The sequence below is a fragment of the Equus caballus genome, unplaced genomic scaffold, assembly GCF_041296265.1.
Source record: "Equus caballus isolate H_3958 breed thoroughbred unplaced genomic scaffold, TB-T2T haplotype2-0000440, whole genome shotgun sequence".
Taxonomy (NCBI): domain Eukaryota; kingdom Metazoa; phylum Chordata; class Mammalia; order Perissodactyla; family Equidae; genus Equus; species Equus caballus.
The window spans coordinates 1,715,634-1,787,722 of record NW_027222395.1 but is presented as its reverse complement, the minus strand read 5'-3'; the positions used below and the strand labels follow the sequence as shown (position 1 = coordinate 1,787,722).

Below are 72,089 nucleotides of genomic sequence, written 5' to 3'. Positions count from 1 at the left end.
AGTGACAGAAAAGTGACTTAACCCACACAAAGAAACATCAATAAGACTATAAGTAGATTTTTCAACAGAAACCTTGAGATCAGGAATAATTGATATAATATAATCAAAGCTGAAAATATGACTGAAAGTATGTCATACCCAGATAAACTGTCTGAACAAACATTTTTCCAAAGATATACAGAGGGGCGACAGACACATGAAAAGATGTTCAACATCACTAATTATTAGGGATATGCAAATCAAAACCTCAATAAGATATCACTTCACACCCACTAGAATGGCTATAATTAACAAGATAAGAAATAAAAAGTGTTGGAGAGGATGTGGAGAAAAGGGAACTCTCATATACTGCTGGTGAGAATGCAAACTGGTGCAACCACTATGGAAAACAGTATGGAGATTTCTCAAAAAATTAAAAATAGTACTAGCATATGACCCAACTATTCCACTTCTGAGCACTTATCCAAAGACACGAAAACATGAATGTTAAAAGTTATACACACCCCTGTGTTCATTCCAGGATTATTAAAAATAGCCAAGACTCAGAAATAACCTAAGTACCTACCAATGGATGAATGGATAAAGAATGTCTGGTATATTTACACAATGGACTACTATCAATAAAAAAGATAAAGTCTTGCCATTTGTGACAACATGGATGAGGCTTGAGGTCCATGGATGGATGCTCCAGGGGTTTGGGATGTGTGCACGGGTCAGGACTGTGTTGATGGTGTGTGTGGACCTGTGGGCCAAGGTGCTTATCAGTGGCAGAAGACCTGTGTTTTGCAAACAGCCACATAGCAGATTGGCCCTGCCTTCCAAAGCCTGAAATAACTGAGTGCTCCTGTGCCTGGGGCCAGCCCCATGCAGCTGCAACCCTGAGAGAGCTGACAACAGCCTTGCGGGCAAGAGGCCTACAGGAATTGTAAGCCACTGAGCCTAGCAAACAGTCATACTGGGGGCCTACAACCTTAACAGAAAAACTGCAACAGAAATGTGATATTTGTCCTTGCAGCCAACTGTACTGGGGCTCCCCAAAATCCATAAAGTAACTGAAGGATCCATAGCAGCCACACGCAGCGGAGAATTACAAAAAAGCTATCCAGGGGGGCCACCTAGATTCCCTGGGCACCTTCAGCAAAAACAATGCTGCCACAACACAAGGACACAAGTAGCCCACAGAGGGGTTACTCCTGGAACATTTGGAACTGGTGACAAGAAGGAAGCACACTGCTGACCCTCAAAAGGCGTCTGTTACATAAGGCCACTTCTCCAAGACCAGGAGACATAGCTGACCTATATAATACATAGGTATAAACACTGAGAAAGAGGCAAAATGAGGAGGCAAGGGAATCCGTTCCAAGTACGGGAACAGAACAAAACCTAAGAAAAAGAACTAAATGAAATAGAAATTTAAAAATCTCCTTGAAAAAGAGTTAACAAAAAGTCATAAGGATGCTTACTGATCTTGGGAGAAGAATGGATGAATACTGTGAGAACATGAGCAAAGAATTGGAAAATATATTAAAAAAACAGAAATGAAGAATACAATACTAGACATGAAAATTCACTAGATGGATTCAACAGCAAAGTAGATGATACAGAAGAACAGATCAGCGAACTGGAAGAAAGACTAGAGGAAATCACTCAAGCTGAACACATAAAAGAAAAAAGAATGAACGAGAATGAGGACAATGTAAGGCAACTCTAGGGAAACATCAAGCAGACAGATATCTGTATTGTAGGTGTCCCAGAAGGAAAAGAGAGAGACAAAGGGACAGAGAATCTATTTGAAGAAATAATAGCTGAAAACTTTCCTAACCTAAGGAAGGAAAAAGACATCCATGTACAGAAAGCACAGAGAACACCAAACAAGCTAAGCCCAAAAAGGCCCACATCAAGATACATTAACGTCCAAAATTAAAGATAAACAGAGAATCCTAAAACCACAAGAGAAAGGCAGCAAGTGACATCCAAAGGAAATCCCATAAGGCAATCATCTGACTTCTCAGCCAAAACCCAACAGGCTAGAAGAGAGTAGCATGACTTATTTAAAGAGATGAAAGGAAAAAACCTACAGCCAGGAATATTCTACTTAGCAAGGTTATCATTCAGAATGGAAGGAGAAATAAAGAATATCCCAGACAAGCAAAAATTAAAGGAGATCATCACCAAGAAACAAGTTTTACAGGAAATGCTGAAGGGACTTATTTAAGTGGGAAAGAGAAGACCACAAATGGGAATAAGAAAATTATCAAGAAAAAGGCAATAAAATCACTAGTAAAGGCAACAATACAGTAAAGGTAGCAGATCAACGACCCATGAAGAGAATATGAAACAAAAAACAAAAGTACTAAAATTATCTATTTCAATGATAAGAGAATAAAGGATACTCACACACAAACAAAGAGGTTAGGTATGATATCGAAAACATAAAATATGTGAGGAGTGGAGGAAAAGAGTAGAGCTTTTAGAAATAAGTCAAACAAAAGAGACCACAACTCAATATAGATTGATACAGATGTAGATTATTATATATGAACTTCATGATAATCACAAACCAGAAACCTATAATAAATACACAAATAATAAAGAGAAGGGAATCCAAAAATAATACTAAGGAAAGCCATCAAACCACAAGGGAAGAGAGCAAGAGAAGAAGAAAGGAATAGAGAAGAATTACTGAAAGGCTCAGAAAAAAGGTGAGAAAATGGCAATAAGTACATAGTTATCAATAGCTACAATGGCAATGGACTAAATCCTCCAATCAAGAGGCACAGGGTGGCCGATTGCATAAAACATCAAGATGCATCCATAAGCTTCATGCAAGAGACACACTTCAGACCTAAAGACACTCACAAATTGAAAGTGAAAGGATGGAAAAAGATAAGCATGCAAATGGCTGCGAAAAGAAAGCTGGGGGAGCAATACTTAGACAAAATAGACTTTAAAATAGAAGCTTTCATGAGAGACAAAGAAGGGCACTACATCATGATAAAAGGAACAATCCAACAAAAGGACATAACACTTGCAAATATCTATGCACCCAACATAGGAGCACCTAAATATATAAAGCAATTATTAACAGAAATAAAGGAGAAATAGACAGTAACACAATAATAGTAGAGCACTTTAACACTCCATGTAAATCAATGGATAGATCATCCAAACAGAAGATCAACAAGAAACCTTTGGCCTTAAACGACACATTCAGCCAGATGGACTTAGCAGAGACTTACAGAACATTCCATCCAAAAACCTCAGAATACACATTCTTTTCAAAAGTACATGGAACATTATCCGGGATTGACCACACATTAGGCCACAAAACAAGCATCAATACATTTAAGAAGATTAAAATAATGCCAAACATCTTTCATGACTGCAAAGGTATGAAACTAGAAATCTACTGCATGAAGAAAATCAGAAAAGCCACAAGTATGCGAACATTAAACAAAATGCTGCTGAACAACGATTGGGTCAATGAAGACTTTAAAGTAGAAATAAAAAAATACCTGGAGACAAATCAAAATAAAAATATGATATGCTAAAATCTATGGGATACAGCAAAAGTGGTTCTAAGAGGGAATTTTACAGCAATTCAGGCTCACCTCAACAAAAAAGAAAAATCCCAGGGGTTGGCCTGGTGGCGCAGTGGTTAAGTTCGCACGTTCCGCTTCTCGGCAGCCTGGGGTTTGCCGGTTCGGATCCCGGGTACGGACATGGCACTGCTTGGCACGCCATGCTGTGGTAGGCATCCCACGTATAAAGTAGATGAAGATGGTCACGATGTTAGCTCAGGGCCAGGCTTCTTCAGCAAAAAAGAGGAGGACTGGCAGTAGTTAGCTCAGGGCTAATCTTCCTCAAAACAAAATAAGAAAAAAAAAAAAAGAAAAATCCCAAACAAACAATCTACCAGTGCACCTAAAGGAACTGGAAAAAGGAGGTAAACAAAGCCCAAGATCAGTAGAATGATGGAAATAATAAAAATCACAGCAGAAATAAATGAAATAGAGACTAAAAAACAATAGAAAAAATCAATGAAACCAAGAGCTTGTTCTTTAAAAAGATTAATGGAACCGACAAACCTTTAATTAGATTCATCAGGGAAAAAAGAAAGAAGGCTCAAATAAATAAAATCAGAAGTTAAAGAGCAGAAATTACAACCAACACATCAGAAATACAAAAGATTATGGGAATACTATGAAAAGCTACGCACAAAAAATGTGGATGATCTAGAAGAAATGGATAAATACCTACACTCATACTACCTTTCAAAACTGAATCAAGAAGAAATAAAGAATTCGAGTAGACCAATCACCAGTAAGGAGATCGAAACAGGCATCAAAAACCTCCCCAAAAATAAAAGTCCAGGACCAGATGGCTTCCCTGGTAAATTCTAGCAAATATTCAAAGAAGAATTAATACCTATCCTTCTCAAGCTGTTCCAAAAAATCGAAGAGGAGGGAAAGCTTCCTAACTCACTCCATGAAGCCAACATTACCCTGATACCAAAACCAGATAAGGACAACACACACACACAAAATTACAGGGCAACATCACTGATGAACATTGATGCAAAAATCCTCAACAAAATACTAGCAAATTGAATACCACAATACATTTAAAAGGTCATCACCCTGATCAAGTGGGATTTATTCCAGGCATACAGGGATGGTTTGGTCTTTGCAAATCAATCAACATGATACACCACATTAACAAAATGAAGAATAAAAATCGCATGATCACCTCAATAGATGCAGAGAAAACAATTGACATGATACAGCATCCATTTATGATAAAAATTCTGAATAAAATGGGTATAGAAGGAAAATACTTCAACATAATGAAGGCCATAAATGACAAACCCACAGCTAATATCATTCTCAGTGGAGAAAAAGTGAAAACTATCCCTCTAAGTACAGGAACCAGACAAGGATGCCCACTTTCACCACTCTTAATTAACATAGTTTAGGAAGTCTTAGCCAGAGACACCAGGCAAGAAAAAGAAATAAAAGCGATCCAGATTGGAAAAGAAGAAGAGAAACTGTCAGTATTTGCAGATGACACTATTTTATATACATGAAAAACCCTAAATCCACTTAAAAACTTTTAGACGTAATAAATGAATACAAATTGCAGGATACAAAATCAACATACAAAATCTGTTGCGTTCCTATGCACTAACGACGAAGTAGTAAAAAGAGAAATTAAGAATACAATCCCATTTACAATTGCAACAAAACTAGTAAAATATCTAGGAATCAGCTTAACCAAGGAGATGAAATATCTGTAGTGTGAAAACTATAAAACATTGTTGAAAGGAATTGAAGAAGACACAAAGTAATGGAAAGATATTTCATGCTCTTGGATTGGAAGAATTAACATAGTTAAAATGTCCTACTTCCTAAAGCAATCTATAGATTCAATGCAATCCCTATGAAAGTTCCAACAACATTTTCCACAGAAATAGAAGAAAGAATCCTAAAATTTATATGGAACAACAAAAGATCTGGAATAGCCAAAGAAATCCCAAGGGAAAAGTTTACTTTCCTTATCACAAAGTAAACTTTATAGAATATAGGTAAACACTTTATTAATTATTATTATGCTTCCTTTTTATCTCTTCTTCCTTACCAGCCGGGAAGCATTTCAAACAAATTCCATTTCACCATGGCGACTGAGTTTCTCCTCAAAGGCTTTGGCAACGGGCGGAAGCTAGGCTCTTGCGCTCCATGTTAATTCTACTGATGTTCTTGATCACCTTTTTAGGAAATCTCATCATCACGTACACCACACTCAATAAGAACCTTCACACTCCCATGTACTTTTTCCCTCAGAATCTGTCTATCTTAGATGTGCTGCCTTTCAGTCACTATCCCCACTGCCTGTGTCACCTCTCACACTAGCAACAGGACCATTTCCGTGGCTGTATGTGAAACTTAGGTGTTCTTGTATTCTTGGTCATTTATTTTGCCTACGTGGATGTGATGTTCCTCACCATCATAGCCTGTGACCTCTATGTGGCCATCTGCTAGTCCCTCTGCGACCCAGTTATCATGAACTACCATTTCTGTGTCCAGATGATCCTGGCCTCCACACTCAGTGGTCTTGTCTATGCAGATGTGCACAATGGCAACACATTCCAGCTGCCCTTCAGTCAGTCCAGCATGGTCCATCAGTTCTTGTGTGATGTCTTCTCTATGCAGAGCCTCTCCTGCTCTCACACCTCTAGCAACACGTTTTTCATGCTTGTCTGTGCCATGTTGGTTTGTGTTGGCTGCTTTATCGTCATTGTCATTTCAAATATTCACACACTTTCTACTGTACCCAGGTTTCCAGCCAGAGAGCAGGGAAAGGACTTTTCTCCCCACATCCCTCACATACTCATGGTATCTGTCTTCCTTCGTTCCATATTCTGTGTGTATTCAAGGCCTTTAGTAACCTCTGAAATGACTCAGGATGATCCTTTCTATATTTTATATCATAGCTCCTCCACTCTTGAATCCTATCATCTACAGTCTTAGAAACAAATAGAAAAGGAAGCTGAAAGAAAAGTAGCATTAAGAAAATTTTATTCAGGAAAATTTTAAACATACACTTCAGTGTTATCTCAATTTCACTGAATAAATTCCAAACTTCTACAAATACACTTCATGTCTGAGTTTTACATATGAGACTTCCTACTCCAGGATCTCTCTAGTGAGACATGAATAATCAATGTTGTAAAAGAATTATTTTGTGTTTTACATTACCTTTCCTATTTATCCTTTGCAAAATGTGCATAGAAGGTATTTTAGCAATTGCATATTTGAATGAATGTATATGATTCAAGATATTTGCTGAGAATCATTTTACTTTAAATATGTTTATTATTCATCAAACATTTAGCAATGTCAATATCAATAATTCTTCAAAGGAAATAATAAATCAAATATAGAGATAACTTACAAACCATATTCTCTGATCTTATTCAGTGAAACATGAGAAAAACATTTAAATGATAGTGCACCTACTTATATCAATTGACCATTCTCAAATTAAATTCAAATATAATTCAAAAGAGAATACAATTTAAGATACATGTGGAATTGAACTAATACTACAATCCATCTGAACAGTGAAAAAATGTGTATTAAATGAGAACTAAGGAAACAATGGTTGCGGCCAACTTTTTTCATGATAGAAAAATTTCCAGCTACTTCTTTGGGCATAGTACTCTGAAATTCCTTGGCTGCGTTTGTTTGTCATTTTTGAAAACCCATGAATGACCCATTTTTGGGGGATAAAATGTGTGGCTGGATTACAGGTCAATTTTCTCATTGTTTTCTCTTCAGATGTGTTGCCTCTCATATGTTTTTCTGGGTAAAGGATCATGCCTGCCAATTATGAAAAGATGTAAACTAATTATCTGGCCTAGGTATTATTAACTCATATCAACTCTTAATTTTTTTAATTTTTATTTATCTCTATATGGTAAACATAATTTCATGCTTGTAGCCTAAAATCTGTGTTAACATGTCATCATCTTCAATAGCCATGTTAGTTCTCTCTAAACTCACTGGTTTCCAAACTTTCATATACTTTAGTCTTCTTTATAACACCTTTGACACACGCTCAATATCAAATTACCTGAGAATTTTCATATTACAAGCAAAATGAGAAAAAATGTTCATATGAATTCAAAAGGAATATAACAAATCTCACTACAGTAAACAATTTTATTCTACAACACTTAATAGTTAAAAATGTGGAGAAAAGATAAATGCATTTACTACTTAGGGAAATATAAGAAAAACCTGATTATATGGACTCAATAAATAAATATGTTTTTAAAGTTTGCCAGATAAGAGTACCCTTAATTATGGAAAAAAATGATTAGTTAATGGGGAAATTCAGGGATTTATGAATAGTAAAAAAATAATTTTTCATGGTGGTCATGCTAGTTTACTAATTTTTGGATAAAGTGGATGGAGTCCAGCAGTTAATTCAGTGTTTTAAAACAAAGTCTATTGTTTCCTAATTAGGAAAGAGACTTCAGTTAGGTCTTGTAAATGTTTAGTCCTGGACACATCCAAAGTTCATTGCTCTTTATTTGCTTTGTTGGGTAAAACACGTTATAATGGAATATAGTGGTTAGTTTTAGTGTCTTCTAGGAAAGTGTTACATTGTGTAAATTTTTTCCCTTTGCTACCCTCTTTTGGTATTCCCTTTTCTGGAATTAGTAGGATGACCACCCTCTGGATAGGCAAATAATTAGGCAGGTCCGTGCCACCATCTTGGTTTCAGGTATATTTCTTATGGAATCCCATTCCACTCTATTTAAATAATTCAATCATCTTTTGATATCTGATACATGAAATGACCAAATGAAGGCTGTGATAAAACCTTGTTTATACTACATCTGACAACAGTAAGGAGTAAGACAAAGTACCATAACTAATTCTCACAGAGTACCTCCCATCCAGCCTCTGTTTCCTCAAGCCCACATCATGTAAAACGACTGAACAGCTAGTTTGACCCACTTTGGACAACCAACAGACATACCCTTTAGTTTTTACAAGGAGATCTTTGGTAACAGAAGGTGTCAGCCAGTACATATGTGCCACTTTATTTGGTCAGGAGATAACTTGTAGTAACTCTACTGTCTAGCCACTTTGGAGAGCATTGTTAAAGAATATTTTGAGCTTATACAAAGAAACAAAGACTACTCTGCTTTGTTTTAACTCTCACTGTAAGATAAGTTTAAAATTCAATATTTATATGAATTTCACACCATAGAAATGAATTATTTTCATTAAAATATAGATATTCTTACTTAACACTCAGTGATTAAAATTTGAGAGTTTTACATCATATATAAATGTTTAACTAATTTAACTTAACTCACATGGACAGCTCCAATTAATGAATAGAAACAGAGATTTTTTTTAAAAATTGCCCAAATCCATTATACTGCTATCAAATACGGTGTGTAGGCAAAATATCCCCATGGAACTATGCACATTTTTAGATTTTTAGAAGAAATGATACTAAGGGAACCTTTTCAATTTCTCCCATTATTGAACATGAGAGATATAAATAGATCTATTCTAAAGAAGGAATGATTGAGGTCATCGCTGATTCATCAAGTTCAGGGCAGAAACAACTAATCTGGACTCTTTGGAATACAGAATGTGGTCTCTGAGATGCACATAGATGTCATCAATGAACCCTCTAAATCAGGAAGGTTAATTTTGCTCCTCAGTTTCATAAGTTCCTTAACATAAGAATCATCTACCTACACACACAGGTAAAAATATTTCCATCTGTTCAACCTCTGTGCCCACTCTTGAATTATACTTGGTTCCTATTCACCTGTGTTCTGGAAATCATTACCTGCCTGGAATTACCCTTGGGGTACCTGCTGTAACTGGATGGTAAGGACTGTGTTCCCCGAGGTTTTCTTGGTGATGACATGGGCATGCTTGTAATTTTATAGGGCAGAACATGATTGACATTTTTAACAACATAAGAAGCATACTTTTTTCATCTGAAGATGTTCTCAAAACCTGTATGCATAGAAATTTTGTTTAAGCCGTCTTTCTGAGCTTCATTTGGAGAAACTAGCAAGAGAAACTATTCTTCTCTCCAGGTTAAGAATATGCAATACTCAGGAGTGAGTACTCTGTAGTTTGAATGTCAATGCAATGGTCCAACTTATTTTATTCTGGGAAACAATCAATCATTTTATTAAAGGAATAAGCCAGACCAGTAGATGAATAGTCAATTATTTGAGGTAAAGCACAAGCATAGAGAATTCTTAGTAAATGTTTAAAGTTGTTGCTATAGTTTTTCATGCCACAACAGTAATATCAGGGAGAGTGGTGAACTTGTGTGCAACATATAAAAATAACACAAGTTAATTAATTAATTGTTTATTTATGCTGTATCTTATGATTCAAACTATTTTACTTACCATAAACTTGGTAAAGGAGCAAAATGTGTGAACAGAAGTTCCAGAGGAGACAAAGGGGAATATCAATATTAAGGCAACAAACATAACATAAAAGAGCAGACAGAAAACAGCAGACAGATAGACAAAAAATAGATATACAGATATATAAATAGAGAAATATATATACAGATAATGTTATATATTAACATATCAACAATTGCAGAAAATCAAAATATTTTAATATGGCATAAAATTATAATTGAAATATAATGAACCAATCTCAACTTTCTTGATCATCATCCTTTTCTTTCTTTTTCAATCATTTTAACATTTTTATACTAAAACTGCATTGCATATGTGTGTGCACTCACGTATGTAAGTTTTGTAAGTGTTAAAATATGTGTGCGACTTTTGGAAGCACATTTTGAATTACAGAATGTAATAAAGTTTACTTGTCAAAGGCTTATGAATAACATTAGTTAATATTTAAAATATCACAGAGCTAGTCATTTACGAATAAGTAGAATAGAGGCTTTTAGTGGTCAATAAGGCATGTCCAAATACATGTATTTATTAACTGTTATGCATGTAGAAACATAAGTGCTAAAATTTAAAAAAAGATTAATATAAAATCCAAAATTCAGATAGCTTTTATCAAAGTCTGAAGGTGATAAACACTTACTGGATTCCTGTAATTAAATAAAATATGTTGAATTTTAAAGAAAACATAAAAAAAGAACATAAATTTGGGGAAATCAAGAAGGTTTCACAGCAAAAATTTTATTCCAGCTGGATTTAAAGACCTGATAGATCACAAAGGAAAAGATGATACTACGAGCAAAAGAGGAAAAGTGGCGCTGTCAGGGAAAGACTAAAAATTCAAGCTTATGCTGAGAATGAGGTGTTTACGCAGATGACAGCATAGGGTTTGTTTAGCAGAAGAATGGAAAATGGAGAGAGAAAAATAGATTTCAAATAGGTTGTGCAAAATAAATTGAATTTTGCACTTTAAATGTGAAATGTAACATATAAATCCCTGGGGCTGGCTATTGACAAATACAACCTTGGAGAAAAGATACAGCTTGAGAGATTCTCTAGAAAAGCTGATGAGAAAAGCAGCCTCCAGAGGAAAATTGTGATTAATATGAGAAGATGCTGAAGAGGAAATAAACACTCAGGTCACTCGTGGAATTTAGTTGATAAGAACTGTTTCAGAAGTACAATTGCTATTGCCAAAAATTTGTCATTAGAATATATAGATAAAACCTTTTAAAATTGTCATAGTGAAAAATAAGAAAAAGGAAAAAATAATGAAAGATATCAGTAAGACTAAGACAAACTATTTTACAGATAGAGGAATTTTAAACATCGTACGGGTGAAAATACTATCACTTTATGGAAAACAGTAGAACATTAGAAAAACAATGCAGTGAAATGGAGCAGTGGAGAGATGTCTGAGGATCTGGTAATATTCTGATGAAACAGTGAAAGCAAGCACAAAGTGGAGATGAAAAATGGTCAGTAATTGACAAGGTTGGATCCATAAAAAGTATGAGTGTTGAGGACTTGACTTCCTTAGACTGAGCCAAAACTAGAAACATATATCTTTGAAATTTCAGTTTCCTTACTTTTTTTCTTTTTGCTGAAGTAGATTAGCCCTGAGCTAACATCTGTGCCAAGCTTCCTCTATTTTGTATGTGGGTTGCCACCACAGAATGGCTGACAACTGGTGTAGGTCTATGCCCAGGATCTGAACCCACAATCCTGGGACACCGAATCAGAGTGCCCAAACTTAACCAGTACACCGTGGGCCAGCCCCAAAGTTCCCTTACTTTTTGAGATGGCTTCTTCATTAGTAAATTGTTCCTCTTCGTGGATACATTTAAATATTATAATGGTATCAATATTTCCATATGTAAAATATAAAATGAACTATAGTCTGGATTACTAGCATTGTATATGATGGTACAATAATGGCGACAACTGAGGTAGTCAAGAAAAGGAGGAAGGTAACTTAAAAATGGGATTTATAGAAAAGGTATAAGAAGATAATTTGTTAGGAAGGAGTAGAGGTGAGCAGTAAAAGGGTTATGCTTTGCATGTGAAACTTTCAGATTATTATCTTGTGGGAGATAAATTTCTGTGTAGGATCAGTGTCAAGATTCATAGTAAATGTAGATAGAAAAGTAATCATAGAAGAAATTGAATACAAACAATGGGAAGCACTACTCAGAAGATGAAGATGGGAAACGGTCCCCACTCATTTTATTACAATCATATAGTATTCAACTTTATTAGCTCTAGATTATTCAAGAATGTACAGAAGATATTTATAAAAATTATCGTAGCAAAAATTCAGTGTCTCTGTCCTCATGTGACCACACAGATATCTTCTCCACCAATGCTCACTCCACCTAGAGCAGAGACTCTTGAGCTAGCTGTAGTGAAGGCCCATTTTCATTTTCTCCAAATTTTGCACATTGATTATTTTCAACAATTAAAATAAATAGATGTCTATAAAAATGACATTTTAAAATGACATGCAAAATATAAGCCTACTGACCCCACAGTGAATTCATCACAATGACAAGTGTTATAAAGATATGAGAACTCTTAGTCTCAGATTCTGCACTGATCTTGGGAGGAGTAATGCCACACAGGGCAGGGATCTTGATGAGACACAGTCCACACTTGAAGGGCACTGAGATAAAGCCCTGCTGTGTGTCAACATCCTGAGTGAATGCATTATTCAGCTCCTGATAACGCCTTTCTTTCTGAGACACTATTTCTCTTACAGAGATTGTCTTGCATTAAATAATTCAATTTTTGTTAAAACGTAAACCTCATGGATTGGATATTTTGGAAGAAACAGAGGAAGAGTTCTGCATGTCACAAACAGAGGAATAGGTTGGAGGATCTCATCCTTAGCACCTTGATACTATATCAACTGAAGAGTGGCTGAGAAAAATCAAAAGACCAGGAGTGGACCATTCCCACAAACGAAAACCATCCATAGAAAATAGAGGTAAATGCTTTATTCTAAAAAATTAATTATTTTCACTCTTCCTATTTTTATCCCTCTGCCTCTCCAATCAAGCATTTCCAGAAAATGGTCAATTCCACCATGGTGACTGAGTTTATCCTCACAGGCTTTGCTGATGTCTGGAAGCTGAGGTGACTGCAAGCTGTGGTATTCCTACTGATGTACCTGGCTACTAATTTAGGGAATCTTCTGATTATCACTGTCACCACCATCGACCAGAAACTGCAGACACCTATGTACTTCTTCCTCAGGAATGTATCCATCTTGTACATGTGCTACATTTCTGTTACTGTCCCTAATGCCTGTGCCCAATCTCTCACTGGCAAGAGGACCATTTCTGTGGCTGCGTGTGCAACTCAGACCTTCTTGGTCATTTACTGTGCATATGTGGAGGTGATGTTTCTTACTATAATGGCCCAAGATCGCTATGTGGCAATCTGGCAGCCTCTCCACTACCCAATTATCATGAACCACCAATTCTGTGTCCAAATGACACTGGCTTCTCTACTCAGTGGTCTTGTCTATACAGGCGTGCACACTGGCAACACATTCCAGCTGCCTTTCTGTAAGTCCAATGTGATGCACCAGTTCTTCTGTGACATCCCCTCACTGCTGAGGCTCTCCTGCTCTGACACCTTTAGAAATGAACTCTTAATTTTTGTTTCTTCCATAGGGATATGTGGTACTTGCTTTATCTTCATTGCTATATCATATACATGCATATTTTCTATGGTGCTCAAGTTTCCAACAAGAGAGCAAGGGAAGGCCTTTTCCCCCTGCATCCCTCATATCCTTGTGGTGTCTGTCTTCCTCAGTTGTGGTTTCTATGAGCACCTAAGGCCTTCAGTAAACTCTGAAACAACTCTGGACATGATTTTTTCTGTATTTTATACCATAGTTCCTCCATTCTTGAATCCTATCATCTACAGTCTTAGAAATAAACAGGTAAAGAAATCTGTAAGAAAAGTCATATTAGGAAAGCCTTATTCAGGAAAATAATAAAGGTACATTTCAAGATAATCTAAATTTCACTGAATAAATGGTAAACATATGAAATACACTTAAAGTCTAAGTTTCAAATATTAGACTGACAACTCCACTGTCATCCTATCAAGACCTAAGTAATCAATGCTGTAAAATATTTTGTTTTACATTACCCTTTCAATTTACCGCTCATACGATATGCATTGAAGAAATTTTAGCAGTAGCATATTTAACAAGTGGATATTATTCAAAGTATTTGTTGAAAATAATTTTACATTATACATGCTTATGATTCATCAACTATTTAGCAATATAAATATCAAAAATGCCTCAAATGAACCATAAAAATATAATACGTGAATACCATGTTGGCCACACTGCCTGACCTTATTCAGCGAAATGTGACATAAATATTCAAGTGATATGGTCCCCACTTAATTTAATTTTTTGAAAATAAACATAAATAAATTCAAAAGAAATTATAATCTAAGATATATTTGGAGTCAAACTAATACTGCGGTCCATCTGGTAAGTGAAAAAGAAAAATAATTTGCAGTGAACGAGAACTGAGGAAATAATGGCTGCAGCCAACTTTTTTATGTTGGAGAAATTCCTTGCCCTTTGCTGAGGGAGGGTACACTGTACCTTTATTGTCTGAGTTAGTTTGGTTTTTATTTGAGCAACCCCATGAATGACCCATTTTCAGGGGATAAAATGTTGTGACTGGATACAGGTCAAATTTTTAGTTGTTTTTCTTTCAGATGACTTCCTTCTCACATATTTTTCTGAGTAAAGAGTCATTTCTGACAATTATGAGAAAAGATACCCTAATTGTATAACCTAAGTATTAACTCATGTCAACTCTAAAATTTATCTCAGCTGAATTACTTCCTTAAGGAAACCTCTCTGTGTACTTATAGACTAAGATCTTGTGTCAATATTTCATTATCTCAAATGTACAATTTAGTTCTCTCTGAACTTTAAGATTTCCAAATCGTCACATACTTTGCTCATTATTCATAACACCTTTGACACATGCTAAATATCAAGTTATCTAGGAATTGTGAAGTAACAAACAAAATAGAAAAAATTTCAAATAAAATCATAAGGGATGCGACAAATGCCATTGCAGGAATTAATTTGGTTCTATAGTGCATGACAGTTAAAAACTTTAGAAGGAAAATATAAATACATTTATTATAAAGAAAATACAAAAGGCCTATGTATATGGGATCAATTAATAAATATATTTGAAAGTTTGACAGACGAGTATTCTTCCAATGGATAAAAAATGTTGAATAATGAATGAGGAGAATTTTGGAAGATGTGAATGTAAAAATGAGATTTTCGTGGCGGTCATGTTAATTTACTGTCATGCTGAATAAATCAGGTTGAGTCCAGCAGTTCATTCAACGTGTTAAAACAAGTTCTTTTGTTTCCTAGTCAGGAAAGAGCCTTCATTTAGATCATAGAAGGGTTTTGGCCAGGAGTCAACCAAGGTCCACTGATCTTTATTTGCTTCAGCAGGTTAGACCATGTTGTGACACAATATAGTGGTCAGTTTTAGCACCTCTTTACAAGTGCTTCATCAAGATCTTTGACAAGAAATAGAAAAAATATTGCTCAAAATTGCATAAAAATGCTGAGGCATAAATTTACCCAAGAAGGTAGAAAATGTCTTCAGTGAAAATTATATGACATTGATGAAAGAATTGAAAAAGACACAAATAAATGGAAAAATATCCTGTGTTCATGTATCAGAAGGCATAATATTGTTAAAACATACATTTTGGGGCCAGACCAGTGGCATAGTGGTTACGTTCGGCATGTTCCACTTTGGTAGCCTGGGCTCATGAGTTTGGATCTCATGAGTGTATGTACAACACTCATCAGCCATGCTGAGATGGCAACCCACATATAAAGTGGAGGAATATTGGCACAGCTGTTAGCTCAGGGCTAATCTTCCTCAAGTGAAAAAAGGGGAAGATTGGCAATGGATGTTAGCTCAGGGAGAGCTAACCTTCCTCAGCAAAAAAGATAAGAATGCAAAAGTACATATTACCCAAAGCCGTCTATAGATTCAATTTAATTCCTATCAAAACTCCAATAATATTTTTCACAGAAATAGAAAAAATCCTAACATGTGTACGGAACCTCAAAACACAAAATAGCCAAAGCATTCCTCAGAAAGAAGAATAAAGCTGGAAAAGCATAAAATTTCTGGAATAAAATGTAGGAAAACAACTCTTTGGCATTGGACTTGGCAAAGATTTTTTGGGTATGACACCAAAAACATAAACAACAAAATCAAAAATAAGCATGTAGGAACACATCAAACTAAATCCTAATGCACAGCAAAATAAACATTCAGAAAAACAAAAAGGCAATCTCTGAAATAAGATAAAATATTTACAATCTATATATCTGTTAAGGGGTCAATATCTAAAATATACAAGGAAGTCATATAACTCAATAGTAAAAACAAAAATTGGTCTGATTAAAAAATAGGTAGAGGACTTGAGTAAACATTGTTCCAAAAGACAAACAAATGGCCACCAGGTATGTGACAAGATGTTCAACATCACTAATCATCAGGGAAATGCAAATCAAAATCACAATTAGATATCATTTCAAATGATACAATTGGTTTTATGAAAAAGACGAGAAACAATGGGTGTTGGTGAGGCTGTGGAGAAAAGGGAACCCTTATTCACTGTTGGTGGGGATGTAGGTTGATACAGCAATTATGCAAAACAGTATGGAGCTTCCTCAAAAAATTAAAAATAGAGCTATCCTATGATCCATCAACCCCTGTTCTGGGTAGTTAACTGAAGGAAGTGAAAACACTATCTGCAAAGGGACATCTGCACCCTCATGTTTATTTTACATTACTCACAATAGTAAAGACACAGAAATGCCCTAACTGTCCATTAATGGATGAATGAATAAAGAAGCTATGCTATAAGAGAATATTATTCAGCCAAAAAAATAAGGAAATTCTGTTTTTTGACAACATGGATAGACCTTGAGAGCATTATGCTAACTGAGACAGAGAAAGACAAATATTGTATGTTCTCACTTATACGTGGAATTTCTTAAAAAGCCAAACTCGTAGAAATAGAGAGTAGAACGGTAATTGCTGTGGGTTGGATGTGGGAGGAAATGTGGAGATGTTGATCAAATGGTACAAACCCCCAGTTATAAGATAAATAAGATCTGAGGATCTGATGCACAGCTTGATGATAATTAACAATATAGTATTAAATAACTTAAACGCTGTTAAGAGAGTAGATCTTAAGTGTTATCACCATACACAAAGCATATAGTAATAATGTGAGTGGATGGAGGTGTTAATTAACATTATTTTGGTAATCATTTTGCAGGTTACACATGTGTCTAATCCTTTCACTGTATATCCTAAAATTATATATATGTCAGTAATATCTCAGTGAAGCTGGACAAAAGAAAGGAAAGGAGAGAAAAATAAATAATACCAAACCATGGATTATATATAAGAAAGTCCAACAAATTTTGTTTTCCCCCATGATGACAACATTGAATTTTCAAATAAATATTAAAAATAAAATAGTTCAAAATTTAAAAAAAAGGTTTAACATGGCCAACTTTAAGTGGCAGGACAGTAGAATTACTATGAATTATTTCTTGACCAAATAAGGTAGCACATATGTACTGGCTGACATCTCTTAGTATTCCTATTTAAAAATCAAGCAGCATGTCAGCTGATTGTCCAAGGTGAGTCAAACCAGCCATATAATTTTTTCACATAATGTGGGCTTGACGAAAAGGAGGCTGGTTAAGAGTCACCTTGCGTTCATTAGTTATGTTACTTTGTCTTAATCTTTGCTGCTCTACGGTGTAGTATAAACATGGTTTTCCCACATCTTCCATCTGCTCATTTCATGCACCAGATGTCAAAGATGATTCAATACCTTGGAAACAGCACAATGGAATGTCATGGGTATGAATCTTGAAACCAAGATGGTTGCATAGACCTAATTACTACTTGCCTGTGCTGAGTGTGGTATTCCATCCACTTCAGAAATGGGAAAGCCAAGAGAGGGTTAAAAAGGAAAAACAAAATCCACATAATGTAGCACTTGCCAACAGGTGCTAAAACTGACTAATATAGTGTGTCATAACGTGGTCTAACCTGCTGAAGCAAACAGAGATCAGCAGACCTTGATTGACTTCTGGCCAAGACCCTTCTATGATCTAACTGAAGGCTCTTTCCTGATTAGGAAACAAAAGAACTTGTTTTAACATGTTGAATGAACTGCTGGACTCACTTCATTTTATTCAGCATGATAGTAAATTAACATGACCACCATGAAAATCTCATTTTTATATTCAAACATTCCATAACTCCCCTAACTCTTCAGGGTTTTTTTCCCATTAGAAGGGTATTCTTGTCCATCATCCTTTAAAAATATATTTATTAATTGATCTCAAATTCATAGGCTTTTTGTATTTCTCTAGGTAATAAATGAATTTATATTTTCCTCTTACTGTTTTTAACTATTATGCATTATAGAGACAAATTAAGTCCTGAAATGGCATTTGTCACATCTCCAGAAGGCTGTATGGACTCTGAATCTGCATCCACTATGTGTTACTGTTTCTTCCGTAGCCCAGATATGAATCCAGTGACAAAGTTGTAGAAATGAGAGACTCACCATTTACCCCTAGTGATCCACTAGCAGAATGTTACTTCTTATCCTCACAACCTTATTCTCTGCTGGTCTAGAGTCTTAGTTCCAAAGAGGGGAATGCTTCCACCAGGAGAAATAATGATTCCATTGAGCCTTATGCTAAGGTTGCTATCTGGCTGTGTTGGGCTTCTCGTGCCTCTGAACCAAGAGGCAACAAAGAGAGTTACTATGCTGGAAGGGGTGATCAATCCTGAAAACCAAGGAAAAATTGAACTACTACTCCATAATAAGCATATTCTCCGGAATATAGGAGCTCCCTTATCATGTCTCTTAGTACTATCATTCTCTGCTGTTGAAGTCAATAGAAAGCTACAAAAACTCAACTCAAGCAGGACTACTAATGGCCCAAGTCCTTCAGATGTGAGTATTTGGATTATCCCACTTGGTATAGAATCATGACTAGTGAAGCTACATGCTGAGGGTGAAAGTAATAAGGAACTGGGAGTGAAAGAGATATTTTTAAGTACCAGCTATGAGCATGTAACCAATTAGAGAAACAAAACCTGTATTTCTTATTTCCTCTATATTTTCTTATAATGTGCATGCGTATTAAATATCCTTGTTTTCTTCCCTCTCTTATCCCTTTATCTTATATAAAAGATGCATTGACTTTATACCATAGTATTTAAGTATTATTAACTTTGTGTAATAGTGTTTAGGTTACACAATATAAAGGAGCAGAGTGCATATCACCAAAAGACTTTGCTTCCTCTTCTGGGGAAAAGATTAGTACTTTTTTGCATCATGGCAGATGGAAATTTGACCTTGTTATTGTCTTCATTTAGACTTTAGATGTGTGTGTGTATCTATATCTATCTATCTATCTATCTATCTATCTATCTATCTATCTATCTATCTAACAGAAAAAGAACTCAAGAAGACAATCCCATTCACAATCACAACAAAAAGAATAAAATATTTTGGGGTAAATTTAACCAAGGAAGTGAAAGCCCTATCCAATGAAAACTACAAGACTTTCCTGAAAGAAATTGATGAAGACAAAATGAGATGGAAAGACATTCCATGTGCATGGATTGGAAGAATAAACATAGTTAAAATGTCCATACTACCTAAAGCAATCTACAAATTCAACTCAATCCCAATCAGAATCCCAATGACATTCTTTACAGAAATAGAACAAAGAATGCTAAAATTCATATGGGGCAACAAAAGATCCAGAATTGCTAAAGTAATCCTGAGAGAAAAGAACAAAGCTGGAGGCATCACAATCCCTGACTTCAAAACATACTACAAAGCTACAGTGATCAAAACAGCATGGTACTGGTACAAAAACAGGGGCACAGATCAGTGGAACAGAATTGAAAGCCCAGAAATAAAAGCACACATCTATGGACAGCTAATCTTCGACAAAGGAGCTGAGGGCCTACAATGGAGAAAAGAAAGTCTTTTCAACAAATGGTTTTGGGTAAACTGGAAAGCCACATGTGAAAGAATGAAAATTGACCATTCTTTTTCACCATTCACCAAAATAAACTCAAAATGGTTCAAAGACCTAAAGGGGAGACCTGAAACCATAAGGCTTCTAGAAGAAAATGTAGGCAGTACACTCTTTGACATCAGTATTAAAAGGATCTTTTCGGACACCATGTGTTCTCAGAAAAGAGAAACAACAGAAAGAATAAACAAATGGGACTTCATCAGACTAGAGAGCTTCTTCAAGGCAAGGGAAAACAGGATTGAAACAAAAGAACAACCCACAAACTGGGAAGAAATACTTTCAAATCATATATCCAACAAAGGGTTAATCTCCATACTATATAGAGAACTCACACAACTCAACAACAAAAAATCAAACAACCCAATCAAAAATTGGGCAGGAGATATGAACAGATATTGCTCCAAAAAGATATGTGGATGGCCAACAGGCACATGGAAAGATGCTCATCATCACTGATCATCAGGGAAATGCAAATCAAAACTACACTAAGATATCACCTTACACCCATTAGAATGGCAAAAATAACCAGAACAAAAAGTAACATGTTGGAGAGGTTATGGAGAAAAAGGAACCCTCATACACTGCTGTGGGAATGTAAACTGGTGCAGCCACTATGGAAAACAGTATGGAGCTTTTTCAAAAAGTTAAAAACAGAAATACCATATGACGCAGCCATCCCACTACTGGGAATCTATCCAAAAAACTTGAAGTCAGCAATTCTAAACGTCCCATGCACCCCTATGTTCATTGCAGCATTATTTACAATAGCCAAGAGGTGGAAGCAACCTAAGTGCCCATCAACTGTTGATTGGATAAGGAAGATATGGTATATACATACAATAGAATACTACTCAGCCATAAAAAAGAATAAAATAGTTCCATTCACAACAACATGGATGGACCTTGAGGGAATTATGTTAAGTGAAATAAGCCAGATAGAGAAAGACAATCTCTGTATGACTCCACTCACATGTGGAAGTTAAATATGTAGACAAAGAGAACAGATTAGCGTTTACTAGGGGAAAGGGGAGTTTGGGGGGTGGGCACAAAGGGTGAAGTGGTGCACCTACAACGTGACTGACAAACAATAATGTACAACTGAAATTTCACAAGGGTGCAAACTATCATAAACACAATAAAAATTAAAGAGAAAAAAATATGAAATAAAATACACAGACTCAAATGCAAGAAACTTTTATATTTAACAAATGCTTTACTGTTAAAAACAATGCTTTTAAAATTCACAAATTATACCTAACAATTGATGATGTATGTATATGTGTGGAAGGGAATTGTACCTTTTGTATCTGTTAACCACCAGCCATTTACTAAACAAATGCGTCAACCAATTTGCCTAATATTTGGAATAAGATACATTGTATATATTATTTATATTTCATAATGATAATGTATTTATGTTTATACATCTATAAATTCATTTATATGCTCTTAATTCTAAATTGCCTGCAATTAAAAATATTGATTTAATAAGTTTTTAGTAAAAAATAAACACCCATTATATGTAAATTATGTATTTTTTCCTTTTAGAACGATGAAAATGTGACTATAAGAGATAAGAAATTAGGATGTTTATTTTCTCATCCTTTAGACAATACGTTATGAGGAATCTGCCATGTGGCTGTTGTGTAGAATTTTACATCTACTGCAGAAAAGTTAACCTGGAGGATTGTATCCTACTGCTGATTCAGCCTGAAAGGGTTTTGTGAGTGTGCGTGAGTGTTTGTGCATGTGTGTGTTTGCTTTTGTTTTGCTTTAAGGAGAAGCTACAAGTCTTGACTGTGTAGCTGGGACTGTTATAATAAAAAGCAATAAATGAGCATTTTATTACTTGTTTCTCTAAATTCTATGAACAATAAAAAGACAATACAAAAATTCAGTTTTAAATTACTACACATTGTTAAAAACATTATTATAATATAACAAAATATGAAGAAATTAATAATAAATAATTTAACACTGAACTGAGGCCCCAATAACTTCTATTAAATCTCCATATTTTCTTGGATTCTTAGGTTTTAATACGTGGGGTATCTTATTGGATCCATAATGCCAAAGAAAACAGTTTGGCCTCTTCTCACTGAGTTCTATCAGTAACTTAAAAGGTTGAATCCAATTCATAATACACAAAAGAATTCTAATTGTTTCTTTACATGAATATACACAATATCAATAGTAATCTTTCAAATCTGGAAAGTGGGAATATACCAAATGATTAATAACCAGTATTTAATTTCATCATGTTAATATTTTTGTGTTTGCCCCAAGGTTTAAACATTAAAATATTTCAGATATAGTTGATGCTCAATTTTTATTCCCCTTTATTCTCTTTTCTGTCCTCTTCTATACCATGTCGATTAATGGGTACTCTGTATTAATTCTTTAACAGATTTATACAATTCTTATATATGTATGTATCCATAAATAATATACTATAGTCTTCTGAATGTTTAAACTGATATGATTGGGAACACGTTCTATGTAATAGCTTTCAGCGTGCTTTTTTTGGTTCAAAAACATATTAATATTTCCCTTATTTATGTATGCAGAGCTGTTATGTTTGACTTTATTGCTACAGAGTGCTCCATTCTGGCATTAAACAGGGTATATTATCCGGTATGCCAGAAATGGGAATTTAGAGTTCGAACATGATAGAACAGACATTCTTAAATATGTCATTTAAAAAGTGAGTATGTATTTGTTACAAGTAGCATTGCTGCTCAAAACTTGCACATCTTAATAGTGGTAAATATTGCCCAACGACACTCCACAGCACATAGACTGCTTACACAGACAACAGCAGCAAAGGAACATTTCATCCCTTCACGTCTTTATTCAGCCTTTATTGTAAGATTTACGTGCACTATATTTTCTAAGGCAATGAGCAGAAAAAGAGCATCTTATTCAGGTTTTAATGTACAATTTCATAATGAGAACTTCTGGACGTATTTTTGAAGTAGTAATTGAGCATTAATTTTTCTGTTTATGAACGGCTTGTTCAGACACTTTGACCATATTTTTCTTTTATGTTAATTTGTTCTCATAGTTACTTTTTTTGTCGGGGAGCGGATACTGCTTCTTTGTCATTTACATTGCAAATATTTATTGCTCATTATTTGACTTTGTGTGAACATACTATTCTTTTTAAAAATTTGTTTTAATGATACAATGAAGTGTTTCATACTGAATATGTTATTTATAACCTATGGAAAGAAGATTATCTTCAAAATATGTCATAAAAAAGGGTTTCTACCTTTCCTGTAAATAATGATAACATTCATTCACGTTTGCCTAATCACAAAGGATAGCATTCCTTTATGTGCTTTATTTATCACTAATGGAATGAGATAATGAAACAATGCTGATTAAAAGGGATAATCACTAAGCTTATTTTAAATTGACTTTAAAGTTGGCTATAATAGGAAACAACTTATTAAATTGTGGGTTACAATACTTTAGAGTCATGTAGAGTGAATCTAACATGCAAATGACTGTGACGCAGACAAGCATGTATGTTTTAAACATGCAGACAGCACCACTGAGAAAAAGCAAAGATATGATGATCATCAATTAATATATAGAAAAAATCCATGAAGTTTTGTTGGTCAAAATTATTACCCATTAAAGTAGATTAGCAGAATGCAGAGGTTAGTGACACTGATCCCGGAGATGGACTATCTTGATTTTAGTGCTGGCGCAGGATCTGGCTTTTTGAGTGGTCTTGGGCAAGCTACTTGACCTTGCTTTGTCTCAGTTTCACCTTCTGTAGAATGGAAATAATAGTAACACATTTTACTTCGTTGTGCCATTGAGAATATTAATTGAGTTAATGTATTTAATCTGCAGATAACAGATATGGCACAGAAAGGAAGCTACACAAAGATTGTGGTGTTTTTATTGTACTAATGTCATTTCTTATGCATTCACACAAAGCAAACTTCCCTCTTTTCCATATGAGAACTATTCATAATGGGTTTTAAAATTGTATTCCATATTCATTCTATAACGTAAACAATAAATCCCCACTTTAAAGTGGCATACCACCAAAGTTATTCAAGAAAAAGCTAAAGAGAGCTGACTCCTCCCAGGACTTGCAACCATTATAATTCTTCCAAGCTTTGTATTAAAAATGTACCCAGAAATTGTATAGAAGGAAAATTGTTGGTTTTATCTCACAAATTCTTATTTAGTAGATTTTCCTTGGGACCTGAAAATCTATATCTATAACAAGCACCCTATTTGATGAAAAAGTCTTGATCTCATGTTTTGAGGAGTACTTCACAGTAAATATGCAATTCTAATCAAAAGCTCTGGGAATTTACTTACTTAACTATTAAAGTCTTAGACATACCTCACTCAGAATCTTCTTATGTGAAAAATTCATCTACCATCACTGCATTTGCTTAAGCAATGTAGAAGATATTGACTACTTCAATTAGAGGAATATTATTTTTATAATATTGTATTAATACAACATTGTGTTCATTTTTATTTGCCTCATTTTTAATCTTTTCATATTTTTCCGCTAACAATCAGGACATAGATTTACCTACCCAATGGACAATCTCACGGAAGTGACAGAATTCCTCCTCATGGGGTTTTCTGATGTCTGGGAGCTACAGATGCTACTTGCTGGACTGTTTCTGCTGATTTATCTGGCAGCTCTGGTGGAGAACCTTCCCATCATCATGCTCATTACTCTTCATCAGTATCTTCACATGCCCGTGTACTTCTTCCTAAGGAACCTCTCCTTTTTGGATTTGTGCTACATCTCAGTCACCGTGCCTAAGTCAGTCCACAGCTCCCTGACCCACAGCTGCTCCATCTCTTATCTTGGCTGTGTGTCTCGAGTCTACTTTTTCTTTGCTTTTGCATCTGCTGAACTGGCCTTTCTCACTGTCATGTCCTATGACCGCTATGTTGCCATTTGCCACCCCCTCCAATATGGAGCCACTATGACATCAGGAAAATGCCACCATATGGCAGTCATTGCCTGGCTAAGTTGTTTATCTTATGCAGCAGTCCACACTGGGAACATGTTTTGGGAGCCCATTTCAAGATCCAACATGATCCACCAGTTCTTCTGTGACATCCCTCACATGTTGGCCCTGGTTTCCTGTGATGTTTTCTTTGTTCAGTTTGTGACCCTAGCTCTGAGCTCCAGCTTGGTGCTGATATGCTTTGTTCTTATAATCACCTCCTATATCCAGATCTTCTCAACAGTGCTCAGAATCCCTTCAGGAGAAAGACGAGATGACTGTCATCATCCTCTTCCTCACCACAGGGCTCTTTGCTGCCTTAGGGTCAATTACCAAAACTTCTTCCATTCGAGATTTGATGAATATACAGTTTTGCCTCCCTTCCTGAATCCCATCATATACAGTCTTAGAAACAAGGAGATCAAAGGTGCTGTCTGGAGACTGTTTAGGAAGATAAATCCTCTGCAAAAGTAGAACACCTGGTCTCTGCTAATGGTCTCTGCTAACCAAAGGCCAGGAGATCCAAACACTTTATGACAGACAAATAATATTGAAAAAAACTGTTGAATGGCAGAATGAAATGTTTCATGCTCTGGATTTAGAAAGAAATGCAAATGTTCCTGCAAAAAATAAAAATCTATTGATAGGAAATATTCCAAAGTTGTGTAACTACAACCTTCCGTGGTGATCCATTCATTCTCGTCCCATTTATCTTCCAACTCATTTAAATACCTTATACTGAACCTGTAGCCCTACACTAACGTTACTGTGCATTTGTTGGAAGGGGACAGACAGATATGCACATCTGTTTTTAGTACCTAATTTACCTTCTCAGGAAAGAGAACATAAAACAAGCAAATCAGTTACAGAGGACAGGAGTTAATGTTATTCTATAAATCATTCAGGAAATTGAGCCAAGTTTCATCAACACTCTTTTTTGGCATCTATTTAAATCACCATGTTTCACTTTTGAAATGCTGTAATAGTAACAATAAAAACAAATAAATGTATAATATCCACTTTACATCAGACCGTAGTCTAAATACTTTATATATCTATATATATTTTTTATTAATGTTATGATAGATTACAACCTTGTGAGATTTCAGTTGTACATTTCTGTTAGTCATGTTGTGGGTACAGCACTTCCCCTTTTGTGCCCTCCCCCCACCCCCCCTTTTCCCTGGTAACGACCGATTAGATCTCCTTATCAATATACTAACTTCCGCCTATGAGTGGAGTCATATACAGTTCGTCTTTCTCTGACTGGCTTATTTCACTTAACATAATACCCTCAAGGTCCATCCAAGTTGCAGTGAATGGGCCAATTTTGTCTTATTTTATGGCTGAGTAGTATTCCATTGTGTATATATACCACATCTTCTTTATCCAATCATCAGTTTCTGGGCATGTAGGCTGGTTCCACGTCTTGGCTATTGTAAATAATGCTGCAATAAACATAGGGGTGCAACGGACTCTTGAGATTTCTGATTGCAGGTTCTTAGGATAGATACCCATTAATGGGATGGCTGGGTCATAGGGTATTTCTATTTTTAACTTTTTGAGAAATCTCCATACTGTTTTCCGTAGTGGCTGTACCAGTTTGCATTCCCACCAACAGTGTATGAGGGTTCCTTTTTCTCCACAACTTCTCCAACATTTGTCGCTCTTGGTTTTGGATGTTTTTCCCAATTTAACGGGTGTAAGGTGATATCTTAGTGTAGTTTTGATTTGCATTTCCCTGACGATTAGCGATGATGAACATCTTTTCATGTGTCTATTGGCCATATTCATATCTTCTTTTGAGAAATGTCTGTTCATGTCCTCTGCCCATTTTTTGATCGGGTTGTTTGTTTTTTTGTTGTTAAGCCGTGTGAGTTCTTTGTATATTATGGAGATTAACCCTTTGTTGGATAAGTGTCTTGTAAATATTTTTTCCCAATTAGTGAGCTGTTTTTTTGTTTCAATCCTGTTTTCCCTTGCATTGAAGAAGCTCTTTAGTCTGATGAAGTCCCATTTGTTTATTCTTTCTATTGTTTCCCTCAACTGAGGAGTTACAGTGTCCGAAAAGATTGTTTTGAAACTGATGTCAAAGAGTGTACTGCGTATATTCTCTACCAAAAGACTTATTGTCTCAGGCCTAATCTTTAGGTCTTTGATCCATTTTGAGTTTATTTTGGTGTGTGGTGAAAAGGAATGGTCTATTTTCAATCTTTTGCATGTGGCTGTCCAGTTTTCCCAGCACCATTTGTTGAAGAGACTTTCTTTTCTCCATTGTAGGCCCTCTGCTCCTTTGTCGAAGATTAGCTGTCCATAGATGTGTGGTTTTATCTCTGGGCTTTCAATTCTGTTCCATTGATCTGTGGACCTGTTTTTGTACCAGTACCATGCTGTTTTGATCACTGTAGCTTTGTAGTATGTTTTGAAGTCAGGGATTGTGATTCCGCCGGCTTTGTTTTTCTTGCTCAGGATTGCTTTAGCAATTCACAGTCTTTTGTTGCCCCATATGAATTTTAGGATTGTTTGTTCAATTTCTGTGAAGAATGTTCTTGGGATTCTGATTGGGATAGCATTGAATCTGTAGATTGCTTTAGGTAGTATGGACATTTTAACTATGTTTATTCTTCCAATCCATGTGCAAGGAATGTCTTTCCATCTCTTTATGTCATCGTCAATTTCTTTCAAGAAAGTCTTGTAGCTTTCATTGTATAGATCCTTCACTTCCTTGGTTAAGTTTATCCCAAGGTTTTTTATTCTTTTCGTTGCGATTGTGAATGGGATTGAGTTCTTGAGTTCTTTTGCTGTTAGTTCATTGTTAGTGTATAGAAATGCTACTGATTTATGCACGTTAATTTTATACCCTGCTACTTTGCTGTAGTTGTTGATTATTTCTAATAGTTTTTCTATGGATTCTTTGGGGTATTCTATATATAAGAGCATGTCGTCTGCAAACAGAGAGAGTTTTACTTCTTCGTTACCTATTTGGATTCCTTTTATTTCTTTTTCCTGCCGAATTGCTCTGGCCAGCACCTCCAGTACTATGTTGAATAGGAGTGGTGAAAGTGGGCACCCTTGTCTTGTTCCTGTCCTCAGAGGGATGGCTTTCAGTTTTTGTCCATTGAGTATGATGTTGGCTGTGGGTCTGTCATATATGGCCTTTATTATGTTGAGGTACTTTCCTTCTATACCCATTTTATTGAGGGTTTTTATCATAACTGGGTGTTGGATCTTGTCAAATGCTTTCTCTGCATCTATTGAGATGATCATGTGGTTTTTGTTTTTCATTTTGTTGATGTAGTGTATCACGTTGATTGACTTGCGGATGTTGAACCATCCCTGTGTCCCTGGTATAAATCCCACTTGATCATGGTGTATAATCTTTTTGATGTATTGCTGTATTTGGTTTGCCAAAATTTTGTTGAGGATTTTTGTATCTATGTTCATCAGTGATATCGGCCTATAGTTCTCCTTGTTTGTGTTGTCCTTGTCAGGTTTGGGGATCAGAGTGATGTTGGCTTCATAGAATGTGTTAGGGAGTACTCCATCTTTCTCAATTTTCTGGAACAGTCTGAGAAGAATAGGTATTACGTCTTCTTTGAATGTTTGGTAGAATTTTACAGAGAAGCCGTCTCGTCCTGGACTCTTATTTTTGGGGAGGTTTTTGATTACCGTTTCTATTTCCTTACTTGTGATTGGCCTATTCAGATTCTCCATTTCTTCCTGATTCAGTTTGGGGAGATTGAAGGAGTCTAGGAATTTGTCCATTTCTTCCAGGTTGTTCAATATGTTGGCATATAGTTTTCCATAGTATTCTCTTATGATCTCTTGTATTTCATTGGTATCTGTTGTGATTTCTCCTCTCTCATTCCTAATTTTATTTATTTGCGATTTCTCTCTTCTTTTCTTGGTGAGTCTGGCTAAAGGTTTGTCAATTTTGTTAATTCTTTCGAAGAACCAACTCTTTGTTTCATTGATCCTTTCTATTGTCTTTTTTGTTTCAATATCATTTATTTCTGCTCTTATTTTTATTTTTTCCCTCCTTCTACTGACTCTGGGCTTTGTTTGTTATGCTTTTTCTAGTTCTGTTAGGTGTCATTTGAAGTTGCTTATGTGAGCTTTTTCTTGTTTAGTAAGGTGAGCCTGTATTGCGATGAATTTCCCTCTTAGGACTGCTTTTGCTGCATCCCAAATGATTTGGTATGTCGTGTTCTCATTTTCGTTTGTCTCCAGATAATACTTGACTTCTTCTTTAATTTCTTCAATGATCCATTGTTTGTTGAGAAGCGTGTTGTTTAGTCTCCACATTTTTGCACCTTTCTCTGCTTTTTTCTTGTAGTTGATTTCTAGTTTCATAGCATTATGATCAGAAAAGATGCTTGATATTATTTCAACTCTCTTGTATTTATTGATGTTTGCTTTGGTTCCCAAAATATGGTCAATCCTTGAGAATGTTCCATGTGCACTTGAGAAGAATGTGTAACCTGCTGTTTTTGGATGAAGTGTTCTATATATATCTATTAAGTCCATCTGGTCTAATTTTTCATTTAATTCTATTATTTCCTTGTTGATTTTCTGTCTGGATGTTCTGTCCATTGGTGTTAATGGTGTGTTGAGGTCCCCTACTATTATTGTATTGTTGTTGATGTCTTCATTTAGTTCTATTAAGAGTTTCTTTACAAATTTTGGTGCTCCTGTGTTGGGTGCGTATATATTTATAAGTGTTATGTCTTCTTGGTGGAGAGTCCCTTTTATCATTATATACTGTCCCTCTTTGTCTTTCCTTATCTGTTTTGCTTTGAAATCTACCTTGTCTGATATTAGTATAGCGACACCTGCTTTCTTTTGTTCATTATTAGCTTGGAGTATTGTTCTCCATCCCTTCACTCTGAGTCTGTGTTTGTCTTTGGGGCTGAGGTGTGTTTCCTGGAGGCAGTATATTGGTGGGTCTTGTTCTTTGATCCATCCTGCCACTCTGTGTCTTTTGATTGGGGAGTTCAATCCATTTACATTTAGAGTGATTATTGAGATGTGGGGGCCTACCACTACCATTTTGTGTCTTGTTTTCCGGTTTTCTTCAATTTCCTTTGTTTCTCGTCCCATGGTTTAATCTGTTCTGATGAAGAGCTGCTACTCTCTGTTGTTGTCCTTCTACTTATCTCCTCTGCTCTTGGTTTTGTAGCCCCTTTCCTTTTTTGGATTTTTCAGGAATGAGGGTTTTCCTGAGGATTTCCTGAAGAGGAGGTTTTGTGGCAATGAACTCCCTTAATTTTTGTTTATCTGGGAAAGTTTTTATTTCTCCATCGTATTTGAAGGATATTTTCGCTGGGTAGAGAATTCTTGGCTGTAGATTTTTGTCCTTCAGATTTTTGAATATATCATTCCACTCTCTTCTAGCCTGTAAAGTTTCTGCTGAGAAATCTGCTGATAGCCTGATGGGGGTTCCTTTGTAGGTTAGTTTCTTTTGCCTGGCTGTCCTTAGTATTTTCTCCTTGTCGTTGACTTTTGCTAGCTTCACTACTATATGCCGTGGGGTTGGTCTTCTTGCATTGATAAAGTTTGGAGATCTATTGGCTTCTGTCACCTGAAGATCCATCTCTCTCACCAGATTTGGGAAGTTCTCAGCCATTATATCTTTGAATAGGCTTTCTGCCCCTTTCTCCTTCTCTTCTCCCTCTGGTATACCTATAATCCTTACGTTGCATCTCCTAATTGTGTCTGATAATTCTCGGAGAGTTGCTTCATTTCTTTTTAGTCTTGCTTCTCTCTCCTCCTCTGCCTGCAGCAATTCTATATTGCCATCTTCCAAATTGCTAATTGTTTCCTCCATATTATCGGCCCTACCTCTCAGAGCATCTAGATTTTTCTTAATCTCCTCTATTGTGTTCTTCATTTCCAATATTTCTGTTTGGTTCTTCTTTATCGTATCAAACTCTTTTGTGACATAGCTCCTGAACTCGTTGAGTTGTCGGTCAGAATTCTCTCTTAACTCATTATTTTAATGATGGCTGTTTTGAAGTCATCATCATTTAGGTTATATATCTCATTTTCTTTGGGATTGTTTTCTGTGTATTTGTTATTTTCCTTCTGTTCTGGAGATTTAATGTATTTTTTCATATTGCTTGATGTTGTTGATTTGTGCCTCCACATAGAGATAGAGTTTAGTTGCTCCTCTCACTTGTTTCCACTGCTGCGGTGTGGGAGCAGCTGTTTATACTGCACCAACCAGGAAGCCTGTCCGCAGTTGCTAACTGGGCCTGGGCCCCTACTCGTAGTCACAGTGGTCCTTTGGATTCCCTCCTCTGCCGTGGGGGCTGTCACAGGGGGGCTTCAGGCTGCTGGTGCCTACTGTTGCAGCCCACCTAGATGTGCTCCCTCCTTGGGGTCTGCAGCGGTGTTATGGGCTTTTCCAGCGTCCAGGGGTGGGATCACTTATATTTGTCACTCTGTCACTGTCGGCACCCACAAAATCTCACTTGTCCACTATGGGTTGCAGGAGAGCTATTGGCATCTTCTACAGTCTGTGGTTAGTTCACCTAGCTATGCTACTTTTGTCCTGGGGTCTTCCAGCCTTGTGGCTGCCGGCTGGGTGCTTTCTACTAGTGCTGTGCAGAGACTTTCCCTGAGGCTCCTGTGAGCCTGTAGGGTTTCCCCCTAGGCTACGGAGCTGGGTCACTGGAACTCCACCCAGCCCCAGTCCTGTTCCCCAGGAACTCGGGGAGCCCTTTGCCCTGTCTTGGGGGATAGCCGGTGATCCTGATTTCAGTGGTAGCTGGTCAGCTGCTGCCCTGCCTGATATTCTCCTCTCCAGGACCCTCCTTGAGCTGTGAATGCTGGGCGTGGCCCCTCCGTTAATGGCAGACAGAGAGTTTTGTCTGCTGCCCAGGCAGAATTCTGGAGCTTCCCCTCTGGGCCACAGAGCCGGCCTCTGGAGCTTCACCCAGCCCCAGTCCTCTCTGAGATCTCTGAGATCTCCAGCAATCCCTAGCCCCGTGGGGCGGGCAATGGCAGCTGGAGGACACCTCGCTCTCTGGGAGTCTCTCCGGGACTTTCCCAGAGTTGAATGATGGGAATGGCCCCTCCACTAATGGCAGACAGAGAGTTTTGTCTGCTGCCCAGGCAGAAGGGCAGAACTCCGGAGCTTCCCTTCCGGGGCGCAGAGCCGGCCTCTGGAGCTTCACTCAGCCCCAGTCCTCTCCGAGATTTCCAGCAAACCCTAGCCCCACGGGGCGGGCAATGGCAGCTGGAGGTCACCTCGCCCTCTGGGATTCTCTCTGGGACTTTCCAGGAGCTGTGTATGCTGGGGGTGGCCCCTCCGCTAATGGCAGACAGAGGGTTTTGTCCAGGCAGCAGACTCTGGAGCTTCACCCAGCCCCAGTCCTCTCCGAGATCTCCAGCAATCCCTAGCCCCACGGGGGAGGCAATGGTAGCTGGGGGTCACCCCGCCCTCTGGGATTCTCTCCGGGACTTTTCCAGAGTTGTGAATGCTGGGCATGGCCCCTCCGCTAATGGCAGACAGAGAGTTTTGTCTGCTGCCCGGGCGGAACTCTGGAGCTTCCCCTCCGGGGCATGGAGTCGGCCTCTGGAGCTTCACCCAGCCCCAGTCCGCTCCGAGATCTCCGGCAATCCCTAGCCCCACTGTGCAGGCAGTGGCAGCTGGGGGACCTCCGTACCCTCAGCGATTCTCTCTGGGACACTCCAGGCGCCGTGAACACTAGGCGGGATCTCCCTGCCAATGGGGTATGAGCCCCTCCCCGTGGGCTCAGGTGTGTAACTCTAGAGTTTCCCTCTGCGTTTAGGAGTAATTGCGGGGGGTTTAGGTAGGGTTCTGGTCACCTGTTTCCACCGTCGCTCCTCTGTTGTGTGCTCGCTCCTGCCCTAGATGTGTGTTGATCTTCTGGGGGCATCCGTTGGAAGAAAGCCGCTTGCAGGTACTAGGCTGTTCGGTCGGGGTCGGAGAGTTTTCACCTATTTCCACATCCTCCCGGAGGAAAGTCCTTCCGCCTTCCGATGTATAGTCGTGTGGGTCTCTCAGACGTCCTGAGATGCTGTCTGGTTATCCTTTGTTAAGCAATGTGTCCAAATAATTGTAGACTTGAAGGGGGAGAGACAAAGAGGACTACTCACGGCGCCATCTTGGATCCCTTGGTCTTTATATATTTATATTTGTACTAACTCAATACTCACAATAACACTATGATGTTGGTTCTGTTTATTTCATTTGGGTTCCACAGACAAGAAAACTGAGTTAGAACTCAAGAATTTGCCCAAGTTCACACAGCTAAAAGTGTCTGAACCAATTATTGGTTCCAGACAGTTTGATTAGAGAATATAGAATGTTTTCCACAATTTTATACTATCTTAATATCTGTAATAAAAAAATTAATGTTCTTATATTCATTTATATTTCTGGAGTACATGTACTTTTTATTTTATATGTGTTGTTAGATTCTAGATTATTGTTGCTAGCATCATATGTAGAATAATTTACTTACTATATATGAAAGGGTATCAAAGGGTGTCATTTTTGCTGTCATTCTTACCTGATTTTTTTAAAAAGTAATTTCAGATTCCTAGGATATTTTGAAAGTTCTATACATTTCTTACTCTTTAAAATTAAATAATTATCTCTATTCCCCATATATTTAATAAGTGATGCTTGAGTGTGAAGGCTATATTTGAAATTTTAATGAAAATTTCCGTTTCCTTTATAATAGTTGGCTTATTCAGTTTTTATTAAACTTTAAATTTTGCAAATTATTTTCATAGAAAAAGAGCCATTTTTTCTGAATTTATAAATGTATCAGTATGTGAATTTACATCCATGATTTCACTACTAAATATTTTTAATTAATTAATTAACTAATTAATTAATTTTCAGATTACATCATAGTATATTTCAAATTCTGTGTAGATTACATCATGTTCACCACCCAAAAAGTAATTATAGTCCATCCTCTCACATGTGAGCCTAATCACCCCTTTTGCCCTCCCCCCTCCGGCCTTCCCCTATGGTAACCACCATTCCAATCTCTATTGCTATGTGTTTGTTTGTCATTGTTTTTATCTTCTACTTATGAGTGAGATCATATGATATTTGACTTTCTCCCTCAGACTTATTTCACTCAGCATAATACCCTCAAGGTCCATCCATGTTGTCACAAATGGCTTGATTTCATCGTTTCTTATGGCTGAGTAGTAGTCCAGGGTGTACAAATACCACATCTTCTTTATCCATTCGTCCCTTGATGGGCACCTAGGTTGCTTCCATGTCTTGGCTATTGTGTATAATGCTGCAATGAACATAGGGGTGCAAGTATCTTTATGGCTTTTTGTTTTCAAGTTCTTTGGATAAATACCCAGCTGTGGGATAGCTGGATCATATGGTAGATCTATACTTAATTTTCTGAAGATACTCCATATTTCTTTCCATAGTGGCTGCACCAGTTTGCACTCCCACCAACAGTGAACAAGGGTTCCCTTCTCTCCATATGCTCTCCCACATTTGTTGATTCCTGTCTTGTTAATTATAGCCATTCTGACTGGAGTGAGGTAATACCTCATTGTAGTTTTGATTTGCATTTCCCTGATGGCTAATGATGTTGAGCATCTTTTCATAGGCCTGTTCATCATCCGTATATCTTCTTTGGAGAAATCTCTGTTCAGATCCTTTGCTCATCTTTTTAATGGGATTGTTGGTTTTTTTGTTTTTGAGCTGTATGAGTTCTTTGTATATTTTGGATATTAACCCCTTATCCGATATATGGTTTGCAAATATCTTCTCCCAAATGTTAGGTTGTCTTTTCATTTTGTTGATAGTTTCCTTTGCTGTGCAGAAGCTTTTTCTTCTTTCCTTTTTTTTTTTTTTTTTAAGGATTGGCACCTGGGCTAACAACTGTTGCCAATCTTTTACTTTATTTTTTCTGCTTTATCTCCCCAACCCCCCCATGTACACAGTTGTATATCTTAGTTGCAGGTCCTTCTAGTTGTGGGATGTGGGACACCGCCTCAATGTGGCCTGACGAGTGGTGCCATGTCCATGCCCAGGATCCGAACCCTGGGCCGCTGCAGCGGAGCGCGGGAACTTAACCACTCAGCCATGGAGTGGGCCCCGTGCAGAAGCTTTTTAGTTTGATGTAGTCCCATTCATTCATTTTTTCTTTTGTTTCCCTTGCCCGGTCAGACATGATACTTGAAAATATGCTTCTAAGATCGATGTCAAAGAACGTACTGCCTATGTTTTCTTCTAGAAGTTTCATGGTTTCAGATCTGACATTCAAGTCTTTAATCCATTTTGAGCTGATTTTTGTGCATGGTGTAAGGGAATGGTCTACTTTCTTTCTTTTGCATGTGGCTGTCCAGTTTTCCCAACATCGTTTATTAAAGAGATTCTCCTGTGTTCATTGTATGCTCTTGGCTCCCTTGTTGAATATTAGCTGTCCATAAGTGTGTGGGTTTACTTCTGGGCTCTCAATTCTGTTCCATTGATCTTTGTGTCTGTTTATGTGCCAGCACCATGCTGTTTTGGTTACTATGGCTTTTTAGTATATTTTGAAATCAGGGAGTATGATACCTCCAGCTTTGTTCTTTTTTCTCAGGAATCCTTTGGCTATTCCGGGTCTTTTGTTGTTCCATATAAATTTTAGGATTCTTTGTTCTATTTCTGTGAAAAATGTTGTTGGAACTTTGATAGGGATTGCCTTGAATCTATAGAATACTTTTGGAAGTATGGACATTTTAATGATGTTAATTCTTCCAATCCAAGAGCGTGGAATATCTTTCCATTTCTTTATGTTTTCTTTGATTTCTTTCAACAATGTTTTACAGTTTTTGCTGTACAGATCTTTCACATCTTTGGTTAAGTTTATTCCCAGGTATTTTATTCTTTTTGTTGCAGTTGTAAATGGGTTGTATTCTTAATTTCTCTTTCTGCTACTTCGTTGTTAGTGTATTGAAATGCAACTGATTTTTGTACATTGATTTTGTATCTCACGACTTTACTTTGTTCCTTTATTGTTTCTAAAAGTTTTTTTAGGAGCTGGCCCCATGGCCAAGTGCTTAAGTTTGTGTGCTCCACTGCAGGCAGCCCAGTGTTTTGTTGGTTCGAATCCTGGGCACGGACATGGCACGGCTCATCAAACCACGGTGAGGTGGCATCCCACATGCCACAACTAGAAGGACCCACAACAAAGAATATGTAGCTATGTACTGGGGGCCTCGGGGAGAAAAAGGAAAAAAATTAAAATAACAAAAATAAAAGTTTTTTAGTGGAACCTTTAGTGTTTTCTAGATATAAAATCATGTCATCTGCAAAGAGTGACAGTTTCACTTCTTTTCCAATGTGGATCCCTTTTATTTCTTTTTCTTGCCTGATTGCTCTGGCTAGGACTTCCAATACTATGTTCAATAAGACGTGACAGTGGGCATCCTTGTCTGGTTCCTGTTCTTAGAGGGATAGCTTTCAGTTTTTCTCCATTGAGAATGATATTTGCTGTGGGTTTGTCATATATGGCCTTTATTATGTTAAAGTATTTTCCTTCTATACACATTTTAGAGTTTTTATCATAATTGTATGATGTATCTTGTCAAATGCTTTCTCTGCATCTATTGAGAAGATCATGTGATTTTTATTCTTCATTTTGTTAATGTGGTGTATCACGTTGATAGATTTGCGGATGTTGAACCATCCCTGCATCCCTGGATTGAAACCCGCTTGATTACGATGTATGATCTTTTTAATGTATTGTTGTAATCAATTTGCTGGTATTTTCTTCAGGATTTTTGCATCGATGTTCATCAGTGATATTGGCCTGTAATTTTCTTTTTTTGTGTTGTCGTTGTCTGGTTTTGGTATCAAGATAATGTTGGCTTTGTAGAAGGAGTTAGGAAGCCTCCCCTCCTCTTCAATTGTTTGCAAGAGTTTGAGAAGGATAGGTATTAAGTCTTCTTTGAATGTTTGGTAGAATTCACCAGGGAAGGCATCTGGTCCTGGACTTTTATAGTTTGGGAGGTTTTTGACTTCTGTTTTGATCTCCTTACTGGTGATCGGTCTATTCAAATTTTCTACTTCTTCTTTGTCCAGTTTCGGAAGGTTGTATGTTTCTAGGAATTTATCCATTTCTTCTAGATTATCCAATTTGTTGGCGTATAGCTTTTCATAGTGTTCTCTTATTATCTTTTGTATTTCTGAGGTGTCTGTTGTAATTTCTCCTCTTTCATTTATGATTTTATTTATTTGAGCCTTCTCTCTGTTTTTCTGGGTGAGTCTAGCTAAGAGTTTGTCACTTTTGTTTATCTTTTCGAAGAACCAGCTCTTGGTTTCATTAATCTTTTCTATTGTTTTATTAGTCTCTATTTTGTTCATTTCTGCTCTGATTTTTTATTTCCTTCCTTCTGCTGATTTTGGGCTTTTTTTGTTCTTCTTTACCCAGTACCTTTAGGTGAATTTTGAGATTGTCTATTTGGGATTTTTCTTCTTTGTTGAGGTAGGCCTGAATTGCTATAAACTTCCCTCGTAGAACCGCTTTTGCTGTATCCCACAGATTTTGGCATGTCGTCTTTTCATTTTCATTTGTCTCCAGGAATTTTTTTATTTCTTCTTTGATTTCTTCATTGACCCAATCGTTGTTCGGTAGCATTTTGTTTAATCGCCACATTTTTGTGGCTTTTCTGGTTTTCTTCTTGTAGTTGATTTCTAGTTTCATACCTTTGTGGTCAGAAAAGATGCATGGCATTATTTCGATTTTCTTAAATTTATTGAGACTTGTTTTGTGGCCTAATATGTGATCAATACTGGAGAATGTTCTATGGGCATTTGAAAAGAATGTGTATTATGTGACTTTTGGAGGGAATGTTCTGTATATATCTACTAAGTCCATCTGGTCTAATGTGTCCTTTAAGGCCAGTATTTCCTTATTGATCTTCTCTTTGGATGATCTATCCATTGGTGTAAGTGGACTGTTAAAGTCCCCTACTATTATTGTGCTGCTGTCTATTTCTCCTTTTAAGTCTGTTAATACTTGCTTTATATATTTAGGTGCTCCTATGTTGGGTGCATAGATAATTACAAGTGTTATACTTTCTTGTTGGATCGTTCCCTTTATCATTATGTAGTGCCTGTCTTTGTCTCTTGTTACAATTTTTGTTTTAAAGTCTATTTTTTGTGATATAAGCATTGCTACCCCTGCTTTCTTTTCTTTGCTATTTGCATGGAATATCTTTTTCCATCCTTTCACTTTCAGTTTGTGAGTGTCTTTGGGTCTGAAGTGTGTCTATTGTATGCAGCATATACATGGGTCTTGTTTTTTTTTTATCCAATTGGCCAACCTATGACATTTGATTGGAGCATTTAGTACATTGACATTTAAATTAGCTATTGATACATACATATGTATTTATTGCCATTTTGTCACTTTCTTTTATGGGTGTTTTAGTAGTTCTTCTCGGTTCCTTTGTTTTTCTCTTGCTCTCTTCTCTTGTGACTTGATGGCTATCTTTAGTAATATGTTTGATTTCTTTTGTCTTACTTCTTTTCTTGCTTCTTATAGGTTTCTGATTTGTAATTACGATGAGGATCCTATTTAATATACTATGCATATAACAGTCTATCTTGAGTTGATAGACTGTTCAGCTTGACCTCTTTCTAAAAGCTCTGCTTTTTCACTCCCCTCTTGCCACATTATATGTTTTTCAAATCATATATTGTCCCTTGTTTAGTGTGTGTCTACCCATTCCCCTCTTATCATTGAAATTGGTGATCTTAGTAAATTTGTCATTTACCCTTCATGGTATCTTCACAGGTAGTTGACATGCTGCCTTTACTATATTTTTACCTTACAAGTGATTTTATTGCCTGTTTTTTTTGTTGTTGTTTTGTTTTTTTGATAATCTTTTTCATCTCTATTTGTGGTCATTACTTTCCCACTTAAATAAGTCCCTTCAGCATGTCTTCAAGAACTGGTTTCTTGGTGATAAGCTCCTTTAATTTTTGCTTGTCTGGGAAGCTCTTTATCTCTCCTTCCATTCTGAATGACAATCTGGATGGATAGAGTATTCTTGGCTGTAGGTTTTGTCCTTTTAGCACTTTAAATAGCTGTGCCATTCCCTTTTTGCCTTTAGGGTCTCAGCTGAGAAGTCCACGGATAGCCTGATGGGCTTCCCTTTATATGCCACTTGTGGCATTTCTCTTGCTGCATTTAGGATTCTCTCTTTGTCTTTAATTTTTGACATTTTAATTATAGTATGTCTTGGTGTGGGCCTCTTTGGGCTTATCTTGTTTGGAGCTCTCTGTGCTTCCTGTGCTTGGATGTCTGTTTCCTTTCTCAGGTTTGGAAATTTTCCTCTATTATTTCTACAAATAAATTTTCTCCCCCTTTGTCTCTCTCCTCTCCTTCTGGGACACCTATAATCTGAATGTTAGCATGCTTGATATTGTCCCAGAGTTCCCTTAGACTGTTCTCATTCTGTCTAATTCTTTTTTCCCTATTCTGTTCTGCTTGGGTGATTTCCTCTTGTGTTTTGTCTAGCTTGCTGATCCATTCTTCTGCTTCCTCTACTCTGCTATTGAGTCCCTCTAGTGAATTTCTCATTTCCAGTATTGTATTCTTCATTTCTGTTTTTTAATATCTTCTAGTTCTTTGCTGATGTACTCACTGTGTTCATCTATTCTTCTCCCCATATCTGTGAGCATCCTCATGATATTTTGTTTGAACTCTTTGTCAAGTAGGTCGCTAGTTTCTGTTTCATTTAGTCCTTTTTCTGGGGTTGTTTGCTGTTCCCTTGCTTGGAAAGTATTCCTTTGTCTCCTCATTGTGCCTCTTTCTCTGTGCTTATTTCTATGTATTGGGTGAGTCGGTTATGTCTCCTGATCTTGGATAAGTGGCCTTATGTATGAGATGCCTTATGAGGCCCAGCAGTGTGCTTCCCTCTTGTCACCAGTCCATAAGAACCAAAAGTGACCCCTTTGTGAGCTACTTGTGTCGTTCTGCTGTGGCAAGCTTCCTCCCACTGCAGGTACCCAGGGAGTCTAATCTTTTGTTCCCTGGCCAGCTGTTTGTAAATCTGGTTTGGGTAGCCTCAGCCTACAAAGTCTATCAGCACACTCTTATTGCAGTTTTCCTCTTAATTGGGTTGGTACCCAGAGTTGCTGGTTGATGACTCAGGGGTGTACAGTTGTGATAGGCAGCAGGTCTACAAGGCTGTTGTCAGTTCTCTTAGGACTGCAGCTGAGTGGGGCTGACCCTAGGCACAGGAGCACTCAATTGTTTCAGACTTTGGAAGGTGGGGCTGATCCTTTTTATGGCTGTTTGTGAAGCATAGGTCTTCTACTGCTGATAAGCATCACCCCCCAAAGGAGCACATACACCGTCAACACAGTCCTGGTCCGTGCACACTTCTCAACCCCCTGGAGTGCACCCCCATGCCACAGTGCAGGGGCCCCCACTTCTCCACTAGTGCCCCCTGCAGTTCACCTGGTCCTCATACAGGCCCTGCCCCACAGAGGCAGACATCCTTGCCTGCCTGTAGAGGGTCAAGGCACCCAGTCTATGCAGGCTGAAATGTAGCCTGAGGGCTTGATGTTAGTTGGGGCTGGTCCCTAGGGAGGGCTGCGTGCCCTGGCTGAACTGGATTAAATCTGTACTCTAGTGGGCCTGGAAGACCCCTGGGCTAACAGGCCAAGGGGTGAACCTCAATGGCACCCACCATGGTCCATGTCAGCATGCCTGGACCAGCTCAGAACAATAGCCCCCACCAATGCCTCAGTCTCCAGAGAGCTCCCTCCTCTCACCAAGATGCCCCCACCAGTGAGTCTCCTTTCACTGAAGGACTGTCAGCCTTCTCTCTGGTGATTTTAAGTTGCTGCAATGAGTGAGTTTGTGTGTGGGCCCTTTAAGATCCGGGGTCTCTGGCTTTTAGCTGACAGCTTTTCTAGGGGTATCCTCACTGCAGTTAATAGCCAGCAAAGCCAGACAGTAAGACCCCTGTCTCAGTTGAGCTGAGTCTGAAGGATGCTTATAGCAATATCGCCCCCGTTCCGGACCTCACTCCTCTGGGGAGGGCTGCGTACCTTAGTGTGGCTCCCGCCTGGCCAGCTGAGAAGCTCTGCTGCTCCCAAAGGTGGCTTTTTTCCTCTCCACAAGGAATTTCTGCCTCTTCTGCCTTCGTCAGGACTGTCCCTTGCTGTGGGGGTTCTTTTTATCCAGTTTTCAGTTTTCAATCCAGGGTAATTTTTCCAAAAATTGTTGTCACTTGGTTGTGTTCGTGGGAGGAGGCAAGTTCAATGTCTGCTCACACCGCCATCTTGACAAGATCCTCAATATTTTAGAATTTTATAATAAAAGTTCCTGATAAGATTAAATAAGTAGGACATTTTATTTCCTTTTTTCTGTGCTGTGAACAAGGACTTAGTTTATTCATTCAACCTCAGTCATATTCCCCGATACCAAGCTAATTTAGTTAAAATCAATGTCCTAACCACATTGATAAAATTATCACCATTACATTATCTTGACAATTATTATCTTCTTTGTGCATTTTCGTATGTTTTATTTTTGAACTAATAAATAAAACAATGTGAATCTGGCCCTCAAAATGATTATAATGTAGGTAAGGAAGTGATGTATTCAGTATAAGTGATCTTGAACTCTTCTAGGTTGTAAAAACTCCCTGTGAGTATTTTGCTTATAGTTTGTGTTGAGCATATTTTGAATACAACATGTGTGCTCTTTAAAAGTGGAGGGGAAAGAATATTTATCAAAAGTTTAACAAATAAATAGTAAAGAGAATGGAATGGGCACTGATGTCTGGTAATATTGATGGAAGCTGACAAAACAGTGAAGGCATCCAGTCAGACCGAGTGGCTTGAATAAAGGCGAGAAGCAGTGTGGTAAGCAGTCAATCTAATTGGAGTGAAAGGTCATGCAAGCAGCAAAGAGGAAAAGAAAACAAACTGCATGAAATTTAGTAGTAAATGCACTATCTTCAACTTTGCCTGAAAATTTGAAGTGCATATGCACGTGATTTGTTGCTTACCAGAAATCATGGATGAAACTTGGGAAAGCAGTAAATTAACCTAACACAGTTCAAATATTTGACTACAAGTGCTCAGTTAGGCATTGTTATTCGATATGTAGCAAGTAAGGGCAGATTGCTCAGGTCATTGCCTCTTGTTCTGACAGAATATTCCTGAGAAGATTTTAGTTTAAGCTTCAGTATGAGCTCAGAAGGGTCAATGGTATACCCAGAATATTGACTGGATCCTCTGGAATATTTAGAAACCAGTGTGAGGACAAAAATGGAAACAAAACAAACAGAAAACAACACTAAAAATGTTTACCTAGAGAGTAAAACAGCAAGAGATCCATTTTAAATATCTTCACATATTTGAACGTCTATAATGTAAAAGGGGATTACTTTTAATTTCTGTGAACTTTGGAGATAGAGTTAGATCCATTTGGACCTGGAAGGTACCACAAAATACAGTAGAAAGAATACTAGTTAAGAGAAATATTGAAGCACAGAGTTGACTATGATGGTTACTGCTTTGATACATTTCACTGACAGAGTTTGAGGTGGGAACATTAGCTGTGAGGACAGGAGATGTAATGTAAGGAAGAGACAGTAGAACTATTGCTCATGAAGACTGAACACAAGGTATGTGGAAATATGCAGGAAGTCTCTGCTTTTCAACTATATCAAGTCTTGATCTTGGTTTAGAGGCTGTCACAAAGGTCAGTTAGTTTCTATCAAGGAGAATATGATCTAACAATTCCAGTAACTCTTTCTCCAATCCAAGCTCTAGAACCTTTACTGATATAGTCATTTCATCAAGCTTCCTTGAAGCAGTAGCAGACCGTACCTCAAAATTCTTAACCTGCATAGATGTGACCCAAGAAAAGCAGTGTAAGTTCCTGAATTTGGAGAAGCATTTTTATGAATACATGTGACTGAATACATAAAGTTCACAAATTGTCAACCCAATCTTCTATGTAATGGAAAATGTGGCCACACAGCTGATGCTCTGTGCCTGGGATTAGGGGCAGATTTCATGACAGGCTACTGCTTGTGCCAAGCAAAGCTAAAAATGGTGCCAGTTCACAGATGGATTGAAGATGGCAGCAACATATTCATTGCATCTCTACATTTGTTTCCAGAATCAGTTGTGATTTTTTAGGTTTAATCATGTGAAATTTCTAATATTCAAATTCCTGTTGGTTTATAGAAGTAAAATATTTATATTTTTGAATCTTACAAACTTTATTCATTCCTCATTGACCGCCACACCTAAGCGTGGAAAAGATTTTGGTTATTTTGCAAGAGATATTTCTGTTTTTAGTAAGATTTTTTTGTTTTATAATCACTGATAAATAAGCAGGATTTTTTTTTCCATTTTAATACAATATGTACTACCAACAGAAGATAGTCAGCATGAAACTTTCAAGAATATCTCCAAAACACTTCCTCAAAAGACATTTCAAAACCATTGAGCATTTTGAGCCTTGTAAAGTGCCATTTGGTGGATATGTTATTGAGAGAACATAGTTATCAGTGGAATTTTTGACCAGACCTCTTAAAGATCTTCTTAAGTAGATGTTTTATGTGTCCTTGATAATAAGATATATGTTGAATAGGTAAATATTCAACATACCAATAAAGAATTTTGAATGTCTGATGATACATTTTCCCCAAAGAAATTTACTCTTTTGTATTTCTATTTGTATGGTGTTTAACCTTCCCAAGGCCACTTCTGCTGTGACTATATGACTACAATGATCTGCTCAACTTTTTTCTGATTTCACTTTATGTCTCCTTTGTTCTCATATGATTATATTTTATCATGGGGTATTCAATGCTCTAAGTATCACACGCATTTATGAATCATTTATATAGTAATACTATTGACAATTACTAGTTTTTCTTGTTTTCCAAATGAGGAAACTAAAGTACTGAAGGATAAAGCTAATTGCTTACAATCAAAAAGTCAGTGAGTTGTCAAGTAAGACTCCAATGTTGAGCAGAACACTCGAGAGTGCACACTGACCACATTGTGTTAAGTAGTTCACAGGGAGCTGTCCCGAGTTCCTCTTACCCCACCTTCTCAAGTTCTGCTGCTCAGTTTTCTTATTTATTTATTTATAGTCAAAAGCCATGTTACTGGATGAGGGAAATCAGAGTTCTGTGAACACATTCATCCTCCTGGGCTTCTCAGAATACCCACACCTCCAGGGAACCCCTCTTCCTGGTTTTCTTGACCATCTATACAGTCACTGTGGTAGGGAACCTGGGCATAATTGTGGTCATAAGGATCAATCCCAAACTCCATACACACATATAATTTTTCCTCAGCCATCTATAATTTTTGTATATTTGTTATTCCAATGTGCTTACAATCAAATTGCTAGAAATCTTGGTTGTGGAAGGCAGAATTATCTCCTTCAAGAGATGCACAGTACAATTTTTCTTTGTGCGTTTGTAATAACAGAAATGTTCATGTTAGCAGTGATGACCTATGACCAGTTCATGACTTTGTAACCTCCTTCTCTACACAGTTGCTATGTCTCATAAACTCTGTACTCTCCCCATAATGGGAAGCTACATATGTGGTGGAATATGTTCCTTGACATTCACATATTCTCTTCCGGAACTATCTTTCTGTGGCTCTAACATCATCAATCAGTTTGGCTGTGAGTATTCTGCCATCTCTCTTTATCCTCTTCTGACCCCTTCTGCAGTGAGAAGACATGTTTAGTCATTTCTACGTTCACTGAGGCTTGTAGCCTCCTGATTATCCTCTCCTTCTACGTGGTCCTAGTTGTCACAATCATCAAGATGCCTTCTATGGGTGGACTCCAGGTAACCTTCTCCGTCTTTACTTCCCACCTGACTGCCATCACCATTTTCCATGGAATCATCCTTCTTCTCTACAGTGTGCCCATCTCCAAAAGCTCATGGCTCCTTGTCAAAGTGGCCACTGTGTTTCTTACCATCATGATCCCTACACTGAACTCCTTTATATACAGCTTTAGGAACAAAAATGTGAAAGAGGTTGTCAGGAGTTTAATCAACTCCAAACTGCTTTCTCACTCAATATATTTCAAATAAATATATATATTTATGTCCTACTTATGTCCAGTAATTTTTCATATATATTATTGATGCTAGGTTACCTTTAATTAAATATATAATTATGCTTTAAATCAATTAAATATTGTACTTTCCATGTTTTTCAGTGGTCAAGATGCTCTGGATTAATATAGAAATAATCTATTCTGACACACTACATCTCTACTGGTTTCAGAAAGGACCATATTTCAAAAACTCCCAGTTAGACACTATGGAATTCAGGGTGATGAATAAGGGATATATATTTAGAGACTCATTAATTATAGTTTAAACTTTGCCTTATAAAAGTGCTAAAAACCACAGATGATAACTGTGTGTTCTGGATCTGCTCTCAAGTTCTCATAATCAGTCCACTCAGAAAGTTCTATAAAACACTTTTTATTTCCCTCGAAACTTTATTTCATTTCAGGTAAAATGAGGACCTGGGAGTTTGCATTATGAGATATATTATCTGACTTTAAGCTAGGGGATGCTGAAAATGTTAATAACTCTCTATATTAGTCACTTATTTTTTGAGTATCAGTCTAATATAGTTCAATGAAAGGTGTTGAAATTAACCCTGAATGCTAAGAAAAAGTTCAATTTATTTCTAACAAGTCTTATTTTCATTGCTTTTCTATGTAGATTCAATACCTAACTATGCCTCTAAAAAACATAAATTAATTTCTTTGCAAACTTTATATAAAGGAAATCATGCATTATGTATTCCATATGTCTGACTTCTAAAAATGAACATCGTCTTTGTAAATCATTTGTGTTGCTGCATGTATTTATAGTTTTTATCAATTTTGGTTCTTTTTAATGTTTTATAATAGAAATATTTCAGATTTTTTTCTTTAATACAGTCTATTATGAAGGACATTTGGGATGTTTCATTTTGGGTATATATACCATTACACTGAATCTTAGTACTCCTTAGAATGGGTTTTATTTGTAGAAGTATTAGGCATTAATTATGGTCTCAATTTTTAAAAATGATTGTATCAGTTTAGACTCCTAAAAGCAATGTTTGAAAGTTCTAAAGTTATGACTCACTTCCTCACCAGTATTCAGTATTATTAGATGTTATGATTTTTACCCATTTACTTGATACAGAATACTTAATTTATAGTTTAATTTGAATATTTATGATTACTGAGGTTAGGTGCATTTTAATATGTTTTGGATTTTGAAAAGTGCCTTTGTATAGCATATTACCAATGTCCTTCTAAATTATTTGTCTTTATTCTTATTTGTTTTAAAAAATCTCTCACATTATGAATATAATCCCTTTGTTAGTTATATTCCTTGAAAATATTTTCACCTTTGGCTTTATGTTTCAATCACTTAATGTCTTTTGATAAAGTGCAATTTGAGTTTTAACCTAGTCAAATGTTTTACTTTTGTAATGTTTTTGTAATTGTTTAGGAGGTGAGGAAGACATTTGTCTACATTATATTCAAAAAGGGTATGTTCTTCATATTTTACTCTTGAGTCACCTCAATTTCATTTTTGTGGATGGTGTGAGGTTTGGATGTATGATAGATTCTTTTATTTGTTCAACATTATCTGCTCTCTCTTCATTTTATCTTGCTTCTCTGTAGGCAGGGAGAGAATAGTTCGCATGTGACTTGCTTGGGACAGTGGGAGGTGAGTGAATGTGTTAAGTTACGTCATAGAAGAAGCTTCAAATGCCTCTGAATGATTTCAATCTTTCCTTCTTGAGCTTATGAACTCAACCTGGGGAAAAGCATACCACAAATAGTGAGTGTTCCTTCAACATGGGTCTTGGAATGATAAAACCTGGGAATGGAGCAAAACTTAGTCAAATACAGCAAATCAGAGCTGTAGTCAGTCAATAACACTCATGGTACTACTCCATTTTTACCCATATGACTATATCATTTTCCTACATGATTTACCGAAAACAATGCATTCTCTCCTTATTGCTCTGCAATTCCAATCTTATCATAAACAAAATTTCCATATGCTTGTTTATCAGCGTACCTGCTAACCATTGCCACAATGACTCTTGAAAAGACCATCCAACACTCAATGGATTAAAAGTACAATTATTTATTTTCAAAGATCTGCAGGTCACCTGAGGTAGCTCTGCTTCAGGCTGAGACTAGGAAGGTTTTGTTTCACAGCGGACTTCTGTGAGCATAATTGCTCCACATGTCTTTCATCATCTTTAGACTAGCCACTTCCTGTCTCATGGAAATGTCAGTAAAACAATAGATGAAGTGAAAATTTTCAAGGTCTCTTAGAACCTCGGCTTGGAACTCCCACACTTTCTCTTCTTCCAACATCTCTTTGAATATGTCGCAGGATTGGACTCATAATCCAAAGGTGAAGAAACATACCCCACCAACAATGGACAATGGAAGATTTATGATACAAGGAGATGGTGACTAATTGGACGCAATCATTCAATCTACCTTAGTCAACTTCATGACTCTTTATTGCATTTGAATTCAGCATTCACCATTACCACATATTTTTAATTATTATAGCTTTGAAATAAGTCTTGATATCCGTTCCAGAACTTCCTATCATATTTTCCTTCTCTGTGGGCAGATCCTGGTTTTCCTTGGCCCTTTACATTTTCAAGACACTTCAGGATTTATTTTGTTCTTTTATGGCATACTTCTGAAGCCTAAGCATCTCATGTGCTCTAAGAATTTTTTTTTTTGAGGAAGATTAGCCCTGAGCTAACTACTGCCAGTCTTCCTCTTTTGCTGAGGAAGCCTGGCCCTGAGCTAACATCCATGCCCATCTTCCTCTACTTTATATGTGGGACACCTACCACAGCATGGCATGCCAAGCGGTGCCATGTCTGCACCCAGGATCTGAACCAGTGAAGCCCGGGCCACCAAGAAGCGGAACGTGTGCACTTAACTGCTGTGCCACCGGGCCGGCCCCTGCTCTAACAATTACACTTGCTCTTTAGATCTTCTCTTTAAAGCATTTTTAGCTGTAGGTATGCCTTCTTTCCTTCATTAGTTTGTACTCCTCCATCTTCTTTTCAAAATTATGGTAAAGCCATATTGGTTGATTTTTATTTTACCATTGTCTTTATTAGTGTGACTTTTTTACTTGATTTATTCTGTCATTATCATTAATTTATTACTGATATTACTAATGATTTATTGATTGGGTTTCTGAGAAAGTTGAGAGGCAACAAAGGTGTATATATCAATTTTCACATAATGAATTAAAAAATCCACTCTTTCTCTCTTTATTGCTCCATAGATGGATGATGGATAGATAAGTAGATATATAGGTTTATTTATCATACATAAAGTTCCACTGCTCCATTCATTTAAAGGCACTTGAAGAAGAGTCAAGTAGCAGGTAGACATCTCCATATGTAACTAACAAAAGGAAGGCTTGTAACTGTCCTTTTGCAGCTGGAGCAGTGGTCATGCTAAGAGGAACATCCTGAGATTAAATCTCAGTTTCTTTTATTTTCTTTTGAGGAAGATTAGCCCTGAGCTAACTGCTGCCAATCCTCCTCTTTTTTTGCTGAGAAAGACTGGTGCTGAGCTAAGATCGTGCCCATCTTCCTCTACTTTATATGTGGGGCACTTGCCACAGCATGGCTTGACAAGTGGTGCCATGTCCGCACCCTGGATCTGAACCAGCAAACCCGGGCTGCTGAAGCAGAATGAGCACACTTAACCACTGCACCACTGGGCCAGGCCCCCAAATATCTGTTTCTTTGAGTAGTTTGTACAGTGAATACGTCAGTTTTAGATTTTGCTGCACTTCTTACTGACTTTTCTGTTTATCTACCTGAGGGACACCTACCAGGTTCAAGCAGCAGAAAGATGGATTTATATCTTTCATGGAAAAAAAAGTAGGCCAAGTTCAAAGTTAAACCAGGATCTCAGTGAAATGTTCTAGGTACCTGAGGCTGCTTTTTCCCTTGAACCAGTTGCTGAAAGGCTGAGCTACACTTTTTTTGAAGACAATTTCTTTAGAGCAGTTTTAGGTCCACAACAAAATTGAGAGGAAGGTACAGAGATTACCCATATATCTCTTGCTCCCACATATGCGTAGCCTCCCCTATTATCAACATCACTCATCAGAATGGTGTATTTGTTACCAAGGATGAACCTACATTAAGACATCGTAACCACCCAAAGTCCACAGTTCACTTTACGGTTCACTCCTGGTGATGTACATTCTACGGGTTTGGACAAATGTACAATGGCATATATCCGTAATTATAATATAATACAGAGTATTTTCACTGCCCTTAAGTCCTCTGTGCTCCACCTATTAATCCCTTTGCCTCTCTCCCCCTCCAGGCAGCCAGTGATCTTTTCACTGTCCCCATAGTTTGGCCTTTTCCAGATGGCAATAGTTGGAATCATACAGTATGTAGGCTTCTTAGATTGGCTTCTTTCACCTAGTCATATTCATTTAAGATTTAAGCTACGCTTTTTATGGTCTCATGGAAATACACCGAAAGGCTTAAATTCAATGGTAAACAAAGCTGAAGATTCAGAGAAAGCATTTCCTGACCTGGATTAAGATTATGGGCTGATGCAGAGGGATGTAAGAGCAGTCAGAAGACAGATCATGCTTTTCTTAGTCTGCAACTAGCGTGTGACTCATCTGAGTGGCCCAAGAAGCTTTAAGTATTGAAATTAGATGGATGTTGTACTAGACTGTCCTGAATGTCTGTTGGAAACCAACAAAAATCCTGTCTCAAGGAAGATTAAATAATCTGAAGCCTCAATTTATTTTCCCACATGAGTTTTTGAAAATAATGCGCAATGCATAATCAAAGTTAATTAAGCACATTAAAAGGAAGACTGGGTGAAGCAAAAGATAATAGATTCACAGGAACTTTATAATGAGAATTATTGAATGCATATTGTAAATCAACCACACAAACTATAATTAAGAAGACAAAATTAAAAAAGAAATTTGAAAAATTTGAGGAAACAGAACCGTGATATTTTATAAGGCTGATTTTCTTAAAAATAAAACCAAGGAGAAATATTTTTTTAAAAAATACAGCAACTGAAATTAAGAAGCCAATAGAAGCATTTAATAGCAGATTAAACACAGTTTAAGACAGAAAAAATATGTTGGAAGGCTGATCAGAGGGGGAAAATGGGAACTTTATTAAGTTCTTCTGTTTTTGTCTTTCAACTTTTTTCCTTTCTTCAGATGTTTCTTACTGAAAATACCTGTGAGTCTCTATCTGAAGGCCTATTTTTCCTGGTTCTGTGAATGCCCTCAGTCTGCACAGTCCAGCTTGATAGTGCCAAGCAGTCAACATCTCCAGGAACAGTTCTCAACCAATGGTGTATGGTAGTGGGCACATAAATATACCAACTTCTTCACTCCTTGGATGAGACAAGTCTAAATTATGTTTTACACAGTCTTCCTGAGGGCTTCAGCTGGACTGATCCCAGTTGTCCACAAAAATAACATGTTCATTGTTCTGTTGTCTCTTCTCCCTACTTAGCCACTGGTGCTTCTACGATCATCTTCCAGATAAACTACTTTCATCCAAATCCTTATCTCGGGGTCTGTGTAAACCAAGCTTGGATAGTCTGGAAAACATCTCTGGAACATACATGAGAGATACGTGTAACAACTATTATATAGAAAGAGTTCCTAAGAACTGTAAAGTAGAAAAACTCCAATAAATATTAGTAAACAATCTAATAAACTTAAAAAAATAAATTAAATTTATTAAATCAAGAGTTGGCAAAAATGTGGGTTAAATAAAACTTTCATAAATGGTGAGTAGGAGTGTAAAGTTTGTCAAATGTTTGGAAACTCTTTGGAAGTATGAACCCATGGTTTCATTTCTTGATACAGAACCAATACAAACACATACTTATTTGAACAAAAGTTAGGGGGAAGAATGTTGACAACAACAGTATTTCTGATTGCCCCAAACTGAAAGTGACACATAAATCCATCCAAAAAAGATAAATAATTTTGGTTGCATTTATTGAACTGACTATTGTATAGAAGTGAAAGAAATTAACTATTGATGCTCAGAACAACATTACAGAATTTCACAGCCATAATGTTAAGGAAGAAAACCAAATAATAAAGAGTATAAATCATATTATTTTACTAACATAAAGCTCATGAATAGGCAAAATTAGTGTGGAGTAATGTATCAGAATAGTTGTGATTCTTAGGGGCTACTGACTGGCAGAGGCTATAGGGATGCTTCTGGGTAATATTTTTATAATAACCAATATCATGACCTTATTGCTATGTGTAGAAGTTTGTTCACTTTAAAAAATTTAGAGTTGAACTCAATTTTTCACTTCATATTATTTAAGTTCTACTTCAATGGAAATAATCTAAAAGAATTTGAAAAGAATGTGTATTTGGCAAGTGTTGAAGCTGAGTTCTCTGGACACAGATGTTGAGACAGAGTTTGGCATGCAACTTTTAGAGGATAAATAGCTATGGAAGGAAAGGGAAGGATACACAATTGAATACAAGGACAATTCAGGTTTGATACATTCACCAAAGTCCTGCTCTACCTTATGGGAAGCTTTGTCACACATATCTCAAATCAGAGTTGATCCCCTGGACTAGGCCTTTATATCCATATGTAATCTGTCATATGGGCACAATGGCTGGTGCCAATCCTGAAGGAGTTGACAGCTGAGAGAATACATCTTTCCTTGAAGATGGATCTGTATAGGACATCTCAGTGCCCACCACAACAAGGTGTGGGGAATCAAGGGCTCTCACATGGTTCGTGAGAGTGCAAGCTGGTAGAATTACTTTAGAGTGTAATTTAGTAGTACCTATCCTAAGAAAATATACCTTATGACACAGCCATACTACTTCTGAGAATTTATCCTACAGATATCTTGAATAACAAAGTAAAGAGATATACATTTGGATAATATATATATATTGTTTGTGTGTGTGAGGAGGATTAACCCTAAGATAACATCCATGCCAATCTTCCTTTATTTTGCATATGGGACTCCACCACAGCATGGCTTGATGAGCAGTGTGTAGGTCCACATTCGGGATCTGAACCCATGAACCCCGGGCCACGGAAGAGGAGCACATGAACCTAACTACATTGTCACTGGTCTAGCCCCACATTTGGATATTTTTAAAGTGCTGTTTATAACAGCAAAAGACTATAGAATCTTAAACGCCCTTGAATACAGGGTTTAGCTAATAAATTACAGAATTTTGAAAAATTGATACCATGCAGCTATTAAAATGTTAGATCACTTTTATATATACTTATATTTTCTATATACTTTCTTCTCCAAAACAAAATGTACCAGGAAATTGAGCAAGAACCACACAGTAGTCCTCACTTGACATCATTTATGTGAGAAGTGCATATCCATGTCTCTGTATGTATGAGCATATAAACGCACTACTATTTGTTCGTGAGTCAAAATAAACAAACAGGTGGCAGTCATTACCTCAGGCAGAAAAACTGATGGGTTGAGGGAAGGTTTTTTTAATTTACCTGTCTTTGGAATCACCTAAGGTAAATTTATTATCTAATAAAACACCATTACATTTACTTTATCATAAATGGTTTTAATATAGAAATTGATGATTAATAAATGTTGGCATGGATTTCAAATGTTATGATAAGAAGGTATCTGTTTCTATATTTCCTTTTTGTAGGTTGATTGATAAATACCTACATGTACAACTAGCGATACCCATATATACAGAAAATATACATAGAAGTGTATATTAATATATTTGTATTTTGTGTATTTCAGTATTTAGGTGGTTGATAAATTTACTTCAGATTGCATAAATATTATAATACAAACACCAGTGTACTACTTCAAGAGCCAGATTACGTTGGACCTGTAAAAAAATGAACTGAAATGTCACTGAAATTCATCCCCATTCTTTTATTCAATGATTTTACAAGAATTGCTATTGTCTTCCTTGAGCCATAATACGATGCGTCATTTTGCCTCAGTAATTATTTTAGCCACTTCTGGCAATCCTAGTATTTTACACTCTCAGCTTGTTTCATAAAATTAGAAACTTTAGATCAGTTTTTGGCTATATTCAATCTTTCTCACTTACAATAAGCTTAGATTTCCAGAAATTTTTCATCATGCTCTTATATGGAGAGTTACAGGAGTTTATAAATAACACGAGAGTTAACTTCTGGGGAACGGTCCAGTTCTGCCTCTAATTAGCAACACAGGCTGGAAATACTTACACTAATTCCCAGAGTTAGCATTAGAATCTCCTACTAATTCCACTTTTTTTCCAAAAATTAACTGAGCAATATTTACAGAGTTGCTTTGTAAATTGCAATTACTATTTGCAAATATAAATGACTAAAATTAAGTAAGATATTTATTTTCTTCTTTTTATTTCACAAGTATTTTGAATGTGTAGCTGAGCTAGATACCAGCTAAATAAAATGTAGTGGGAAATTGAGAATTTGGTAGGGAGACATGCAAAGGAAGGAAATCAAATCAAAGCACAACCTTAAGAAAATTGCTGTGACTGAAGCAAGTCCTCAGACTGCTGTGATTTTGTAGCATCTTTTACATGAAGGAGATAGTAACTGAATCCTGCATCCTCTATGTCCCAAGTTTGGGGCCTATGGAATTAGAATTTTTATATCCTGTTTACTTCTTTGTGAAATCTGTGTATTATTAGGAAATAGTATGTAGATTTGCATTCACTAAATGAGTTCTTATTTAGTTAGTAATTAAGAGCTCAAAAATGTTAATTACTACCCCCCAACGCCCCTAGCATCCCAGACGCACCCAAACCAGAGATATTAAAAGAAGTCTGGCAAATGGTTGTACCAAAATGATTCAGAGTTGGGGTGAAAGTGGATGCTGAGATGGTACTTGCTGCATTTACAACATTTCAGTCTGGAGGTGATGGTATCTTGGCATAAAGCAGTGCTGGCTCTGGTGGTGGAGATCCAATGAAATAAGTTTATTAATATGAATGTTGATGTTTTTAAAATAAATTTTAAAGTATTTAATAATTTACAATTTACAAAATAAATTGTAAAGAGATTTCAGAGGGTTTTCATACCTCACTCAATTATCCACATTGTTAACATCTTACACAATTACCATTATACATGCGTCAAAAGCTTCTGCACAGCAAGGGAAACAATAAACAGAATGTAAAGGCAACCTACATAATGGAGAAAATATTTGCAAACCATACCTCTGATAAGAAGATTAATGGCCAATACATACTAAGGAACTCATACAACTCAATAGGAAAAAAACTAATACCCCAATTAAAAAGTTGGCAAAGGACTTGATTTTGACATTTCTTCTAAGAAGATATATCAGTGACCAGTAGGTGTAAGAAAAAAATGTACAATGTTTCTAATCATCAGGGAATTGTAAATCAAAATCACAAAGATATCTCGTCAGGATGGCTCTTATCAAAAGGCAGAAGACAAGAGTTGTCTATGACACAGAGAACTGGAAACCCTTGTGCCTTATTGGTGGGAATGCAAAATGTATGGCTGCTATGGAAAAGAGTATGGAGGTTCTTCACAAAGTTAAAAACTGAACTACTCTATGAGCCAGTAATCCTGCTTTGGGGTATTTATCCAAAAGAATTGAAATCCAGATTTCAAAGAGATGTTGGCATTCCCATATTTATTGCAGAACTATTTACAATAGTCAAGATTTGGAAACAACCTAAATGTCTTTGGACAGATAAATGGATAAAGAAGATGCGGCATGTACATACAATGGAATACAGTCTTTAAAAATAAGGACATTCTGCAATATGTGACTGCATGGATGAACCTTGTGGACATTATGGTAGTGGAATAAACCAGTCACAGAAAGACGTATACTGTGTGATTCCACTTATATGAAGGATATAAATTAATCAAATTCATAGAAACAAAGAGTAGCATGACAGTTGACAAGGACTGGGGGATGGGGAAATGGGCAGCTACAAATCAATGGGCATAAAATTTCATTTAAGCAAGATGAATAAATTCTAGAGATTTGCCAAACAAAATTCTATCTGTACTCAACAATACTGTATTGTAGACTGAAAAAAATCTCTTCAGAGGGTAGATCTCATGTTAAGTGTTCTTGCCGCAATAAAATAAAATTAAAAATGAGAAACATTGATGAATTATGGTCACTAAAATCCAGACTTTATTTGGATTCCATCAGTTTTTTCCCATTAATTTCTTCTTTCTTTTCTGGGATTCAATCTAGGGTACCACATTGCATTTAATGTTGTCATGTCTCCCCAGCTTCTTCAGGTCTGTGAAAATTTTTCACTCTTTCCTACTATGATTGACTTTGAAAGTCCCAAGTTGTGCCGGCTAGACATTCTGTAGAATGTTTCCAAGTATGAGTTTGCCTGATGATTTTCTCATATTAAGCTGGGATTATGGATTCAGGGGGAAGAATGTCATAGAGGTGAAGCTTTTCTCATCACATAATATCAGGTGGGTAAATTATCTCCACATTATATCACTGACAAAGGTCACCTTCATCCTTTGTTTAAGGTAGCATTGGCCAAGATTCTCCACTCTAAACTTGAATGTGAAATTTGAAATACAGTTGAGGTAAGAACAGCTATTTCTGCATTCTCCCTTTTCTTTTATTTAAAATTCTACAGTTTATGTTTTCTTCCATCGAAATGTATTATTTCAATAATTCCATATCTACAAGTAATTAATGGGATAGAAGTGACGATGTGATTTTCTCAAGATTTAGAAGAAAATGCACCTACCACAATGACATAGGAGACAGTGTTTCAACTAATTGCATAGTTTGTGGCCAATTGAGTAACACTCAATTATAATTCTCTGTATTCTATATCTTCATAGTCAAGGAGGCAGATATAAGACCCAGAATTTGGCAGAATTTAGACTGTGAATTCAGCTTTTAACTTTTTCTTTGTATCCTCTGAGATCTCTTATGTCCTGGAAATATAATGCTATTTTACTAGCATATCCATTGAAATATACTGTCACGTTTGTTAAAAATATCAATATCATATATACATAATTTATATGATCTATTTATAATTTAATAATATATATATATATCAGAGTGGATGACATAAAAACACATTAGCAAATAGTTAATTGAAACTTAATTAACTTTAATTAATAAAATAAATGCTAATCAAAGTGTCAACAAAAGATTCACAAAATTACCCCAGGAGGAATTGTACCATTAATGGAGGTTTTGATGGAGTGCACACGATCATTTCATGTATAAAATTCTGTAATGAATTCCTAAGCATTAGCTGGAAGGCACAAACCAGTTACATTTTAAGATTTATTCCAACTCATAAATTCTATGGGTATTTAATTCTGTGTTATGTCTATGAAAGGTCAAAAATAAAATAATTAATACTAAGATTATTTGGCACTATTGGCAATGTAATTTGATCTCCTGGATCCTTAGCATATTCTTAGAACTGTAAACAGAGTACTCTGTGCTTCTGTTCTGCCTCTCTTGCTTCTCTGCTTTACAATTTCTTTTGGCTCTAAATTTAAATTTCAGTGCTGTATTAATTATACTAACAAGGGCTGAATTTTAAACAATACAATTATTACTATATACTTTCCATACCACTAGTTCTCATAACTTAGAAGGCATCAAAATTGCCTGGAGGACTGATCAAATCACGAATTGTGGGTCCCATCCCAGAGTTGTGGGTTCAGAAGTTCGTGATGTGGATAGAGAATTTGCATCCCTAACAAATTCTCAGGAGCTCCTGCTGCTGCTGGTTTGGGGGCCACACTTTGAGAATCACTGCTCTACATAGCAACTACACACAGACATATGAAGCCTCTTTCTTCTCTCTATTTCTCCCTTCTATTCAGTTTTGCTTTTCAGGCATAACCTTTGGTTCTTTATTTAACAAGAATCGTGATGTTATCTGAAGGAATTGAAAGCATCATACCCACTTTTATTCTCCTGAGTTTTGTAGAATACCCAGAACTCCAGGTTTCACTCTTCCTGGTTTTCTTGTCTATCGACACAGTCACTGCAGTGGGGGGTTTGGCTTGAAAATAATCATCAAGATCAACCTCCAAATCCACACAATCATGTACTTTTCCTTCAGTCACTTGCCCTTTGTACACTTCTTTTATTCCACCATAGTAACACATAAATTGTTAGAGAACTTGATTGTGGAAGATAGAACCATCTCTTTCTCTAGTTGCATTCTACAGTTTTGTTTTGCTTGTATATTTAGAGTAATAGAAACTTTCAAGTTGGCAGTGATGACCTATGACCATTCTGTGGCAGTTTGTCCTCCCTTGCTCTACATCACTACTATGTCCCAGAAGCATGTGCTCTGCTGGTGGCTGGGTGTTACTCATGGGGTGTAATGTGTTCCCTGGCAGACACATATTTTCTTCTAGCATTGCTTTCCAGCATATGCTATAGAAATAGCATAATTATTTCTGTCTCCTGCTTTGATATAAGCCACGTGCTGCATTTTATTATTGCCCTATTCAATGAGGTGAGCAGCCTGACAATTATTCTGATGTCTTATATAGTCATTTTTATTACTGTTGTGAGGAACCTTCTGAGAGTGGGGGCCAGAAAACCTTCTCCTCTTGTGCCTCTCACCTGACAGCCATCACCATCTTCCATGGAACCAACATTTCCCTATGTTGTATCCCTACTCCTAAAACTTCTTGGCTTACAGTTAAAGTGGCATCTATGTTTTACATGGTGGTGATTCCCATGCTGAATCCTTTGACCTACAGCCTTAGGGAAAAAGATGTGAAAGACACATTCAGAAAATTAGTTGTCAGAAAATTGCTTTGCCAAAACAATGTAATATTGTTAGATTAAATTTTGTAATTCTAAAAAATTATTTTCTATGCTCAGATTGTTTAACTCTTATAGTGAAGTTGATGATTCCATCTATTTAGTCAATAAGATGTTAGTTAATATATCTATGACAGTATAACATCTTATGATTACGGATTTTTGCATATTTTTTTTTTAAATTTCTCTAAGCCACATGTAAATCAAAATTTTACAAATTAAAATTCTTGGACCACATTTTGCAATTTGTTTTTGAGGAAAATTACCCCTGAGCTAAATTCTTCTACCAGTCCTCCTCATTTTGCTGAGGAGGACTGGTGCTGAGCTAACATCCATGCCCATCTTCCTCTGATTTATATGTGGGACACCTGCCACAGCATGCTTGACAAGCAGTGCCATGTCCACACCCAGGAAATGACCCAGCAAACCAGGGGCCACTGAAGCAGAACAGGTAAACTTAACAGCTGTGCCACTGGGCTGGCCCCCATATTTTCTAACATATGTAAATTATTTTTAAATACTTTGTCATTTGGTGTAATTTTTTATGTGTGTTTCCAAAGTAAAACTAATTCTCAGCTTAACAAATACGTGCAGATCAAGAACGGTTCCTTATAATAGTAATTAGGAAGCTCATATTCCAGAGCTGGATGTAACAAAATGCTTAAGCTTACTATACCTTGTACAGCAATGAATATTATGCTCTTTATTGTATTGAATGGCAGAAGTTGTCTTTTACTCATGAAAATTCTAGCCAATTGACAAGCAAACAAAATTGAATAAAGTATTGTTCTGCTTTCTCTAAAATTATATCGTATTTTATTCAAAAAAAATTGTATAATAAAGGCAGTAGGACAGTAATAAAGACCAGAAGTGAGCTCAAGCATATCTTGTCATTTGAATTTGAACAAATGTGTCATTATAATTCAATGAAGAAAGGATGATTTTCAACAAATAATTGTAAGATAACTGAATATACATATGGGTAAGTGAGCCTTAACTTTTATAACTTTTATTTTACACCATACACATCTATTACCTCAAATTAAATGAAATGGATCATAGATCTAAACATAGAAATTAAAACCTCAGGAGTGATGCTAGCGTCATGGCAGAGTGAACTTGCTTGGGATCCTCTCCCCTAGAACATACAATGAAAAGGGACACTGATATTCCAACAGAGGACATTTTAACACGACACAAAAACATTGGAGAGACCCACACAGCCATACAATGGAGGGTGGAGAGGTTGGAGTCCCCTCAGAAGAGCTGGACCAGGGTAAGAGAAAACTTTGCTCCCTCACCTAATACACTGTGATCCACAACGTCAGGAGGCTCTTAGAGGGAAGAAAGGGGAGAGGGGACGCTCATTTGTGGGAACCTCATGGACCCCCAAGGTCTGGCAGCCTACCTAGAAGACCTCTAGTGGGGCAAGAGCTTTCACAACAGTGGGCTCATCAAGCACACACCCCAGGAAAGCAGATAGCAGGAGCGAGAAACCCAAGAAAGCATGCAAGAGAAAGCACCCTTTCCCCTCACCAGCCCTGTGCCCACTCCACTGCCTGGGATCTTGGCGGAAGGCAGAGGGCTCAGGATATCTGGCTCTTGACATCCACCAGTGGTGATAGGTGGTAACCGCAACCACATAATATCAAGTTGCCTAAGATACGACCTGCCTCATCTAGCAATATCAAATAGTATGTCAAATCACCAGACCAGAGAGAATATGACAAGTACCCAGAATTTGGTCCTGAGGACACAGAAATATGTAACCTAAATGACAATGAATTCAAAATATCTATCACCAAAAAACTCAAAGAAGTAAAAGAGGCTGTAGAGAAACAATTCAACGAGTCAGGAGCTACATCACAAAAGAGATGGAAACTATAAAGAAGAACCAATCAGAAATATTAGAGATGAAAGACATGATGGAAGAGATAAAACAAAATATGGATTCCCTTAATGCTCAAGTGGACATCATAGAGGAGTGTATCAGCATAATCAAAGACAGACATGTTGAAATGTTCCACACAGAGGAGGAGAGAGAGCTAAGACTAATAAGAAATGAAGAAAGTCTCTGAGAAATATCAAGCTTAATTAGGAAATGCAACATAAGAATCATAGGTATTCCAGAAGAAGTGAAGAATGGAGCAGAAAGTCTGTTCAAAAATATAATAACAGCCAACTTCACAAACTTGGAGAAGGAGGTGGAAGTATGTGTGGAAGAGTCTTCCAGATATCCTAGATATGCCATGTAAAAAGACCTACTGCAAGGCATATAATAGTAAAACTGGCAAAAATGAATGACAAAGAAAGAATACTAAGGGGATCAAGGCAGAAGAAAATAACCTATAAAGGAACCCCTATCAGGATTTCAGTGGATTTCTCTACAGAAACCTTACAAGCTGGGAAAGAATGGAATGACATATTCAAATATTTGAAAGACAAAAATTTTCAGCCAAGAATACTCTATCTAGCAAAGATATCCTTCAGATATGATGGAGAAACAAAAACTTTCCCATACAAACAAAAGCTAAGGGAGCTCATAGCCACAAGACCCCCACCCCCACAAGAAATATTCAAGAAAGCCCTCATCCCTGAAAAAAAGGGAGAAAGTTGTTACAAATCACACAGTAAGGAGATGAAAAGGTACACAAAATCAGAATAGGATAGGAAATATTCAAGTATATCATTAAAGATAAAGGAAAGGAAAACACCAAAAACAATGATAATCTCGTCACGCGAACCACAAACTCACAACACAAAATGCAATAACATGAAAGATAAACAACTTAGGAGGGGAGGAGGAAAGGGACCAAATTGGTTTAGACTAAGGAATTAAGAGGCCATCAAAAAATGGACTATCTTATACATGAGATTCTGAATACAAACCTCATGTGAACCACTAAACAAAAAAGCAGAACAGAGACAAAATAATAAATAAGGAGAAAGAAGGGAAACATATCATAAAAAACTACATAATTCAGTGGTAGACCAAAACACACAGGATGAGAAACAAAGGGAATGCAGGAGAATCAGAAAATGAGTGAAAATATGACAGGATTAAGCCCTGGTATACTGATAATCACCCTAGACGTAAATGGATTGACTTCTGTAATAAAAAGACACCGAGTGGCAAGATGGATTAAAGAACAAGACCCAACAATGCGCTACCTCTAGGAAACACATCTCAGCTCCAATGAAAAACACAGGGTCAGCATGAAGGCATGGAAGATGATACTCCAAGCTAATGGCAAACAAAAGAAAGCAGGTGTCACAATACTTATATTAGACAAAGTAGACTTCAAGATAAGACAAGCAAAGAGTGACAAAGAGGGGCAGTATATAATGATCAAAGTGACACTCCATCGAGAAAAAAAATAACACTTACAAATATCTATGTACCCAACACAGGAACACCAAAGTTCATAAAGCAACTATTAACAAATCTAAGAGAAGATATTAATAATAACACAATATTAGTACTGGACCTCAACACTCCACTCACATCAATGGATAGGTCATCCAGATTTAAAATCAACAAGGAAACAGTGAAATTAAATGAAAAGCCAAACCATTTGGACTTAATAGTCATATATACAATACTCTATCCAATAACAGCAGAATACATATTCTTCACAAATGTCATGGAACGTTCTCAAAGATATACCATATCCTGGGAAGCTGGGCAAGCATCAATAAATTTAAGAAAATGGAAATAATAACAAGCACCTTTCCAATCACAATGCTATAAAGCTAGAAATTAATTACAAGAAAAAAGCTGAGAAAGGGAAGATGTGGAGGGTAAATAACATGCTATTGAACAAGCAATGAATCATTGAAGGAATTAGAAGAGAAACTGAAAAATATCTGGAGACAAATGAAAATGATAACATACAATACCAACTCATTTGGGATGCAGCAAAAGCTGTATTAAGAGGGAAATTCATCGCAGTACAGGCATGCCTTAACAAACGAGAAAACCCAAAATAAGTAATCTGAAATTACACCTAACTGAATTAGAAAAAGAAGAAAAAACAAAGTGCAAAGTCAATAGGAGAGAAATAATAAAAATCAGAGCATAAATAAGTGCTATTGAAACAAAAAAGGTAGTAGAAAGGATCAATGAAACAAAGAGCTTTGCATAAGATTCTTAATTATCATTAAGAATACAAACAAAATTGACAACCCCCTAGCCAGACTTACACAGAGAAAAAATAGAGTAATCTCAGATAAACAAAATTAGAAATGAAAGAGGAGAAATAATGGACACTACAGAAATACAATGGATTACAAGAGAATATTAAGAAAAACTGTATGCTAACAAAACAGATAATCTAGAGGAAATGGAAAAATTCTTAGACTCTTACAACTTCCCAAAGCTGAATCATGAAGAAAGAGATAATCTGAATAGATCAATAACAAGGAAAGAGATAAAACAATAATCAAAAGCATCCCAAAGAATGAAAATCCAGGACCAGATGACTTTCCTGGGGAATTCTAGCAAACTTTTAGAGAAGATTTAATACCTATTCTACTCAAGCTATTCCAAAACATTAGGGAAGATGAAACAGTTCCTAACACATTCTATGAGGCTGACACCACTCTGATACCAAAGCCTGACAAGGACAAGACAAAAAAAGGAAAACTAAAGGCCAACATTGTTGATGAACATAGATGCAAAAGTCCTCAACAAAATGTTGGCAACCTGAATTCAGCAATACATCAAAATAATCATACATCACGATCAAGTGGGATGTATACCAGGGGCACAGGTATGGTTCAACATCTGTAAATCAGTCATTGTAGTACACTACATCAAAAATTGAGGAATAAAAACCACATGATCATCTCAATAGATGTAGAGAAAGCATTTGACAAGATCCTACAACCACTTTTGATAAAACTCTTAACAAAATGGAGATAGAAGGAAATTACCTCAACACAATAAAGGTCATATATGACAAACCCACAGCCAACATCATACTCAATGGGCAAAACCTGAACACTATCCCTCTGAGAACAGGAACAAGATAAAGATGCCCACTCTCGCCACTCTTATTCGGTATAGCACTGGAGGTTTTGCCCAGAGCAATTAAGCAAGAGAAAGGAGAAAAAGGAATCCAAATAGGGAGTGAAGATGTGAAACACCTGCTGTTTGCAGACAGCATGATCTTATATATAGAAAACCCTAAAGAATCCATTGGAAAACTATTAGAAATAACAACTACAGTAAAATTTCAGGGTACAAAATCAACTGACAAAAATCAGTTGCTCTTCTATACTCTAATAATGAACTTATAGAAAGAGAACTCAATAATACAATTCCATTTACAATTGCAACAAAAGAGTAAAGTGTCTAGGAATAAATTTAACCAAGGTGGTGCAGGACTTATACAATGAAAACTATAAGACATTACTGAAAGAAATTGATAATGGCATAAAGAGATGGAAAGGGATTCCTTGCACATGGTTTGGAAGAATAAACATAGTTAAAATGTCCATACTACCAAAAGCAATCTACAAATTCAATGTAATCCCAATCAGAATCCTAATGACATTCTTCATGGAAATAGAAGAAAGAATTCTAAAATTCATAAGGGGAAACCAAAGACTCCAACTTGCTAAAGCAATCCTGAGAAAAAAGAGCAAAACTGGAGGCATCACAATCCCTGACTCTAAAGGGTACTACAAAGCCATAGTGATCCAAACGGCATGGTGCAGGTACAAAAACAGGCACACAAATCGAGGGAGCAGAACTGAAAGCCCGGTAATAAAACCACACATGTATGGACAGCTAATCTTCAACAAAGGTGCCAGGAGCATACAATGGAGAAAAGACAGTCTCTTCAATAAATGGTGTTGGGAAAACTGGACAGCCAGATGGAAAAGAATGAAGGTAGACCATTATCTCATGCCATAGACAAAAACAAACTCAAAATTGACCAAAGACTTGAATATAAGTCCCGAAACCATAAAACTCCTGAAAGATAATATAGGTAATACATTCTTGGACATCAAACTTAAAAGGATCTTTTGAATATCATGTCTTCTCAGCCGAGGCAAACAAAACAAAATAAACAAGTGGGAGTTCATCAGACTAAGAGCTTCTGCAAGGCAAAAGAAACTAGGATCAAAATAAAATACAACCCACCACTTGGGAGGAAATATTTGCAAATCATATATCTGACAAGGGGTTAATCTCCATAATAAATAAGGAACTCACACAACTGAACAACATAAAAACAGCCCGATCAAAAAGTGGGCAGAGGATACGAACAGACATTTTTCTGCAGAAGATATACAAATGGCCAATAAACACATGAAAAGATGTTCAACATCAGTAATCATCAGGGAAATGCAAATCAAATTACACTAAGATACCACCTTACGCATGTTAAAATCACTATAATCACTAAGACCAAAAGTAACAAGTGGTGGAGAGGTTGTGGAGAAAATGGAACCTGCCGGGGTCCCACCCCGGCTGAGTCCAGGTTCCTGAGGGATGGACGGCGTCGGCGCAATGAGGGGAAAATAAAGAGGATGTGAGACTTGGGTTGGTGTTAGCAAGTCCAAGTTTACTGTGCACAAGTGTCGTTTATATGTTTTCAGGATTAATACAGAAATAGCTCTACAAATATTCTCAGAGAGATAAGGAAGTAAAAAATGAGCACAAGAATATTTATTAACATTCTATTCTATAGAGCATAAGGTTAATGGTAGTCTTCTTCGCAATTAACTAGTGTTTGTTGTCTCTAAGCTAAAAGAGATAGGTACCTAGACATCTGTTGTAATTCATGGTAAAGTTAAATCAAAGAGAGAAGGTCCAGGCCTCCAGACAGGACAGCAGTCCGTCTGGTTACATCCTGGGGGAGCCATCCCTGCCTCCCTCAATCATTTATGCCATTAGTGTAGATGGTTAATGGGAACAAAAGGCGACTCCAGGGTATCTTATTCCAAGGGCTATCTGCATTCTCAGCGGGAAGTTAAACATCTTTACGTTTTTGTGCCCTTTAGGGGGTGAAAGCATTCCTTTGTCTTTTAGATTGTAGAGCTAACAGTCCCTTAAGCACACTGCCAGAGAAAGTATCATTTTGTTAGTAAAGTAAAGGGCTGAAAAGCTAAGCTAAACTATATATCTTCAAGAATGAAAAACAGAAATAAGTATAGACATAACCTTGATAGAAAGCATGCATATAATTCAGAAAATATCAGGGGTGTCGGCAGGCCATCCTTCACCGAGGGGCATCTCTGCACCCCTCGGCCCTTCTACTCATCAATTATTTATTATTTATTGCTTTTAGGAGAAAATCTCTATAACATTTTAACAGAAAGCAGAAGGTCAAGAATAATATGTAGATACTTCTTGATCATCCAATTAACCAGCCAACTTAGAAGGACAATGCATATATATATTTAAATAAAGAACTGGAGGGAGAAGGAAACATTAACCAGATGGAGGCTGTAAACCTAATTCGACATCTTATCTGGGCGGGATTCCTCTCTGCTTGTCTCAAAAGGGACTGTGTGCTTCTCCATTAATTAACTGAAAAATATCTTAAAAGTTTCTGGCAGGTGGTCACATTCTCTTACTATATTTAATTCTCCCGGGAGGTAGTGCCTCCCAAGCAGCCACCCAAAGGAGTGAAAACTAGAAGTTAAGAAAGGAAAAGGAATGAAGGTCAATTAGAAGCAGCACAGGTTTCAGAACTATGTGAGGGGCCGGCCGGTTATTGTTCACCAAGGGGCGACCCTGCACCCCTTGGCGTTAATCTGCTGGACCCTGTCAAACAGCTGATCAAATGATGTAGCCACGGCTCCAGGCAGGAACCCTCATATAATGCCAGTGGGAATGCAAACTGGTGCAGCCACTGTGGAAAACACTATAGAGATTCCTCAAAAAACTAAAAATAGAACTACCATATAACCCAGCTAACCCACTACTGGGCATCTACCCAAACAACTTGAAATCAATGACCCAAAGTAACATATGCACCACTATACTTGTTGCAGCACTATTCACAATAGCCAAGACATGGAAACAACCCAAGTGCCCATCAAACCATCGAATGATGATTGGATAAAGAAAAATATATATACAGTGGGATACTGCTCAGCCATAAAACAAGACAAGGTCTTCCCATTGCAACAACATGGCAGGACCTGGGGGCAATTATGCTAAGGGAAACAAGCCAGACTGAGAAAGACAAATGCCAGATGATTTCACTCATATGTGGAATATAGACAAACACATGGACAAAGACAACAGTTCAGTGGTTACCAGGGGAAAGGAGATGGTGGGTGGGCACAGGAAGTAAAAGGAAGCACTTATGTGCTGATAGTCAAGAAATAATGTACACTGAAATTTCACATTGATATAAACTATTATGAACTCAATAAAAAAATTAAAACTACAAAATTTTAGTATAAAATGCTGAAAAGTATTCAGAAATTTGAGGCAGATATTTTGTTAGATAAAACACAGAAGGGATAGATCATCAAAAAATTGATAAAAGGAACTTCATCAACTTAAAGAACTTCTGGTAAAAATTGTCAAATGGTGAAAGACATCAAGAAGAAAATGAAAATGTTAAGCCACAGACTATGACTAAATATTTTCAGACATATATTTGACAAAGATTTTGTATATAGATCATTTAAAGAACTCTTTGTACTCAAAACAAGAAGACAAACCATCTAAAGAATTGATAAAATATTTGAGCAGTTACTTGACAAAACAAAGCATATAAATCATCTATAAACTCATGAAAATATACTAAACATTATTAGTCATCACTGAAATTTTCATTAAAACCACTCTCAGATACTACTGCACACCAATTAGATTGGCTGAAATTAATATGACTGAAATGCCAAGTATTCGTGAAAACTTGAGGCCAGCGGAATGCTCAGACATTTCAGCTGGGAGTAATAGGTATATGAAGTCACACAAACACTTCTCATATGACTCAACAATACCTTTCCTAGGTCTTCACCCACGAGAAAGGAGATCCAATATTTTAAATTAGGAGAAAATTGTTCTCTCTGGTATATGCCATGATACAGGGAGGGGAAAGGTAGGGAGAGTGATGTGTGTTGCTATTTTTGTCCTTTTATGAACTTTTTTGACTTTGTTCTTTTAAAAAGTGACTTTCCTAGAAGAGGTGGGTTTTCCATGAAGTGCTGTTTCTACAGAGTTATCCAGGGTAAACAGGAGATGGCAGAAAAGATTCAGAAAGATCTTGTCACTTTAAAGTAAAGAAATGTGTGTGTGTGTGTGTGTGTGTGTGTGCGTGTATAATAGTACAATATACATATACTTGTTAAGGTGTGTAAATCTTCTTCTGCACTGGCCTTTGATGACCTTCTCATAATATCTATGTTATCAAGCCCTTGAGAATTGTACTGATGAGGTATAATTGTCTTCTCATGTAATTGTCATTTTGACATTCAAGATGTGAGTGTAGTTTGTTCACAAAGAAATGACTTTCAAATTTCTATTAATTCTGAGAAAAGATAGGCCCTGCATATATGTCAATGTCTGCTCAGGACAAGAAAACAATTATTTTGGTTTTTCCAGAGAGGGAAATTAGATTAGTGACGTGGCATAAACGTACTAGAAGGATTGTTGGTATAAAAGGGAGAAGAGAGGTCTTCCAGAGAGGAATAAAGAAGCTATTGAAATCAGCAGGCTACAGGGAAAAGTTTCCTTGACTCAGGCACTCTGTGGGCATCCCTGTCCCTGAGTGTGGCTTGGGTTTTGACTGAGACCTGGCAGGGCTGATCTCCCTCAGATTTGAAAAGCTGATAAAGGTTGAGCTCTACCCTCTGAAGTTTGTGTTTAGTTCTTTCTCCTGCTGCCCAATGCAGCTTAACAGCAGACAGTGAGGTGGAGATGGTCAAGTTTTTGTGGAAGGCCTTAATTTTCTAGTCAGAATTTTTCTCCTAAACACTATGACATTTCTGTAGGGTATTTCAATCTGCCTCTCTGGTTCAGATCCCCAACCTCCCACACAACCCAGAAAAATAATTAATGCCCTCTGGTGAAAATACGTCTTGAGTTTTGGGTTTCTTTAGTTTTCAATTCATCATTAAATTCTTGGGGGTCCACAAAGGACTGCTGGATTCCTTCTGTTCTCTGCAAGTGCCAAACCTAAAAATTAGTCTGTTTCCAGAATCAGAAAATGTGTTCAGTGAGGGAAACAGCTGATGACTGCCAGCTCACCAAAGAAGGTCTTTTCTCTCCCCGATACTTTAATTATCTAGTCCTGATTACTTCTATTTATCTCTTTAAAAATAGATTTGGAATTCACCTTTTTAAAAATGTTATTTCAGGTGAATTGTTGTCTTCAGTGATGCACTCTTCCTATCTGAAGTGAAAGACCATGAACTGACCCTTCGATGAATGATGGAAGATAGAAGACAATGAGGGACATTGGTAAATTGGAAAAGAAAATAACTGTAGAGCTCTGATCTTACTCCTAAGAAATCTTCTTTAAAGATATAGGTGGAGGAAAGCCTTCTCATACCAAAAAAGCTAAGGAAATGTCTTCAGTGAACTTACAGTATGAGAAACCATAAAGAGGCCTTCAGGCAGAAGAAAACCAGATAGTTCTTGGAGAATGACTGTAGAGTTTGGAAAACTCAATCAAATAGCCCTTGAGCAGATGAATATGGCTTAAGGCATATAGCATGCAATCATTGATTTGGCAGATGTATTACTTTCCCTTTTAATTTTAAAAGGAAGTCAGGGACAATTCACATTCTCAGGGGATGGATAAAATTATTTATTTAATGATTTGCTTAAGGCCATTTTAACCCTGTAGCCCTCTGTCATTACATAGTTTGAAGAAATATCTATCACCTGAACATCCCACAGAACAGTACACCAACCCGTTACACTGATAGCACCATACTAGCCACACAGTATAAACAAGAGGTGGGTCTTATGCTGAAAGCAGTAGAGAGACACAAAGGGAAGAAGAGATTCAGGGACCTACCAGTTCAGTGATGTGTTCAGGGGTGAAAAAATCAGAAGCATTCCAGAGTATCCTGTCCAAAATAAAAGACAAATTATTGCAGCTTGTGTCCCCTACCAGAAGAGAGAAAGCACATCTTTTAGAGGACCTCTTTCAAGATTTTAGAGGCAAGACATTCCACACCCAGAAACAGTGCTCTGACTCATATACAAGATGTGATGCACAACCCTTAAGGTAATTTATTATCACTTCCGGATGTATATACCTTTGTGTGATCTTCTCTCATTGTGTGTAGGGGAGACATGTGACTTGCTTCTAACCAGTAGGATGAGGCAAAGGTAATGGGATGCCATTTTCTTGATTAGGTTATGCTATATAGCAGGGTGAACAATTATGCATGTGTAATTAAGGTCTAATATTTCTTAATATTGAGTTAATTGAATGAGAGTTTATCCTGAGTGACATTTTTTTAAATCATTTGAAGCTCTTAAATCAAAGACTGGGCCCTCCCTGAAGTTAGAAAGACTCTTTTCACCGTTGGCTTTGAAGAAGTAAGATGCCGCATTTTGAGAGAGCCTACAGAGAGGCCCATGTAACAAGGAACTGCCGGTGGCTTCTAGGATCTGAAAGTAGCTGCTGATCATTGGCCAGAAAGAAAATGGGTACATTAGTCCTATGTCTGCAAGCAGATGAATTCTGCCAACAACTTGAAGAGCTTGGAAGGGGATGTTTCCCCGCCTGAGCCTCTTATGAAACCACAGCTCTCACTGGCACATGAATTGCAGCCTGATGGCAACTTTGAGAGTCTAGAAAACCCAGCCAAGTGGTGCCTGGACTGCTGCCCTGTAGAAACTGTGTAATAAAAATGTGTATTAGTTTAAACCACTGGGTCGGTCATAATTTGCTGTGCAGCATAGAAAACTCATACACCAGGTGACACAGAAAGTTCTTAGTTTTGAGTGACTCTGTGGCAGAAATTGTCTCCAGAGCTGGTCCAGAGTGCAGAGGTGTCAGTGGTGGGGAGCAGATGCCATGTGGAAATCATGCCATTCCCAGTGGGAGAATACCGATGCAGATCCCTAGGATTCTGGCTCAAGGTCATGTCATCTACAATGAATAATTTTATTCCAGGTAATAAATAGCTTCTGTTGTGTTAGGGGCTCCTGGTAGCATGTGGCAAGGGTTAGCCAGGTTGTCAGGGGCCCAGCAAAACATAAGTGGTTCTAATTGCTTTGGGTGTGGTGGAACCAATGTATTGATTGATATCCAATGATTTTAGAGAGTTAAATATGCTTCCAAAATACATTTGTCATTTTTAAGAAGGTATGAGAATATATTATTCAATTGTATCAATACAAGCTTGGAAGAGTAGATTGTCCATATCTGGAAGAAAATGTGAATTAGTTTTACTGAAGTGAATCAATGTTTCCAATTACAATAATGATTTTCTATTGTGGTCATAATATCTTATAACACAGTGAGATTTCCATTGGACATTATTGTTTGTCATACATCATATAAGTATGCCCCTTCACCGCTTGTGCCCACCCTCCACCCCCCTTCCCCTGGTAAGCACTAATTTATTCTCCTTGTCCATAAGTTTGTTTATATTCTACACATATGTGAAATCATATTGTGTTTGTATTTCTCTCTCTGGCTTATTTCGCTTAACGTAATGTCCTCAAGCTTCATCCATGTGGTTGCAAATGGGACGATTTTGTCTTTTTTATGGCTGAGTAGTATTCCGTCATATATATATATATCACATCTTCTTTAGCCAGTCATCAGCCAGAGGCCACTTGGGTTGCTTCCATGTCTTGGCCATTGTGAATAATGCTGCAATGAACATAGGGGTTCATAAGTCTCTTTGAATTGCTGATTTCCGGTTCTTTGGGTTAATACCCAGTAGTGAGATAGCTGTGCCATATGGTAACTCTACTTTTAATTTTTTGAGAAATCTCTATACTGTTTTCCACAGTGGATGTACCAGTTTGTATTCCCACCAGCAGTGGATGAGAGTTCCCTTTTCTCCACAACCTCTCCAACATTTGTTATTTTTCATCTTGGTGATTATAGCCATTCTAATGGATGTAAGATGGTATCTGAGTGTAGTTTTGATTTGCATCTCCCTGATGATTAGTGATGTTGAGCATCTTTTCATGTGCCTATTGGCCATCTCTATGTCTTCTTTGGACAAATGTCTGTTCATTTCGTCTGCCCACTTTTTGATTCCTTTTTTGTAGTTCAATTCTGCGAGCTCTTTATATATTATGGAGATTATTTATCAGACATATGACTTGCAAATATTTTATCCCAGTTAGTGGGCTGTTTTTTCATTTTGATCTTAGTTTTCTTTGCCTTCCAGAAGCTCTTTAGTCTGATAAAGTCCCACTTATTTATTTTGGTTTTTTCCCCCTTTATATGAGTAGACATGGTATTCGAAAAGATCCTTTTAAGTCTGATATCAAAGAGTGTACTGCTTATATTCTCTTCCAGAAGTTTTATGGTTTCAGGTCTTACCTTCAAGTCTTTGGCCCATTTTGAGTCTATTTTTGTGCATGGGGAAAAATAATGGTCTACTTTCTTTCTTTTGCATGTGGCTGTCCAGTTTTCCCAGCACCTTTTATTAAAGAGGCTTTCCATACTCCAGTGTATGTTCTTAGATCCTTTGTTGAAGATTAGCTGTCCATAGATGTGTGTTTTTATTTCTGGGCTTTCAATTCTGTTCCATTGGTCTGTATGCATGTTTTTATACCAGTACCATGCTGTTTTGCTTACTACAGCTTTGTAATATATTTTGAAGTCAGGGATTGCAATGCCACCAGCTTTCTTCTTGTTTTTCAGTCTTGCTTTGGTTATCTGAGGTCTTTTGTTGCCCCAGATGAATTTTTCAGAGTGTTCTATTTCTGTGAAGAATGTCATTGGGATTCCAATTGGGATTGAATTGAATCTGTAGATTGCTTTAGGTAGTATGGACATTTTAACTACATTGATTCTTCCAATCCATGTGCATGGAATATCTTTCCGTTTCTTTAAGTCATTATCAATTTCTTTCAGTAA

At 36.9% G+C, this 72,089-nt stretch overlaps 1 protein-coding gene and 3 pseudogenes across 1 annotated transcript; all 4 read left to right on the top strand.

Annotated features, from left to right (window-relative positions):
* Nucleotides 1–13,046: 13,046 nt before the first annotated feature.
* LOC138923067 (olfactory receptor 14C36-like) lies at nucleotides 13,047–13,979 on the top strand (annotated as a pseudogene).
* A 10,748-nt stretch (nucleotides 13,980–24,727) lies between these two features.
* Nucleotides 24,728–25,624, top strand: LOC138923041 (olfactory receptor 14I1-like; annotated as a pseudogene).
* An 18,669-nt stretch (nucleotides 25,625–44,293) lies between these two features.
* On the top strand, nucleotides 44,294–45,247 carry OR5D17 (olfactory receptor family 5 subfamily D member 17). The gene is given in 5 exon segments (XM_001488670.4): nucleotides 44,294–44,374; nucleotides 44,376–44,604; nucleotides 44,607–44,667; nucleotides 44,669–44,841; nucleotides 44,844–45,247. Coding segments are annotated over 5 exon segments (948 nt in total).
* An 11,897-nt stretch (nucleotides 45,248–57,144) lies between these two features.
* Nucleotides 57,145–58,077, top strand: LOC138923026 (olfactory receptor 5D13-like; annotated as a pseudogene).
* The last annotated feature ends 14,012 nt before the right edge of the window (nucleotides 58,078–72,089 follow it).